This window comes from Anarrhichthys ocellatus, unplaced genomic scaffold (genome assembly GCF_004355925.1).
Source record: "Anarrhichthys ocellatus isolate YVR2014 unplaced genomic scaffold, GSC_Weel_1.0 scaffold21, whole genome shotgun sequence".
In the NCBI taxonomy this organism is placed as follows: domain Eukaryota; kingdom Metazoa; phylum Chordata; class Actinopteri; order Perciformes; family Anarhichadidae; genus Anarrhichthys; species Anarrhichthys ocellatus.
In genome coordinates this window covers 1853633-1925721 of record NW_022280051.1, presented here as the reverse complement: position 1 = coordinate 1925721, position 72089 = coordinate 1853633, and the positions used below count along the sequence as shown (strand labels likewise).

At 41.8% G+C, this 72089-nt stretch overlaps 2 protein-coding genes across 10 annotated transcripts in view; both read right to left on the bottom strand.

The window, feature by feature from the left end:
- The window catches only part of cacna2d1a (calcium channel, voltage-dependent, alpha 2/delta subunit 1a), a 72264-nt gene extending 68404 nt beyond the window's left edge, over positions 1-3860 (bottom strand). For all 4 annotated transcript variants that reach the window (XM_031858826.1, XM_031858827.1, XM_031858828.1 and 1 more), the window contains exon 1: positions 3519-3860. In XM_031858826.1, the coding sequence (XP_031714686.1) occupies positions 3519-3598 (80 nt within the window). In that variant the 5' untranslated portion in view covers positions 3599-3860. The remainder of the gene's footprint in view (positions 1-3518) is intronic.
- Positions 3861-12968: 9108 nt separating this feature from the next.
- On the bottom strand, positions 12969-66883 carry pcloa (piccolo presynaptic cytomatrix protein a). 6 transcript variants are annotated; one of them, XM_031858831.1, is made up of 26 exons: positions 66411-66883; positions 63345-64560; positions 60879-61913; positions 48200-48397; positions 41105-45188; positions 39231-40762; positions 35666-37730; positions 33592-33674; positions 33321-33396; positions 31699-31824; positions 28871-28979; positions 28347-28411; positions 27824-28008; positions 27228-27278; positions 26880-27010; positions 24857-24883; positions 23583-23676; positions 22779-22850; positions 22443-22689; positions 21586-21813; positions 20232-20420; positions 18978-19119; positions 18721-18782; positions 17506-17640; positions 16470-16615; positions 12969-16152 (listed from the first exon to the last, which is right to left on the bottom strand). In XM_031858831.1, the coding sequence occupies exons 1-26, from the start codon at positions 66620-66622 to the stop codon at positions 16009-16011; spliced, it is 12654 nt and encodes a 4217-aa protein (XP_031714691.1). In that variant the 5' UTR covers positions 66623-66883; the 3' UTR covers positions 12969-16008. The 6 variants fall into 6 exon arrangements, with proteins under 6 accessions (XP_031714691.1, XP_031714693.1, XP_031714694.1 ...); XM_031858833.1 differs by lacking the exon at positions 20232-20420; XM_031858834.1 differs by lacking the exon at positions 21586-21813.
- Positions 66884-72089: the final 5206 nt, after the last annotated feature.

The following is a 72089-nucleotide window of genomic DNA, read 5'->3' as shown; positions in this document are numbered from 1 at the left end:
CAAGGCCTGGAGCTTTTTCCATTGACAAAAATAAAACACAATTTGAAAAAACACAACAAAATACCAACGTGTTGGACGCTGCGACTCTAGCCAGTATGATTTTCCAGTGATATAGGCACGTTTTCTGGTTCAAATCTTCTAGCACTACAATGATGCATTAACACAATTTCTTAGCTGCAAGCCAAATGTCTGATCCCAGCATTGCAGATTATAGTCACGATTATCTCATTTTTTCTCCATAGTTTTTATTGTTGCAGTATACATTAATGACCAAGCTGTTCAGTAGCGCATCCAAGCATCTGGGGTCCAGAGGAAGTTTGGCCATGAAATAAGATGCATATGGGTGGCCTCAAGCGAGAACTGAGCCATATTCCTTTCTGGCCACTGTCAGTGTCAGGGCTGCTGGGATGTAGCAAGAGTCATCGTGCAAGATTACGTGAGGCTGAAAACTACCATCAAGGAAATTACACCTGATTAATTAAATCCTCAAAGAAACCATTGAGAACTGAGGTAGCTTGACTTTGATTCTCACTTGTTTTAAGAAAAAAAAGAGAGGAACATTTGAAGCAATATGCTTATTCACTTTCTTGCTGAGAGTTAGAGGAGATAATCAACACCACTCCTGACCTTGTTTGCTTAGAATTCACACCTAAGGAACCGTCTCTATATTTGTATACGTACACTCTCTCCGCTCACAGCTGCCCATGCTGCTCTCTGGTCGGATGAAGTGCCTCCTCGCATTATGCCCACCGATTGCCAGAGACGAGGAGAACACGAGAAGCATGGCTCTTTAGCTGGTTGAGCATGAAATCTAGTTTGCTTCTTTTTTCTTTTAAAACAAGCAAGTGAGAAATGGAGCAGAGGGTGACAGAAACTGTGGAAAAAGGGAGGATGGAAACAAAGTCAGTTGGTGACTAAGGCCAAAGCCAGAAAGTAGCATATGATCACGTCTTGGCCTGGATGGCTGAATTCAGCACAATGGCGTTGGCACACGATGACACAAAGATTTGGAATTGTCTTGTTTTTGGCTGTGAGGGTGGCAAGTACACATGCAGAATTCATGAAGCAAAATGTCCATATACAATAGACATATGGGATCAAAAAGGCCAAGTAATCTAGATGTCCTTGTCCTCTCTTTTTTTTGTGCTCTGTCTCCATCTTTCCTTTTTTATCTCTCCTGATCTCTCAACGTGCTAGCTGGCGCCGAGATCTCTGGGGGCTCAAGTCTATGACATCAGACTTTGCATTTCAGATCCGATGATGTTAATCATCTGCCTTCAGGCAACAAAGAAAAGAGATAAAGAGATAGATGGGGAGCCGGACGGAAAGTAAGACGGACAGGGGATGAACAAGACGGAAAGGGAGAGCGATGAGGAAGATTGTGAGAAGGGAAGGGAGGAAGGGCTGAGAGAAAGAGAAGGGACATGAAGATGTGAAGCTGACAGATGCTGGCATGTGAGGTTAGAGATGGAGCCGAGAGAGGCAGTCACACTTCAAGCCATGAGACAGTGGGGGTGCGGGAGACAGAAAGGACATGGCAATGCCAGTGTGCACGTACTGTGTGTAAATGTCTGTTTTTAGTCACACAAACAGTGAGCTACTTAAAACCTTTGCTTATCCACATTTCTGAATTCCCTGGAGGAAAATACACTGGGTCAGTCTCTCCGTCTCTGCCCTTCTAGTTTCTCCGCTTCTCCTTGGGACTTTCACCTTGAGGAGTCAACATGAAGCTTGTCACTCAAAATCACCATCACCACAAGAGTAACACACAGGGACAACGCGAGGATGGGAGATTTTTTTTTTCTCTTTGCACGATTTTGCATTGAACGTTTCCTCCGCAGCAAGAAGTTGACATTACTGCTGATGGCCAAGAAGCAGATGTCAAAATGCAGACTCTGCGAGATGACTGGGCGTTTTCTAGTTTGATTCTGGCATCCTCCTCTCTTCTAAATTAAGTTTCCCTAATTCAAACAAAGAGCTCCTGCCAATCTTGTTGTGAATTTTATTATATTATTATTCTTTTTTTTTTTTTTTTCTTCACTGCACGGATGGCCAATTCCACTCAGTAAGTCAACTATGTCACTGAAAGTTGGTCTGCAGCTCGCCAAGCCTGTGTGAATATCATGTACACAACCCACAGATCAATCCACTTAGTGCCCATGAAATATAGGGAGCGGGCAGGCCACTCTGCTATTCTGACATCACTGTACTCGGCCATTAGGCTGAGTGCCATCATGGCTCCCCACCTCGGGACTACTTGGGCTGCATTCAAAACCATACGCTGTAGTCCAGCCTCCGTCCCAACCGTTCTGGAACACCTTAAACCTGTTGATTAAGCGTGAGAAGCAGCATGGTATATGAAACCGGCTCACGCGCCTAACACGTTTGTTTGATTTAGAAACTATGGATAGATTATCTGTTACATCTATTAATGTTGAACTGCAAATATAGAGGTTGTGAGTCAGATTTAGACAGAGTGGTACCTCTACTTTAATCTCGAGTTCATAACCCATCTGGCAGGGCTAGGGGGGAGTTTTCAGCCCATAGGTGGAGGCCAAAGTATACTGGGATGAATAAAATAGCAACACTGAAAAACTATTATCTGTTGGATTCGATATGTACGTATACATCCATATAGAGGCGGATTAAGAAGTATTTGTGTCCAAGTGACAAACTGAACAGATACACTTTACTGTAAATTGGAGGAAAACTGCACCTATAAGGAACCAGTAGGTAAAACATTAGTTTATTTTAAGTGAAGTCTCACAAGCTGCCCACATGGGCTGAAGAAAAATGATAACGTGAGAGAAATTTCTGTAACTGATTATCTTTTTGATCGATCAATGGTTTGGTCTATAAAATGTCAAAATATTGAAAAAGGTCCGTCACAAGTTCCCAGAGTCCAAGACGACTTCTCCATATTGCTTGTTTCGTCTGACCAACAGGTCAAAATCCAAAGATATTCAATTTACTATCAGAGCAGACAGAGAAAACTACCAGACACTCCCATTTCAGAAGCTGAAACCAGTGAATGTTTTGGCGTTGGTGCTTGAAAAACAACAGAATAAACTATCAAAGTGAATCAAATACATCCACACACATAAACATGTTGGTGCGTGGAGATGCTACAGGAAAAGTTTGAGAACATCTGAGCGACATTCACACCTCAGTCCACCTTCCTGGCATGATTCATTTGACAGCAAGCCACATGTCCCCCCCCCTTGCTGCAAGCTGGCAACAAATGGGACAGTGGCTGTAGATATCATGTTTCATAGGGTGAAGTTGTACCCGAAGTAATGTGCAATCATCATCACTTGGCAAGAAGGAAGCATTTTCTGCTTCTGCTGAGACGCTTCGAGGATACTGTTCCAGCAACTGCAATTTGCAGAGTTTAAATTGAAGATGTATTTTCCACATCGACTGTGAAAATTAAAAGTCTAGGCTGTCATTTCTGCCACACCGCATATTATCCGAGACTTTTCAAAAAGCCAACAGGCTGTTTATGAAGCTGTACTCACATCTGCGCTGTTGGGAATTGTCCGGTCGACACAGACGAAATGGTTGACAGCAGTAAAAGTAAACAGACCGAGTAATCCATGGCTTTGTTTAGTTCCCCGCAACCAGCATACGGACAGGAAGAAGATGCACATAAAAGGTTTCACAAATCCACAAACGCCGTGCGTATACTTCTCAGCCAAACGCCTCACACCGCCATCGGTGCGCGTTTGGAAACAAATCGCATCTGTTATCTATGTCCCTCCCACCGGTGGAGTTGAGGCGTGAGCTTTTTTTTTGGCTCGGCCGTGTGTGTATGTGACTGTTAAGTGAGTGTCTCAAAACTACGATAGGCTATTAGAGCAGATCTACGGCGTGTGTCAAAAAATAAAAGGAGAAAAGGGGAGGGCGCATTTGGATCTTCAGTTTGGCCGGCAGAGCGGTGCCTCTCCGCACGCTGCAAAAGATATCCTCCCGTTATTTAGAAGTGAGCTACTTACCATTAAACACGTGGGAAAGTGTGTTAAAGTTAGTGAGATCTTGTCATCTTCCATGCATTTTAATAATTTCCATGTGTCCTTTTCTGAATGGCTTTGGAGAGATGTGTCAATCTTTATTCTGCTTCACTGAAACAGAGCTTTCTTTTTTAATCTTTGAAAATTCTGACTGAAAAAAGTGGAATCAATTGAATCCACTGATCGTATTTCATTCCTTAATTAAAAAACGTAAAAATAGCACTAGATGACATATACAGATACTTTTGAAGTGTGGATTGATGTTAATGACATTTTTTTCAGTGTGTGTTTTTTTGTGTTTGTGTTTCTGACGCACAAGTGAGTTTCCGGGCACGCAGCAACATTTACGCATGGCTTTCTCGGCTTCTCAAGCAGCGAGCACTTGGCACACTCACCAACCACCTTGCTATCTATTGCCCACATTTCATTCAGACAAATGGCCAGGTCTCCTGTTATGAACCTCAAATGAGACGTCTGATCATCAGAAGGCAATCAATTGAATCATTTGTTTAGTTTCCTTAGAATACATTTATATTCACTGTAGCCTACAAAACTATTCCTCGAAGCACACATTTGCATCACAGAATGAGCTCTGTCCTCCAAACCTGATGTTTACAGAGCTTTGTTATCTCTCCTCTGTATCCTTGATAACAAGGACACACCACCACGAACCAGTTGGGATTTGAGTGCAGATAAGCACAATTTTCTTGTCTGTGTTCCTGTGTTGCTGAAAGCGTTTTAGGGCCCTCAACCTGAATGCTCTCCATGTCAGATTCAGCCAAACATTGCAAGGAAAAGTCACAATTCCCATCTAATAAAGGTTTCTTTGTTTTATTATGTGTTATCATTAGACGCCTTCATTAATTTGCAACAGTGTAGTTTATCCGCAGAAATGTGATAATATATTCCCCTTGCTTCAAGGGCTGTGGCAAATTTAATATGAAGTGACATTTTCTTGTGCTGGGACAATCAGCAAGGGTAAATACCATGAATACACTGTATTTTCTAATGAGTTTTCCCTCCAAAGCCCCTTGTCACATACAAAACTAATCTCTGACTAATTTCCTCGGAGCTTCTTACTTATTATGGAACCCCAAAGTTATTATTTCTGATCCTATTTTTTGTCTACTTGTTTGTGTCTATATCTTTGCCCACGAGAGTCACAGCAGACAAACATGGCTGAGTGTTGCTCACCTGCTGCCATTATATGAATCCTAAATTAGATTTACTGGGAAAATAGCTGACCATGTCCCTCCACTCAGGTTTCACTATAACTCATATAAAAACTGCTCCTCTGGGAGCTTTTGCCAGGCAGGGCTCAGAGGTGGGGTATAGACGAGTGTTTACAGAGAAGCAGTGAAGAGGCAGGGCAGGTTAACAGACAGTGTATATCTATACAAGAACACACAGCTTGATACACTTCAGTTAGGCGCTAATAAACGACAAAATGCCACAAACCTGTTCAATATTGATGAATGAGATGAATATGAGACATTCATCTATTTGCCATATACAATAATCCAACACCAATCCCTCATGCTGCTTCTGTTTTTGAACCAGGCAAGCAAATGCAACACTCTCCTCAATAGGATTATATGGGATTTTCACAGGGATCAGTTTGTTTTACAAAAGAAAATTCAGTTTGTCTAAATACACCAGACTGCTTTAAATGTTTAGAAGACTGACGACCGCTCTGGTTCCGTTTATCATTTATGCTGCTATAATAAATGTTTTTTGTCAATAGATCAACAGAACCATGTGTAATGTTACTGAGGTTGCGAGTAGAGATTGAACTCTGCATGCGTTTTTTAGCTCATTGTGGTTTTCCAGCTCCAAACTTTACTGTTCTGGTTCACTTCCAAATGCTCTTATAATGAAAAACACTGATAAACCCTAACCTGCCCAACAACAAGCAGCAGACAGACAGAGTAAGCAACAAGCTGAACATGGAGAACCGTACAGCAGCTAACGAAACAGAGCTAAAAGGAGAGTGAGAATAGGACTTATATTCACCAGGTGGCCAATAACAATAGACCGTTTTCACAGTAGACATTTTGGAAAAGCACAGGTCAAACTAACTTCGTTAATCTTGGGCTGGTCAACATACTCGGTAATTCTGCAGTGTCTACAATTGGAAAGGCACCAAAACATTTGCTTTTTGCTGGGGCATTTTAGATGCAACTTTGCGTAAAGGTTGTGCGGTTCACAGTTTTGCGGTCCACTGCGCTTGTATTTGAACCTGTGGACCACTAAAAGTACACATTTCTTCAGGTTATGTTTCCACAAAAGAGCAGCAAAAGAGGTCAACTCAAGAGTGCAAGTGGGCGTGTAATAGAAAGAGACAGAGGGGTTTATGTAAAGGTTGTGCTTCTGAGTGAATTAGGAATGTGTGTGTGTGTGTGTGTGTGTGTGTGCCTGGCAGGCAGCAGGTGTGGCCTCTATCGCCGGCCCCCCCGACCCCACCCACCTGTCTGGGGAATTTCCCCGGCTGCCGTTGCCTAGCAACCCCTTCACTGTCTCCACGCTGACTCCTCACGAGCGAGCCACAAGGCTGTTGTTTTCCCAACCAGTCAGCACGCATCAGTGCGAGTGTTCACAATGGGAGCTGCACAGAGAGGGCAAAACAGGAGCTACACACCGAGTATAATGATGAGCAGAAGAAGAAGATGATGAAGATGAAGATGGTGGTATTCAAAGAAAACTGCTGGGAAAATAAAGATGAGCTTACAAGTCGGCATTTTCAATTGAACACATATTTATGTTTTTTTATTTGAACTATCAGAGGGTTTAGTATTGGCTTCCCTTTAAGAAACAATAAACCATACCTTTAAGTGTGAACTTCACCCATTAAGCTTTTAATAACCTGTTTCAACCAGCTCGCCTAAACTCTCATTTTTAATATGGGAGCTGAGATGAAGAAGTGGTGCCTAGTAATAAGGTTTAATTAAAAAAATGTAGCTGCTCATTAAAACACATTTGCAGGGCAAAAAGCCTTTGCATTTTATTCAAATTATGTTTGAAACGCACCTAAGGCCAATTTTTCACAGCAAATTACACTTAAAATTCAAGTGGAGAAGACACAGAGTGTTTTCTTTTGGCTAGCTCCTACATGATTATCTTAGGATTTATGGTCACCTTTCTTAGTGCCGACGTTTGTGAAAAAAAGCAGGTTGTAAGCATTCGGAAGCAGCCCAAGCCACATGACATGATGAAGCATCTGTCAAATCGGACTCCTGTCTGAAAAGTTTAAATGTCACTGTCACATCCTCCCATATTTTTCAATATCTTGCAAGACAAACAAATTGATGTACATGCAGCTGAGCCTTTACTTTTAACACGGAAAAATTAATTAAGAAACTGTATTTATGCAAAAAAATCTTTCATTATCGTGTATTTCCGCCCCTCTTCTTCTCCCACAGGCTGCCAGGCACAATTCATTTATTAATTCGGGTTACCCTAGCAACAAATTATTTTCAAGTTTAAAGTCTAATTAGCATCTCCCTTCGACCGTGTCTTCCTGGAAAAGATGATTGGATGTTTGTTTTGTCTCCACATAAGATGACACTAATAAGGCAAAATCTTCATTGTCAAAAAAAACTTCTCCAAAAAGGAGATTTTGATGGGATTTAGGATGCTACTGTTTTGATGGATTTTAGTATCTCTTCATATCCATTTGCTGAATGTGAAGCTCCAGCCAGGAAGCAGTTAGCTTAGCATACATAATGGGAAATTACTGACCTTAAATAGCTTATGTACCAGTAGGTGAATTTTTTAAAAACAGTGCAGACAGAGCCATGCTTGCCATATTCATGCTCGTATGATAAATATGAAGCAACCTCAAGGTGTGACTCAGAGAGAACCAGGACATTCTGATGTAGCATTTCAAAATTAAAGCCCTTCAAAATCTCATTCATGAGACAATTTGTCTAAATTCAGATTATATTTGAGAGGAAATGGTGCATAGTTACAAAATAATTTCACTTGAGGTTAATAGCAAACCACCTCAAGGTGTGACTCAGAGAGAACCAGGACATTCTGATGTAGCATTTCAAAATTAAAGCCCTTCAAAATCTCATTCATGAGCTAACTTCAAATCACATTCATGAGACATTTTGTCCAATTTCAGATTAGCGTAATAAAAGAAAAGGAAAAAAAAAATCCACCTACTATCACCTCTTAAGGGTTGTTTTTATTAGGGGGGGCAGGAGCACCCAAGGCCAGCAATGTAGCATTTAAAAGGGCATTTTTAAACTTTGACTGACCATCAGTAATAACAAAGCTTTTGTAGGTCACCATACACAAAGAAAACCATCTGTTTTCTCGCACCACCGTCTCCTTATTTGTGCCTCGTTGACTCAGTGAAAGGGAGAAGGATGGCGGAATGTGTGTGATATGATGTCTCACTCGGGACAGGGGCAGCCTCAGTCCCCTCTGTGCACTGACTGATCACATTACTATTAGTGAAAGCTATTCTGTCAGGAGGAGAAGTTATGGCCCAGTGAAGGAGGGCCTCAGGGTGAAACAGGAATCCAGTGGCAGGAAGTAGGCTTTGGGGGAGATCCAAGGTGATTTGACAAGAAGGGTCTTAGCTGTCCTGTTCAATTCTTTTTTACTTATAAAATCGTGTTTCCTTCCTCTACAATTAGGTTTTTGCGCAAGTACTTGTGTTGTCATTTGATACTTTAATTCTTGACGGAGTGAATGGTGCAAAGACACAACAATGTCCTTTGCATAGGTTCAGCAAAAAACTGTCACACATGTAACAAGTGGATCTGATGGATGTTTTATCCTACTATTACCAAATGTATCCACTCTGCCCAAATTTCATGATCTACAGCTTTGTCTTTTGACATTCGACCAGGCTGTCCTGCACACTGAATTCACATGTATGCTTCCAGACTATGGCTTCATCTAATATCAAGACGCCAACATTAGTCACCGGTTAGTGACAGCACATCTCTGGCTGTGTATCATCGTCCATTTTGGAGCAACAGAACAGAGAGGAGGAGGAAATAATGCTCCGGTCATTAAATCACAGTCCAGATGGTTTCGACTCTCTTGCTATCCAACAGGTGTCTCTGTAATTGTATTAAGATGTCACCAGACAAACTGAAATGATACAACAACAAACTGAAGTGATATTAATTCATCCTAAACAGTATCTATGTCTACAGAAAATCTTATGGCAATCCATGAATTAGTTGTGGAGATTTTTCAGGCTCGACCAAAGTGGTGGACAGATAGTCCGACATTGACATCAATAGAGCTATAAAATAAAACAAAATCTCACCAAACTAATTTTCACTGTATCCGTCTGGTCACATTTGTTATTTGTTGTAATCCCCTCTGCAACAAGAAACAAAACCTCAAAGATCAGATATACCAAAATGACCTCTCAATTGAACGTTGACGATTCCTCTTCGGAGACCGGGCCATGTTTGATGGCTGTGTGAACCCTGTCTCACCTTGGATAAGCCGATGCATCTGGCGACAGCGCCTGATGTGGCCTCGCCAAATCTCTGTCGTTTTGATCAGCCTCACTGCTCAGTGAATCACAGACGCAGGACGTTTCCAGGTCCCTGCCTGACGCAGGCTACATCTTTGAAGGCAAAAGAGGGGAACAAACACAATCTTTAGAAGTAAAGGATCTGAGGGATCCATCAGAAAGAGAGAGGGAGAGAGAACAGGAGGGGGGGGGGGGGAGTTATTGAGAAGAGGGGTAGAGAGGGTGAATATGAAAGACAACACAGGGAACATAAAACGAGAGGGGGAGACAGAAAGGGTATAATATAGACAGCAGAGCAGAGAGAGCCTGGCATCCTTTGATCAAATATTGCACGTTTTCAGCAAGAAGCAAATGAGAAGTCATTGAACCCTAAGAGTGTACTTGAAATAAGTTAGAAGTTGTATCACAATACACCAGGCTATTAGAAGATGGGTAAAAGTAATAAAATCGGTGAAATTAAGGCAAACTAAAAAGGTGCAATCCGCCAGGTGTGTCTGCAACGACCGCAGCTGTATTGTGTGGTTGAATGAACACAACCGGTTTTTTATACAGCCACAGGTCAAACTTTCTAAATACAGTTTAGAATCCAGACCTCAGCACTCTTCTATATTTAAAAAGTTTTCTTCATTTAGAAATACAGTGTAGACTCTCTGCTGCTTCCTGAGCCCCATACAGCTATCACAGCCATGTATGGTGTCTGCAACAGGTGCCCATGCAAAGATTATAAATAAACCAGATCATCAACCATGAGAAAGAGTCCCAACTTAAGTCATCATGAGGCCTCGCATAACAGAACAGGGCCTGAATAGCATTTGAGAGCAGGCAAAGTCAATCACCCAAAATAACTGAATTAGGCCGTATGACTATTATGAAAAGGTGAAAGTGGATCCAAGATGCTAAACTGAGGATCTTCACCACAGTGGTTTGGTTTCTTAGGGTTAGCCAAACATTTGATTAATTCTAATATACTGTATATTTTATTACAAAGATCCTCTGACACTTCATGGTATTTTACAGTAGTATTGTGTTTTTGATCAAATATTAACACAATTTAAACAGAAACCTTTTACTGTTTATGGGATTGATGTTAGCTTTCTCTTTTGAGTGTAACTAGGTTCAAGGATGAGAGCAGATAACAAGGCTCTGGTTGATGAAGTAGAGGCTGAATACTGCAGCATTCAAATATTTTTGTTTGATAAAAAGGTTTTGCTATGGTGGCTGAGGTGGTGTGTTTAAAAAAAACTCACTTTTACTTTGTGACAGACACAGCAGGAAGAAGCAGGTGTTTTGTAGTTGCAAAGATGCGGAGTCACCTCCTAGCAGGTGCTGACACACACACACCCACACACACACACACACACACACACACACAATCCATCCACAAGCTGTCTGTAAACACAAATACCAACAAGTGTGTTGGTCTTCTCTCTGACTCTCAGTCTGTCTCTGAAAATAAAGAGCAACAAAGGAAAATGCATTCAAGCCTTCAATGTATCATTTCCTTGTGAAGTCTCGGAGGAGGAATACATAAGTGAAAGGTCCGAAAGAAATAAAGAGACCATGTGGTGACTCTGCAAAGTGGGGTTCTCACTCCCCCTGCAGGCAGAATTATATAAATGCCGGCCCTCATATATTTCAACACATAAAGACCAGATGTATTTTCTATGAAGAATATAAGAATTGTCTATGACTTCAGGAATGTGAAATGAGCGTGTGGACGTTAAAATCTGAGCTCCTCTTAAATAACAAGCTTTCAAAAGTAATAGCAAAAAATGTGAAACATTTTAAACTTCAATAGATCATGTATTTAAAATGCACACTGTTTTTAAATGTATACAATATGATGTGCAATACGAAGACAGCAGAGAAGCACAGGAGGAATGAAAGAAGAGGGACATATTGCAAATCAATTAAAGCTACATGTAACATTTGTACCTATAAAAAGCACAAGTGTTTTGAGACAGTAGATCATCACCAGGCACAAAAACAATTCAAACATACTTTCACATGACATACTCAAGAAGTAAACAACACAAGTTCAGCCTTTTAAGCTATTGGCTGCAACTCTAAGTAACAATTAAATAAGTATGTCCAATTATCTGTGCTACTGTATATCAAATGCTAATGCTAACTATTTGCCAAAGAAGGAACGTTAACACCATCTTCGAAATCATCCTCCAGTTTTAAACCCTTATGTAACACTCCACCACTGGCCTCCCAAATGTCTTTGAAATATGTGTTGTTACCAACTCACAGTACACAAAACCACACTGCCATGTTAGGACTGCCAAGGGGACTGCCAATGACAATCACAATTTATGAGAACACTTACAAAGTACACACAAGGAGGCGGCTATATACTCCGGCTGATTGTCTTTGACTTGCCGGAGCAACAAAGAAGACATCTTTAATTTGTACTGAGTGAGGGAGAGGTATATGATCTTATGCCTTTGGAAATAAGCATTGAAGGATAGTGTCACTGTTGTCCTAACCTAGCTCAAGGAAAGAAGAAGACAAGAAAGAGGCCAGACCACCCATGAGTTGTACCTAAGAAAACAGACAAAGATGCTTTTTTTTTTTTACCTATAGCTAAAACAGGAAATGAAGTAACTATCAAAGTGGAAACATAGAATAGGTTGATGGGACATCTTTGGGTTTTTTAATGTGTGAATGATAAGAGAATGATGTGGGGATGTTTTTTGTCACGACAAACAACCAACCAAAAGAGAGGAAGCCAGGGGAGGAAAAAGAAAAGCGTTAGCTTTACTGCTGCAGCAAGTGGTTGGAGCAGCTGAATTGCATCTCTGTGATTAATTGACTCTGCCCTTCATGGTGTAGGAAGGACAGATTATGGAGCAAAGCCTGTCCACTGTGTCGAAAGGCCTACATGTCACAGTAGAAAGAGCACAGCAAGGCCTTCACAAGAAATAACTGAAAGCACCTGAACACCGAGAGCAACAGTAAATAAAGCCACATTCGATCTCCTTTAATCTCATATAGATCATATATTAGCTACTTCATCAATGGAAGCATTTGTAAATAAACTGTGGACTAACTATGCGAGCGTAAAAGCACTTTACGCTCACCAGGAGCTAATCAGAACTGCTCTCACCTGGAAGTTGGATGGTGACTTGTCACAGGAGAGAGCTGTCAATCAGAAACAGCAGACGCTCACAGTCTTAATGTCTAATCAACCAGTAAGTGAAAACACCTGTAAAGACAGCTGTGTAAGGGCCTAAGAATGTAACCAGGGACTTGTAGTTTTTGTTCAAAATGAAAGCATATGGCACCATCTTGTGGTTGCTTTCTGATACTTCACACATGTCATCATCTGCTAACTCGCTGTGAAATCTCTCTGGGAGCTTTAAAAAGTATAAAAATAACACCAAATAACCCCCCGTTTTTTTCAAAATAAAACTAGGCTAAGATCAGTAATGCAATACACAAAAGCATTTAATTTGTACTGATATTTAATATTTAGACATGGGGCAACAGCCATTTTTACAGCACAATTTGCATAATTTATCAATACCTCCTGTATACAATCACAAAACCATGACAGTAGATTTTTTTTTCTGTTTACTTACAAGTGAAAAACCAGACAGGTTTTACAAGCATAATCTTTGTACAGTCAGCATACATCTTCGATAGTTGTAATAGGTTTTCTTCATAATTTCCCCCTCTATAGCATTTTTGTTCTATAATCTTTCTGTACCTCATTCTTTTTTTTTTCTTTAATAATATCTGGACACAAAAATAGTATGAACCACCAACGAAACATGCAACATCCAGTGTGAGCACATTTAAATTATCCTGCAACTGCTAGAGTTGTTTAAGATAGAATTCTGTGTAGTTAGACTCTGGTAAACCTTTAGTGTTTGGTGTAAAGGGTCAGGTAAATCTGGGTCTCTATGGACAGACATATGGTCCTTTCGCAGTCTATCCACTGTATATTGATCGAGAGAAAAACAACTTCCTTTTACTTCTATGATCACACACCTTTTTTTTGTCTGCTAAAAGACCTATTGCTCCCCAAACCCCGGTATAAAAAGCTATGTATTTACAAGGTTGGAAATAGAGACATAGTATCTGTGTGTGTGTGGGTGTGTGGGTGTGTGAGATAGAGTGTGTAATTCTTTGTGTGTTACGAGAGATTTTAAAGTCAATAGTTTTAGACAGACAACACTTAAAATAAGAGATATGCATTAGAGCAAATGACATGCACGGACTTGGTATGAAGATGTTACACACAAGCACATGAGTATGAAAATAAGAAAAACAAAAAAAAGCATACACTGACCTTAAAACTACTATCATAGCAGGTAGAACGTCCATTTATTACAATTCTTCTTTTTTTTTTGGTAATTTCATTTACACAAATGCAACTATTCAAATGGGGAGTGCAAACAAATTGGAACATTTTGAATAGGAATGTTATCGTCTTACTTAATTAATCGTAATTCATAACTATGTGAAATTTGTGCATGTTAATTGCCATACGTGAGTGTACGTTGGTGCTAAGGAGTTTCAGGCCCTCTAAACCGTGTAAACAAGTACTACATTGTGTATAAAACAAAATGTCTCAATGTTTTTCATATGTACACCTGATATGTCCTGTAAACAAATATAATACAACATATAAAATCGTCTCACAGGCAATAAATAAAGATTCATATTAACAATACAAAATAACCTGTTAAATTAAATTTAAAAAAATCACATTAAAGCAATAATCATGAAGGACATGAAAACACTGCAGGTGCAAAAAGTCAAGATGCAGTTACCACCTTAATACAGTAGATGTTGCATAGAAATCACTCAGATATTAATTTTCACTCAGTTTGACTGAAAACAATGAATGAACCAGCTGTCCTGCCTCTTGACTCCCATACAAGCACACACAATGAACACGATGGACAGAGCAGACTTTTAGACACAACATTGGTGATCTGAAGTGGAAGTGGTAATATCAAGACAACACATGTATGACAACAAAGCTGGGACAAAACATCAACATGCTGCTGTAATAGCATTGTCGTATCTTAGAATGGTAATAGTGCTGTTTTCATGGATGCTTTCCGGCACATTGCCTATCTCCTCATATTGGCATCGCTTTGCTTTAACTCTCTACTTCCTCCCCTTGGAAAAAAGTCTGACTATTTCATTTCTAGCAGGAGGATAATGTCAGATTTACATTCTAAGCAGAAAAAGTGCAAAATACCACACAAGCGGGACGTTGTTGAGTGGACTGTAGGACTGATATAAGCATCGTAATGTGCCTGGATCTCACGAAAGAAAAAACAAGAAGTACTTAAATCTCAAATGGTAAATGTCTCACATTCTAAAGGGGCATTATGTGTAAATAAAACCTCTGTCACAATCATCAAGACTTGATTGTCTGTGATAAAGATCTATATATCTATCTATATATGTTATAAGTCATTTCCAACTATGACACGTCACTATATACAAAGTGAACCTTAGAGGCGATGGGTTTTTTTTTTGTGCAGAAAATGTGGCACAGCATACCATATAGATAGACTCATGCGCAAAATATATAGTGTCCAATTTGATATATATATACATTTATATCAATATTGTTCATTATCAAACAATAATTATTTGATTGAACCGAGTTTACACTCATGGAGAGAAAAAGAAAAAGTGAACAAGGAGATGTTTCTGTTAATAAATTCATGCTTGCTGAGATTTCCTTTTTTTCCTCTTGAAATTGAATGCTAGGTAGTGAGTTACAAAATATACTATGTATCCTTTCCAGGATGGATTTTTAAGTTCTTAAATAATTGAGGAGAAGTCAAATGATAGAACTCTACGCTAATATCATAATACAAAAATAAACACGAGGTCTCCGTAGCGGAGTCTTCAATATTTCTTTCCCAAAATGCTTTGTAAATCAATAAAACTCTGCGCTCATAATAAAAGCAATGAGGAAAATCTTTCATGGATAAAACATCTAAATAAATAAATTAGAATCCACAAGTGTGTCCATTCCCTGTAGAATTAAAATGTCTCTTCTGCATGAATGAGTGTGCAAAGTTGTCTTAAATAATTGTGTGCATTGGTGTGTGTGTGTGTGTGTGTTGTGTGTATTAAAGTGTTTAATACCTGGTTGATTCCGTGCTTGACCTCTGAACTCAGCACCTGCTCTTTTCCTCAGCCCTGGCTACACTACTCTACACCGTACGTCCTGTAAACCTGTGTATTCATTTCCTGTAAATGCATTCACTACTTCCTCCAAACGTCCTGCATGACAGAAATCATCATCAGACTTGCCCCAACGACCAAAAGCATCTTCCAAAACTCTGAGCCCTGAAACAAAGATTGAAGAAAGAGATATTTCCAACTCAATCCACCCTTTACCCCGACCGACAAGAGTGGATCAGTGTTACAGATGTTGAACCTAAGCGTCCCCAGATGACAGAAACCTCTTCGTGCCCTCTCAAGCTTAGTTTGTTTTGATTGAGTTTCCTTCTATGAGTGGATCTGGGTGGTGCTGGCGAGCAGCTTGTGCCAGCTCACCACTCGCTTGCGTAGGTCGACTTTGTCCAGCCACACGTAGGCCTCCCCGATCAGAGTCTTCTTCACAAACTTGCCAGCGTTGGACACCAGGAACAGCTGGTGTGAAAAGACCATAAATCAGCATATCATGTGACAGAATATGTAAAGGAATCCACCGGGTTTAACAAGAGATCGTGTATGCTTAAAGGAATAGTTTGACTTTTCAAACTAGCTGTTTCCCCCCGTTTCCAGTTATGCTAAGCTAAGCTAATTGTCTCCTGGTTCTATATATATATTCAGCAGACATACACAAGAAAGACATCAATATTCTAATCTAACTCTCGGCAATAATCTTAAACTGCTAGTGACGAATGATTACAGATTGTGTAATTCTATTATGTGTGTGCATGTGTTAGGGACTGGATTAGGATTACCTGTAGAGAGTGTCCAGCCGGGTTCATACAGAAGCGGAAGGTTTCGTTAAAAGATGGCTCCCGGTCATGACGGCACACTCTGGTCTTCTTCTTGATGATCCTTTTCTGGGTAGCGATGTTCACCACATAAAGCTTCACATAAAGATCTGTGGACACACACATACAAATCAATGTAAAGCTGACATCATACTGACACTACATCATCATGATTTTGCTTTTATATAATATATAACACCAAAGACTTTATTCAGAAAGTCAAGGCCACTTAACATGAAGAGAAGAAACTCCACATACCAGCTTTAGAAATAGTCACAGATGCACACAGCCAACAATAAAGTGTTTGTGCTATGAGTCACTGCTACAAATTCTGTACATTCTGTCAATGGAAATAACCCTTTGTGTGCAGATCCCATCTGGAAGCGAATCAAACAAGTGGCAAGCAGCTTGGGTATTCGGATGTTAATATCATAAGAGGAGGCGAGGTGGGCGGCAGTCTGCGTTTTAACGAGGGAAGAGAAGTCTGTACACCAGAGACTCGTCTGTCCAGTGTTCATAATTGCAGGTTCACATGTAATCTAAATAACTGTTTTTGTGCAAGCATCTCCTGTCCTAATATTTTTAACATTGCGCATATATATTATTGACGACTAGGTTATGCCTAATGCTGATATCTAAGGGAATGCTGAAGGGAAAACTCTATCACGACACCTGTGGTTCTGCATTTAGGAAAAACTGGCAAGCATTGTGGTGTATGTCAGATGCCAGTCTTTCTAAACAGCGTGGGCTGTGTGGGCCTCCCAGCTGTCAAATATTAAAATGATGAAAATGAAATGCATCACATATAATAAGAGACTTTGAAGAGTTTTGACAGAAGTAGTGGAAATAATAAACCAGAGGGTAATAAAGTAAGAAACTACCGCTTTTGAAAAGTCCTGCATGTTGTTGAGACCTTATCAAAGTCATTTTCTGCGTGTGACCTATCAGCATAAATGGAAGGAAGGTGTGTGTGCTGTGTGCAGTGTTTGTTTTACAGTACCAGGCAGGTGGTCTGGACTCTTGAACTTGTAGGTGATGTTGCGACATTGAAGAATCTCAAGGACTAGTTGCTCTCCCTCCGTCTTAATCTCCTTCTTCAGGGCAATCCTGATCTCCCCCATTATCTGGGACTTACCTGAAGACACACACACACACACACACACACACACACAAACTGAATCAGCTACGCACAGTGAAAAACAAACTACATACTTCTCTGTTCTCTCACTCCCTCTTTAAAAGCAGGTGCCTTCTGGCGTGTGACTGCCCTCTGCTGGAAACAAAGTGTACTCTCATGATGAGTAATATCAAACATGGCCTGCAAGCAATCGCATGTATTTGTTTATCAGAGATGGGGAGAAGTTGGCTTCTGGTTGCCTTGGAAGCTGAATGGAAATGACAGTTTTGAAAGCTGGGTCAATAAGACCCTGGCAACCTGTGTGTGTGTGTGTGTGTGTGTGTGTGTGTGTGTGTGTGTGTTTATGACCAGATGAGAGAGACATATTGACAATAAAAAGACTGAGGGAACCGAGAGCACATGATGAAGAGATGAAGAATCTATGTGGATAAGAATACATAAGTTAATGTGTTCATCCACGTGTGTGTGTGTGTGTATAAAGCTTCAGTCTCACACTTAGCTGTACATGTGAAAGTGAGATAACAAACCTCTTTCAGGCTTTTAAAGGCCATCTTTGCACCTTTGCATTAGTCATAATAACTTGACTCAAAAGGTCACAGGAAGGGAGGAGAAATGAGGAAAATCAAAGGATAGAATGATGAAAGTAACCTGTAAATGAGTCAGTTAATAGGTCCACACATAATGTGAATGACGCATGTTAATACTTGCAATGGAATTATTCAAGTAAACATCAATAGAGACTAGTTTTTAAAGATAAAAAACATGTTAAAAAATACATTTTAAAAAAAGACAAAAGATGGGAAATGTTTTAGTTTATTTGATCAATTAAATAGGAATTTAATTGAATTGCATTTGCTATTCTTTGAGGCAGGACATCTGAATGAATGCAAATACTGTACTGGATAGTGGTAAAAGTTTAAAACTTATAAAATCCTATTACGATGACTTATTTAGCATATATTGGTGAAAGGTTTTGAACACTAATAGGCATCAAGACAAACAGACACACACACGCACGCGCGCACGCACGAGCGCGCACACACACACACACACACACACACGTATTGTATGTCTAACCTTCAGTGTCACCGTGTCCCATTGATGATTTCATCTCCTCTGTGCCGTTTGGGATCTTTCCACTAAAGAGAGGAGAAATAAAATCTTGGAAATTACCAAACTCGACAACAGCTTGAATGTTTTGTTCTGTTTATCTTCTGTGCAGATTACTGAGTGTTGCAAAAGTAGTAGGTTAGCATGCTATCAACATCTATGGCACATCCAAAAGGTGAAACTGAGGCTTTTTAAGATGAAAGTATTATAATAAGCTGACTCACAGTCGCGGCACCTGGAAGATGGCACTGTCCACCTCGTTCATCTCTCCTTCTTCGTCCAACAGGCTGTAGGCACTGCCACTCAGGCCGCTGTCCAATGAGGCTGCTGTGACCGGGGCATCACTGGATCTGTAGCTCGACCGAGCTGTGCAGAGATACGACCATACCCATTACGACAAAGAGACAGGAAGAAAAATTGCACCTCTGCCGGATCCAAGATTGTAAAAACTAGGGCCAAGAAGCATTAGATACCATTTGCGGCAACTAAAATCCATCATAATCAACTTAACACTTTAAATAATTTATGTCACAGTCAAGAGGGAAGCTTTATTCGAAGCACAAAAAGATTGTAATGAATAGCACACACACACTGTGGACTAGCAAGAAGCATTATGAACAAATATTGTACTTGGAAACTTTCTCTCAGACAAAGACAAGACAGTAATAACTCACATATAAAGCTTTCACATAAACAGACAAATAAATCCAGAGAAACATCACATATATATGTCAATGCAAAGTAGACCAAACAAGAGGCACGTAGACCCTACTAACATTGTTAGTCATCTCCATGAACTAGTATCTAATATCTCAATCTTAGCATTAGTTTAGTTTAAAAAGCAAATTATATGAATATAGTTTCATATCTGGGGGAGTTTAAAGGACGTTTATCAGTGTATACATATTTTTATAAACCCTGTTTATATGCCACCTATTTTTGATGTTATTCTTTAAGAAATAAATGTTTAAATCCTCAACCAGCTGATCAGGCAGTGTGATAGAGTATGAATGAAGTGAGATGCGTGGATGTGGTGCAGAACAGAATCCATGCCGACACGTTTTTTTCTCTCAGGCCACTCGACATGTCGCGAAGGGATCGCCAGAGCTCCACTAATTCCAGTTCCATGAAGCAATACAAACAGGGGAGTTGTGACGAAGCAGTTGTGGCAGTGGCACAGTGTTAACTCTCAGTGAATCACAGTTTGGGACATTCATTTACTGGTATTAGTGAACTGTGTCGGTGGCCGTGAAAGAAAGTGCGTCTCGCTGCATGGATGTCTGGTGAATGTGGCTGAGTGCAACTTTCTCTCTGTCTTCCTGGCTCTTTTATTAGCTTGTAAGACTCCCCTCTCTCTTTCTGCAGGTGTGCGTTAGTAGTATCGCATCCTCTCCTTCTTTCACTCTCTCTTTCTCTCCTTGCTCCCCATCTGTGCTTCAGTCACACGGCAGAGAGAAGACTCTTGGGCAAACTCTCACCTCCGGTGCTCTGCGGCCCCTCTTCTGACACGGCTTTCCTGAGGATCAGGTGTCTGCCGTCTGCTCTGCTCCCTTTGGCCGACACAACCGATGGCAGGGCAGGCAACCAGTCAGACTGGGCTCTCTGAATGGTGAGCACGCCCACTACGCTGTGTCTCTGGTGCCTCAGTGAGAGGCGGCCTCTTTGGCCTGGATGTTTTTCGTTTTCACAGGCACAGGTAAGGTGTCAGGGTGTCAAAGGTCATGGGGTTGGAGTTTAAGATGGAAGGAGGGAGGAGCAAGATGGAGATTCAGAGAGCGGTTTATCTTCACCATGGCAACCAGGATGACTGTCAATCACATGCAGCCACAGTGTGCAGTGCACGTTTTCCCCTCCCGCATGTCACTAAGAGGCGGAGTGTGCAGCATCTACTGAGGTGCATTGTGGGTCCGATAGTTGTTCAAACAAAAAAAAGGGGGGAGGGAGGGGGGTGTGTTAGCGGACTGCATGCAGAGCCGTCTCAGTCGAGAAAAGCTGGTCGTTCTTTGTTAACAAAAGTTAATTTAAAAAGAACAAAAGAAAAACAACTACCAAAAGAGGTTCATGGTATTTTGGGGAGGGGTGGGATTGCAACTTTCTTCTGTTTTACTGGGGGATCAATGAATCCAAGATGTTGAACTGCTAGCTAGTGACAAAAACTCTTTCTTGGTGAACTCTGCTCCATTAAATGAACTAAAAATAGTTTATAATTTGCTAGTCTTGTCATTTGAGAGAGCTGGAGATGTCACCGCGCTCTGGCAGTTATTAACAGATTTTGCTGATTTGTTCTTTCCGAATTTATCCTGCGACTGCCGTTTCTTTTTCAGATTAGACTTTTTTTCCATACCGTCGTACTTCTACTCATCCCAAGTAAAGTGAATGTATTTAAATTACTATTCAAAACAGCAAAACCAAACTTCAACGTAGGTAAAAGTAATTATTTCTGTTTAGCTTCATATTAAATTATTTTAGAGAATAAGATTTAGCCTATTACCTGTTTACTTTTTTGGAAATGTTTAGAACTGGCCTTCAGTAAGCAACCGTTACGCCTCTTTGGGTTGGTTGAAAAAGGGTCAAACTTAGGAAGGTCAAAGACGGTGTGCTACAGGTGAGGTGCTGGCTCTACACACTTGTGAGTACGCACAGAAGAGAAGCGGTGGGAGGTTGACACACTGTGAATACAACGGGGGAGAGGACCAGAGGGTGTAAAAGGTGAGGGAAACCAAGAATATAAAAAGGTAACTAAATGATCAGGGGGGAAAACAATAACAGAAGGATGAACAGATGAGTACGAGAAGGCCATGCTGCGTAGGCTTTATTTGCGTCTTGGTTTACTTGGTTGAAGGCGTTGTGGCAGCTGCTGCTGTGGCTGCTGTGGGGCATCGCCCGTTGCTATGCCGCTGTCCTGATGGTGTTGCCGTGTGGAACTTTTGCTGGAGCGCGAAGCGCCGTGCGAGCGAGAATGTTGGCTGCGTCCGTGGCTTTGGCTCTGGCTCTCGGACGGGGAAGGCTTCGATGTGCCAGGGCTACTGTGAGATTTCTCGATAGTGGGCACCTGCGTGTCTAAAACAACCAGATTCACCAAATTACCAAAAAAGCTATTTTCTACCTTCGTTAACTTAGATGCTGTTACCATTTGTGTACCACCTGTAGTGATTAAGTAGCTGGCGCGCGAGAAACTTCATCAAACCAGCATGGTAACTGCTTTATTTAAGTCTAAGAACTTCAAGCAGCCTCATTCAATTTGATGGTTATTTTTTCTAAATTAGGGGAGCATTTAAAGCCTTCCACGACCATGTTGCCTTCTGTGTTTGAAGAAATATGGAGAGAAGCTAAGGCTAGGCCTCTGAGCTATAGGTGACATCATGGCAACCAAGAAAACAGACCATGAGAAAGCAAAAAGCATGAAGCTGAAGCTACGATGGGTGCGCAATAATAGGCGTAAGAAGATTCTGGTAAAGAGAAAAGACTGAGAGAGAAACAGGTGGACAGAGGTGGACACCGAGAGAGTGGGGAGATACAGACGAGAGAAGCAGTGACAGGAAGAGAGCACAACGTGTGAAGAAGAAAGAAAAACAGAGTTCAAGAAGAAAGCAGGGAAACCGAAATAGCGGAAGCAGCAGAGTACAGACGGTTGTTAGGAGAAGATGGTGATGAAGTCAAGCAGCTGAGGGAATTTCATCGTGCCCTACCCTTGGCCGGATCTGGAAAAATCCCGTGGCTTCGGCTCTTGATGACAGACGATTTTGGGGAATCTTGATTGTCATGTGCAGATCCAGTGGTTTTAGGGGAGGAGTGCTGTGAGGAGGGTTTAGTGGAACCGTGTCGGCCCTGGCCCGAGTGGGAGCGCCGGTGGTGGTCCCCCTCGCTCTGCTCCTTCAGGAGGAGCCACCGCGGGACGTTGTCCAGCTCGGCTGTGTTGGACAGGTCAATAAGTACCTGGGCACAAACACAACAGTTTGATGGATATATAAGGATAAAATGTTTTGGTACATCACTGAACTGAACGTATGGTGAAAGAGGTTTACCTCTCCTAAGAAATCGTTAGAGGAGCACTTGTCATAGTCCCACACGCTCACTTCCAGGGTCTTCTTCCTCAGCTGATACACACGCAAAGATAGGAAGTTAATGCAGAGTTATAGTGACTAACTATCTGGCAAAATAAACCTTCAGGGAGACACCCCAGGTAAATGTTTTTTTAAATGTTATGTTTCATTATGCAAATGAGGCATTATCTAATGCTAACTTTTGGTGAATTTAGGAGAGATCTTCAAACGCAAATAAACAACGTGTAGTAAAAAACTAAAATAAATGTGTATGTTGGATGTTTTCCTTCCATTAAAATAACACGTTATGGAAGCAAAATAGCCCAAATCTCCAAAATGACTAGTGCATGAAAAAAACGTTTTTGCCTTTGGTGTCCCGCCTTAAAGAAAAATAAACATATGATCTGGGCTGAAAGCAGAAACAGACATTCAGCAGCTTAACAAAACAGACAACAGAAGTCCACAAATTCTGTGGTTGATATGGTTCCAATGAATCTAAAATGGGATCTAAAATGATATAATTAAATCCCAATGGCATATCCATCTGCTCCACTAAAGCCAATGGCCACAATGCTAGTCAGCAAGCCAGCAGAGAAAAAGCAGAATCATCATTTTAACATGGAAGTTGGCACATTGTGAGTTCTCCTGTGTGTGCCTTACACACACTGAATATTGTAGGGTTATAGAAATAATACCACACAACATCTATATTATTTTACACATTAATAACATGTCAGGTATTATGACACATTGAATGTGTGCAGAAATGTGTGTATGATCACATACTTGCTCCAAGTGGATGTTTTTATAGATGACGGTCTGGTTCCACTCAGGGTTGAGACTCTTGCCTGCGTGTTTGGACCTCCTCTTATTTTCAGCACTGGGGAGAAAACATCACAACAAGATACATTTGGTCACAGACGTGCAAAAGCCCCGGAGGATATAGTGGACCCTCACAATGCAGTGAGCATAATACATTGTGCACAATGTAGACAGTAGAAGGGAGAGAATGAATGTGATGCACATTGTTTGGACGGTAACAATGTATGGGCCTACGTGCATGGACGGCAGGATACGATGTTAGGGCAGCTGCAAAAAAGTCCATTTTGATGTCCATCAAGTCATTTAGTCTCATATCATTTTGATGTTTTAACACAAGTGAAAAGGTATGCCAGTATAGAAGGAGAGGTTGATTTATCTCCATATGCCAATAACTCAGTCAGCTAAATAAATCTCCTGATCACTGAATTGCAAACAACAGTAGAAAAAATACTTTAAAAAGTCAATTTGCTTAATAATAGCATAATCTGACTTTACTGACTAATTATTTCAATTGTTTTAATAAAAAAAAAACATTTTATATCCCAGCAGACTCACTGGAATAGTATGAATGACTTGATAAGATGGATGTTTTTTGCAGTGTGTAGGGTTTGATTTAAGATTGTAGGATATGAGTAAGTCTGTAAGCGTTAGTTTGGTAAAGACAAAAACAATTTACAGTATTTTGGAAAGAAAATGGGATGAATAAGAACTGCAGAGCAAAATAATGGGAGTATGTGTTGAATGTGGCGGAGCATCAAGGGTACAGCACGATGTCTGGGCACGATGTAGGACATTACTGAGGGATTTTAATCACAAAACAGGGACAAACTAAAGGGAGTCGGGTTCAATGTTAGGATTTCAAATCACGATGGTTGTGAACAAAGAAGGACTATCTACCAGTAACACACAACAGTCAGCCGAAAAACGTTAATTGTCAGCACAGGGGAGTATCAGTTTATTAATGTTATGTTAAAGACATGGGAAGATGTTAATATTTAGGGATTCAAGTCCTCGAAAATGCAAAGCTAAGCCCAAAGGCGGGTGGAACATCATGAGAATATGGGGACCAGGGAAAATGCACAATATAGGGGAGTTAGTGGAACTTAACAAACTGATTTGTATCATCAAGCTACCCATCAGTTGGAAAACAATTTGGACGTTTTGTTACCTTCACCAAACTGACAACCAAATTTTGAACCAAAACAAAACCAAAGTACCAAAGTGGTCAAGTCACATACCTGGCATTCTGGACAACCATGACCTGACTGAGAGGGTCCAGCATGCATTAAATATAGAGAACAACATAGAGAAACAATAGTCAGAGGGAGGGTGGGCGTTCAAAGAGTGTCTGTGGACTGTGAGTGTGTATGTGGGAAGGGGAGATCTAGGTTTATCGTGGGATTTTATTAAGTGTGTGTTTAGGAAAGAGGCGAGGACGGGGAACTGCGGTGTGCTGAGGGGTGGGTTGAATTTGTGCTTTAGTGTCTCGTGAATTGTGTTGAGAGGGCTTTCAGGTGATGAAACGCATCCAGTGGCAACCGTAGTGGAGATCTGCTGCTCATGGAACAGCTGGAGAGCTGATTGTCCTTGGTACTAGGACCGGGGAACTGCATCCTTTTATGTGTGAAAACAAAATCTAATCTAACTGGTGTTTACATTGTTGAAAGTGGTATTTTTTTAAATGTGAAAGTCACAAGGATTAACACATTATCTTGGCTGATATACTAACAATTATAGAGCGACAGATTCCTGCAGGGCAACAACCCAAATTTGGACAAAAATGTACAGGAATTCCTCAAACTTTACTCTTTCAACCTTTGCGGAAAGTATGCTTCTGCAGAGATACACGTAAACGTCTTTGTAAGTTATGGGTAACTGTAAGTTAGAGAGGCTTGCAGAGGAGCAGGTGCCGTGCTAAGATAGATACCCTCTGATAGGAAGTGTGCCCCCTGGCTGCGGAAGCACACATGCATTCAGTCAAGGTGGACCTTCTCTTTGATTTCCCCTTTGTACATGACAAGTAGTTTATTGTCATTATGATAATAACACATTGCATTTATATAGCACTTTGATCATCTGTGCTGGTATGAAAGAAATACACATGCGAATGTGTCTGAAAGAGACCCATGTTGATTTGCTTATGCGCCGCCTGGAGAAGCATAATTTCATCTTCATGCACATTGGCCTGTACATGTGGATTACTTTTGCCAAATCACATCTATTTTTTCCCTCTTTTCTGGTCTCTATGTATTACACTTTTATTTATAACCACCCGTTTCACTGCAACAGCTCCATGTGGTTGCCAGGAAATCTGTGATGCAACTGAAAAGCCTCTGTATGGATTGCAGTCGGTGGTCTGACAGCTGTGAGTGTGTCCATGTATACGCACATGTAGCATATACACGAGTACTGTCACACATGTGCTTAAGTGTGATATTTCCACAACAGCTTCCAGTAGGGCGGCTGCAGGGCTTGTGAGTCCCGTGCCACTCTCCCAGCTCCTTTAACGTAACCCTGTCTAAAACACAGTGGTGTTTGCATCTGCACATGTCAAACTGAAGGTCGGCTGCAAAGCTCACAGCCATGTATCATTGCTTTTATCTGAAACGATCACAGGAAAAAGAAAACACTCTCTCAAGGGACCTCAAACAGCAGAGGTGGGAGAGTCAATTACATTACAGCGCAATCACAGTGAGAAAGGAAGCCCTGGTGTGGATCGTATTGCAAGGGAATATGAGAGCTATTGATTTTCACTGCACTCATACTAGAACTCCCATCAACGGGGGCAACGTCAACACAAGAACACAAGCAACTTCATATAATTTACTGTACACAATGTTTATGTCAATCAGTAGCGATAAAGGGGCTGATGAGTCCCGTAGCAAGTTCATATCACATGACGCCATGTGTAGGTGCTATGGAATTGATACCAAAGAAAGGTCATGTGCTGCACGTTGAAAGATGTTATGGTAAGCCAAAATCAATTGTAAATCGATTTTAAAATGAATGGAAATTAGGTTTGTGCTTAACAAAGTGGCTGCCTTTGTAGCCTGGATGTTAATGGGGATATCTAAGCAGGTATATCACTCAACTTCCTTCTCTGAAAGTGACTATGAGAACAGTCACATCTAACACACCTCTCTCTCGATCAACGATATCTAAAACATTTTGTCTAATCTTGTATATTTTATCCTGAACTGCCCTCCCGTCCTGTTCTGAACTGCTTTAGGTGTGCTTGCGGGTTCCAAGCCTTGGACTCACCCTCTCCCTGGAAGGAGATACACTTTAACAAACGGGTCAGAGTAGCCATTGTTGTCCCGCGGGGCAAGGTTTCTGGCCTGCAGGACATGAACGATCAGGTTGCCGAGCTGCTTGTCGTAGTGGATTTGAAGCTGCAAAAAGAAGCACATTGAATTACAATTGATTCAAATGCATTTGGTGAGAGAAACTATGAAAGAAAATGAGATTCACTTTGTATTTTTTAAGCATTTATTCAATGTAATGTTTTTTTTAAATACTGAAAGACAAAACGGAACTAACAATGATCACATTCTATTGGCTTACATTTAAACTTAAACACTACAAAGCTCATCCTTTTGTGTCACAGACCTGTATCTCCCCAGAGATGGGTTGGGACTGGGTCTTCATTCCCTCTGCATTCTGTAAGAAATAAAAGCAACATGCTTAGATACCGTTAGCAGAAATCTGTAGGCGGATACTAAATGTTAACTGGTGGGTGTACTGTACATAACACTGTACTGTTCTGCTCTTTATGCAGTGCTTGAGGCTAAACAAGTTAGGCGTTTGAAATTGATTGATCTGTTTTAATATTCATTCAGTTACCAGTGGAACATTCTTATACTTCATTCTGTACTGGCATTCTCAAATTATTTCCTAAGTGTTACATTGATACAGGAAGAGTTACCTGATGTGGAATATTTTAATAAACTTGGAGTAAAGAATATACAGAAAAATATGTTTAAACAGGGAAAACAGGATATTAAATATGTCTCAAGGAATAATTCCTAACACTGATTATGCCTACCGAAGCTCTGGGAAGTTAAAAATGTTGTAAGGGGATGTATGAACCAAAAAGCATTTCATCCATCAATTCATATTGATATTACACTTTAAATACCAATTCTTAAAGATAAGCTAAAATGATTCTAAGCTGAACTTGACAAACAAACCCTCCTCTGACTCGCCTTGCTGCTGTGGCGTTTCTTGCTGACGGAGGGTGATCCTGGCTGACCGGGGCTGGAGGTTGCTGAGGTGGTGGGGGGCAGGCCGGAGGAAGAGGTGGAGGTGGGAGCCTGCTGCTGGGACACCTTTTGCAGCTCAGCTGCCAGCTGCTTGGGGTCAACACCTGGAGACCTGGGAGGTCTGTCACCTAAACGGGGTTACACCAGCATCGTTATGCAAAGGCTCCCACAGGTTAGAAGGCGAGATAAATCATGAGTACACAACTTTGAGTTGGACATGAAAGGCTGTACAGTGTGGTAGCGCTTTTAAGAATCTCATGGTCTGTTATGCAGACAGAAAGAAATGTATGGCTGAACTTGAGAAAAGAGAGAATTGTGGATGAAAGCGATATGACAAGGGTGTCTAAAAATAGCAGGAGACAAAAGGTAATTGGGATATTCTGAGAAGACAGGGAGAGTAGTGGGGGGAAAGTGATAAGCAGCCATCGCATGTTGGGGTTGGAGTTATACAAACACTGTAGCTCACCTTTGCTGTGCTCCTGGAAATCCAGGTGGTCGGAACCGTCGGAATCAGCCAGCATGTTGAGATCACTGACAGAAGGGAAAATAATTTCACATATAATTCAGAGAATTAAAACTCAAGAAGAAAAGAGATAAAAGAGAAAATAAGCCAAAGACAAACTGAAGAACTATATAGAAGATGAAGAGGACTTACTTACTACAATCAGGGCGGAGATAGTTAGCAATCATGAGTTACTTTTAAATATTTAAAATGGGAAATCAGGAAATATTTCAAACGCACATGTTTCATAGAATTAAATGTGTAATGTGGGGGGAAATTGAGCTTTTTGAAATTCATGACAGTGACTGGAAAAAAGAAAGAAGAGTAGAGACATCAGAGAAATGAAGAGGCAGGAAATGTAAGATGATAGATCAAAGTGATGATCAGAGAATGACGAAGAAAATAAAGAAATAACCGATGGATGAGGGTGGATTGTTAATCATAGAATACAGCAGAGAACGATAAAATGGTATAAAGGTTATACTTACAGTCTGACACACACTTCTGCCTCATTGCATGGCTGCCCGACCAGCCCTTGTACCTCTTCATAGGTTTTCCCCGTCAAAGGAACACCACTCCACTCCAGCACTTGCATTCCTATACGCCATTACACAATTGCACACAGTCATACACACAAGAAAACAATCAAAAAATGTCTGACTTCACCTCAAACCAAATCAAAGGCTTGAAGGGAGTAGCTCTTTAAAAGACTAAAGGGATGAACTCATTCTATAAATACATTTTCGTTGACCAAAATGAGGAACCAGATTAGGGTCTAACATCTATTCTTTGATTAAATTTACAGCTAAAAAATATATACTTTGATTGTTGTACTCCTTGTAAACGTCATGCATTAGACTTCAAGCCAAAACTGGAGCGATAAATGCTTGTGACAGCCGAAACAGCAGCCGTGTGACAGGCTGCCCCTGTGGAGCGCTCAGGCACAGAACTGGTTTAAAAAGAACCTGGAAATGGCTTCATGTTATTTCAGCTATAAAACTATAATTTGTGGGACAGTTTTAAACGTGACGCATTATGGCCTGGAAAGAACACAAAATCCAATCAGATGCTAGTTTCATTCATCTAGTCCAGCAAAGACAAATGTCTCATAGAGGGGACTGATCATTTATTATATTCAATGCAGCAGTGAAAGCTCATATGAATCCACACAGCACAGCAAACCCACTGCATCCTCCAAAAAGCACACCCTGCACACTAGCAGGACTTACAAGGTTTTAAACAGCTCATCAGGAGGCTCCGTTTGCGACGATACTCACGAGCTGCATGTGTGAGTGACAGGGAAGCTACTGTAGTTTCATCATAATATTATTCATCAAATTTTTCACACTTTTGTGGTTGACATGTGTGTTGCAGTTTGCACACATTCAGAGAAACTTGAATTCCAGTGATAAGACAAACAAGCATGTATTCGTACACATAGCGACACGGAGCATCTACACTTGTTGAATCTGGCGACGTTTCTCCGTATTCACACCACAGAGGGTGAGACGCCGTGTTCCCACTGGCAGAACCAAAGTTCTTTGCAGCCATTCTGCTCGGTGTTGATGACAGGGTTACGGCTGTTATCATGGTCGAGTTATCCTCGGGGCTAAGAAACGCTGCAGATATATCTTGACTATCGGGCTGAACAATCATCAACAGCTTCAGGCTGTATTTGTCTTCTTTCTGTGCAATGATGGCGGCTGAGACAGAGTAAGTTTAAAGTAATGGGTAGAAAAGGTTTAAAGCAGAGGCAGGGGATATATATATATAAATATACAACTCTTCTGACCCCAATGTTTCCGTTGATGACACGTCAAGTGCCTGGGTCTATGACTGCTAGGCCCGTTTAGTAATCCATCCATCATTAAAATACAGACTCAAGTTGGAAATTGGAAGATTATGGATCTTGTTTAGTGATTTAAAAAAAATAATAACATGATGTTGTTACTATACAGATCTTTCTTTTTTTGACACTCTAGCAGTGTGGCTCTCGGGATGACAATGTCAAAAAGAATGGATTGCTGTAAACTTTGCGACAGATTGCTGTGAAATTTGCTACAGATATTCAAGCTCCCAAGAGAACATGTTCTAATAACATTGGGGAACCTCAGACTGTTCATCTGGCAACAACATCATGTCAACATTTGAATTTGCAACACCTGCAAAACTGCTAACACTCCCATCGGCCCCAGCTGTACTTTGTGTTTTGTGCCAATTAGTAAATGGCAAATGTTAATATGGTAACATGCTCAACTAAGAAAACTACACCTGTGAAACATCTGCATAAGCATTGTCATTGTGAGCATTTTAGCATGTGGTGTTAGTATTAAGTTGTGCTTAATTAGTGTTTCACAGATTTGCTAGCATGGCTGTAGACTCAAGTAATATCAAGTTACAGTAGGGACTCCAAATATGTTTTAAAGACCCTAAATATTCCCACTATTGTTCCCAACTGTATTTGTTGTATTTGTATTTTTTGATTAAGCAGTGTTTCACTGGAAACATTTAGAATGCCCTGCTAAAGAAGTGGGAGGAAGAGAAACAGCAATTTAAAAGGATTTTTAAAGGAAGGGGAAGGAGACACAGACAAGAACAGAAAGTATGAAAATAATTGCCTATGCTCAAGCACACACACACACACACACACACATCCTCAGAGCGCTGACAGATGGATAGCGCCCTACACAGGTCCACAGCGGGCAGTATTTCTGTCTCTATCCCTGTCTCATCGTCCACAGATCTCCAGTGTGGCAGCTTCAAGAAGGCGCGGGGCACAGCTTTACCAATTGTCCGACATCCTCAACACAGTGGCTCAACACAGAGATTAAAGCGGACTGTGAGCAGACAGGTGGACTGGGAGGCTGAGATGGTTAACTGTACCCAGACTGCACCATGTGAAAGCAATTCCACCTCATGGAATGTGTTATACCACACGGCAACATGCTGAGGTGGTGTCAGTGAGATGTGTGTGGGCGAAATCACAGGTCATAGGGGTTAGTGCACAATGGTTACTTTTCAAAATAGCTAACTGTGGCTGTTGCAGTATCAAGCTACTGTATATGTAAAAGAAGTCCAAATAGTCCGGCACATAACCCCTTGTGATACCCCAACCAGATGTTTTTAAGCATTGTTTTAAAAGGGGACACGGCATGTTAATCAGTTGTCTTCTTATCTCACTCTAAGCAAATACGAATGCTTCATATATAAGAAAATAAATCTCCAGTATATCTTTTGTGATTTATTTCCTTTTCTCCTACAAGTGAAGCAGATTTTTTTTGCACAAGGGGAAGTTTAATTTGGTAGATGAGCTTACCTTCAAGAATTTTTCCTGTTTGTTCTGCAGCTCCACCAGGTAGGACTTTGGCAACATAGGCTCCAATGTCTCCATTACTGCCAGGGACGTCTTTCCCTCCAACCACACGGATACCCAGACCATTTCCTGTTTAAGACCCAAAGCAAAGATTGTTTAGTGGCATTATAAGATAAGATAAGATAAGATAAGATAATCCTTTATTGGCAATCATTCAATGGCAATATCAATAAGTCACTATTGACATTCAACAACACAGAAAAAGAAGGATACAATATGGACACAAATATACTGCCATAACAAGAAAAAATGCATAACTATAAATAACTTACATTCAATAAATCCCTATAACTATAAATAATGAAAATAACAAACCAAAACAAGTTTATTTTCTGAGAAAATACAAGAAATACCGCCCCACAGTTGTGTACCTCTACCAACCATGTCGAGTTGCAGTTTGCATCAAAATCACGTTTTATCCTAGTAGACATTTGTGTGAAATTGTCATAATTAGCGTATTAATTCTTGACTTGACAAAACATGTTTTTTGAAATCACAGTGCTTACTTAATGAACTTAATCAGTTCATCACTGAGTTCAGGTGGATTTCCAAATTTGGATAGATTCCCCTAAGGTTTTCCTGATATAAGAGTTCAGAAGAGTGATACGGACAGACAGATGGACAACTCGAAAACATAATGTGTTCAAATGGAACACATTTTGTTCGGGAATTTTCCAAGTTTTGTCCAAATGCATTTTTTAGGCATTATGTTGGTTATTTGGCAGCTACACTTCGTAAGCCTAAACCGACATAAAAATGAAGGCATTACAACCTTTCTTTGTTACTCAGTACTGGCCAACATGAACACTTTAAATTACTTTTCTCACTGCTTCTGTAGCTATTGCTCTTTTGCCTTTGTAGAACAGTAGACAGCAGCATACATGCCAACCCATCTACTGATTATCAAACAATCCCATATCATATCCCTCCACAGGTAACACATATATAGGCCCTCACCTACAAGAAGCAGAACCTCCTTTATATTACACTATTTAACACGGTTATGGAAGCTGGAACAAAATGACTCCGTTCAGCACCGGGTCCTTTTAGACAGAATGCTTCCTTTGTGGGCTGCTTGTTACTTGCGTAAGATAATCCTGAGTGTGAGGGATACGCCATTTTGAGCATGGCAATGACTGATGAGCATGGAAAAGGGCCAAATCAAAAGGGATGCCAGGAAATGAAATGTCTGCCTGCTTTGAGCCTGGAGGAATGGTGTGATGGAACGTAATGGCAGGGGAAGTGACTTGCTAATTTATTGAGATCTGGCATGAATATCAAGTAAACAGAATGCATGAAGCACAGTGGTCATGGTCCGTTAACCTAATGGGACAATATGATCCATATTAATGTGTACATTCTACTCCCCTTTTTCATTTCTGTTTTATAAACATTAACCATGTGTGTGCTGTAAACGGTGCATAGTTGATGCAGTCAGTAAGCAATGGGGTCAATAAAATATAATGCATGCATCACAGTCAATAAGACATTAGCTTGTAATAAATGCTCTTTGCATGCTGCTTTTGTTCTTGTTGATTGAAATGTAGTAAATTGTGGTACTTTACCTGAGACACTGCGGTCTTTGGGATCCCTCTGCAGTTTGACCCTGAGGTGAGGGAAGGGGTAGTACAGGCCTTTTCCCTGTGGCCCATACACAATGGTGAGATGTCATGTATGTACAAGGCATATGCAACATGGACATGCCATATAGATATTCAGGTGATTGAGTGTGATTTCATGCATTTCATTACTACTTGGACTTGGTATTCAGTGCATGCAGAAACTTTTCTATAGTGTCTGCGTGTACAGTATGTGTGTGTGTGTTTCCTGTTTCACCTGTCTCTTCTCTTGTCCATTCTCTGATCGCCCGTCCCTAGGATTGTCAAACCAGTCAGTCTCCTCTTGCCTAAGGTGGTAGGCTTCAGGGATAAAGACAAGCACTACTTAAAAATCAATCTGAGAACTTGGACATTTTCATTTCACTATATAGAGAATGGGCTTCTTCAGTCTATATACTGTAAAGTACATGCCATTAGGCATAATTAAATTCATGACAAGTCTATACTTAGTAGGGATCGTGACAAACAAAATAAAAACAAATACGAAGAAAACAAGGTGCAGAGAAAGAGTTGATTAATTAGTTCACTTTCTTGTGAAAAGGAGAAAGGATTCCAAGCAACATGAAATTTTACACAGGTATTGTAAAATAGGCAGAAAAAATGCAGTTTGAGATAGAATAAAAATAATTTATTACAGTATGTATAGTGGCATAGTCTCAACCTATGTGTTTTTTTTTCCTATGAATGTAAATGTTACTCCAATTGTTAGGAAAGTGCATGTATTTCTTCTAAACATTGAGTATCAGTACAGTATTACCATATGACATTTCCACAATGTAAAATCGTTGAAACTTGTAAATTAAAGTAGTATTAATTTGCTATTTTAAGAGTGTCTTAAACCTCCCAAACAATTGGTCATCATTTTATGGTGATGTGCATGTGACTTGAGGTGCGGGTTAATATGTTAACTGATGGATGACTAGATAACTGAACTAATACTCTGCCATTGGTTGCATCGTCTCTGTTCAAAGCCATCAGGGAATCACTTAGGGCTGGAATCAAGGCAAATGGATTTACATTGAAAAATGATCGGATCCATATGAATTTATTAGTAATTATGCTGTATTCAAGACAACTCAGAACTGGGATCTTAAAGCCAAAGAGAGAAACAATTGTACCTCTATTAGTATCTTAATTTACTAATAACTTAGTGATGACAACTCAGAATACTGTATGCTTTCAGTAAGTATAGAGGAAAAATAGATAAAGAAGCGGAAGTGAATGTTTGCTCAGAAAATGATGAATTAAAAAAAATGTTTTGCATTATTATTAAAAGTTAAAAGGCATAAATCTGTTCCATGCAATAAATTACAAATATGTCACAATAAAAGCAAATATTCACAACAAGACATGCAAGTTAAAGTTTTATATTTATTACATACAAGTGTTGCAACCACATTGGCATTTAAAAAAATGACAGTATCCTACTTTAATCTATTATTTTCTAGCTATGCCATTAGAGTTTGATAACATTTTGATCTTGCCTATACTTTGTTATCTTAATAATTCAACCCACATATTTACCCACTTATATGATGAAATACACCTAAAATATCTGCTATCCACATTGCACATCAACTACTGTAGAATCTCTAAATATAAGTAATTTGCTGTGTTATTACAGTATACTGTTATTTTGAAGACTAATTGTTAAAGAACTGGTTCATTTGACAGAATTCTGTAAAATTTAACTGGTGCAGGCACTTTTTCAGTGTATCATTAGTGGGGAAAAAAAGTTATCAAAATCTGACTTAAGTTTCGGAGGATTATTTTGCTATTGTGGTTCAAGTCTTGTATCCTCCATGCAGGAATTAAGACTATTAAAAAAACATTTTGAAAGTTGACATAGCTACAAATGTTATATTTGAGCACAAGTGAGCAAATGCCATTTGAGGAGGGGAACCTCCCACACAATGTAGTTGAAACAGAGAGACCATACGGTGTCACGCAGTTAACTATTGTGAGAAAACATTACACAATATCTAGCATGCAGACAGAAATAGTTCATGCATAAAGATACATTCAAGCACAGCCTATAAGACATAGAGCAAAATATACAAAGGCATGCATGTACAATAGATCTCAACCAAAAGTACTGACACCCGAAAACAAAAAGAGAATACATTCACCAAAGTTAAGGTAAGACACATGCAGACATTCAACAAATACACAAAAGCTAAATATCGTAAATAATAGTACTAAATGCAAGAAAGACAAACCATAGCCAGACACTCTAAATGATGAGACATTAAACAGGAAAATATTGACAATATGACAAGTCTGTTTTTTACCTTCACTATCTGACATGGTGCCCTGAAGGTCATCCAGCAGCACGTAACCCCTACCCCTGGTTGGCTCTTCCCTGATATGTTGCTGGGAGTCCTGCAAGGACAGGCAGGAACCAAATTGGTCCCTTGAATCAGCTGAGATGGGCGGTAGAGGTCCCGCTGATGCACGGGCCATGCCCATAGGTTGCCCAACAGGGCTCAATGGGCTCTCTTCCTCCGAGTTTTGGGCCACTATGGGTAATCGGCCACGACCACTTTGCACAATGGGAAGGCTTGTAGGTTTGGTGCGACCAGAGGGGGTTTGATAGCTTGGTACATCTCCAGATGTTTCACCATCCCCCTTAAGCCTCAGCGAAGAGCTGGAAGGGTCTCTTTTAATAGACAAGTCCAGGCCATAGCAAGAAGTGGGCCTGGATGAGGGTCTTGAGCGACTACCACTAGGATAAGCAGAATCCAAACCTAGGCTCTGGCCCAAATTTAGTGACCCAGCCAAGTTGGCACCCAAGGTGGACCCCAGGTATTTCTGTTGTTCTGCAATATTCTTACGAAGGCCGAAGGTAATCTCATCTTGCGAGAGCCGGTTGGATCTTACAGATGCACTGGTAGACCCAAGATAGCTGGTATAGTCTGTCTCCAAACCCCTGTTGTCTGTAATAGAGGAATACTTGGAGGAGGTCTTAGGATCAATCAATGGTGCCTTTTGATTTTGGTACAACAGTGATGCTGGGAGTTGTTTAGCTGCCTGCTTCTCTAGAGTAAGTCGACTGATACTGTACTTGTCTGTCTTTGGATAGTGTCTTTGAGAGTAACTAGAGGTGCTAGAGCTTGGGTTATAGTAGTTCTGGGAGAGGCCTGTCAATTGTTCTATGTTTTCTGTCCCACCAGTACTTCTTCTGAACTCTTGCTTTAGCTGCTGCTTCAGGAGTTTCAGTTCGTAGGGTTCCTCCATTGTATCTTCTTCATCAGGGGTCTTTCCAAAAGTATGGAGTCTAGACGTGGATCCCAGATAGTCAGTAGAACCCAGATCTGCAGCACTCCTACGCAGAAGCTTCTCTGCTTTGGCCAGCTCCCTCTCAGCCAGACTGTAAGATGAAGACAGACCTGTGGAGCCCTTAGCCAGTTCTGCAGCATCTTCCAACAACATGTAACTCCGAGGTGTATGGGGATCTACATCTGTGTAATAGGAATCAGATACAGTTGACATGGGGCTACGTGCTATATTTCCAACATCCAAGGCTCTGAGGTCAAGGTGGTTGCCATATTTGTCATATTTGACTCCCAAGTAAGCTGATGATGTGGGATCAGGCTGGCGGCTAATGACATATTTAGTTGCATCCAGCTCTGAGAGGAGGGCTGCTTGTCTGGCAGCTTTCTGCTGCAACAGGAGCATCTGGTGGTAACTCTGCTGCTGGGAGCTAGTGAGCGAGGGGACAGAGGAGTAGAGAGAGTGGGATTGGTAGGACTGGGGAGTTTGGTAGAGAGACTGCTGGTATTGGCTTTGATTGTATTGGTACTGGCTGTATTTCCCATACTCATGCTTGGTTTGAGGTGGGACAAAGTCATCCAATTCTGACTGAGGAGCTGTTCTGGGACGTTCAAGACCATGACCTTCAATCTCCTCATCTTCACCAATTCCAAGCCCACCCCTTGTCTCTCGGATGTTACTAACCTCACTGTCTGACATGTAGTCTCTGTCCTCGGCAACACTCTGTAAATATGCCCTTTCTCTCTTCTCTCTCTCCTTTAGTAGCACATCTTTTCTACGATTAATGCCCATCTCCAAGTACCTAAGCTTGGCATCAATCTCTTTCTCCTCCTCATCGAGCTCTGCTTGTCTTTTGCGGAGCTTGGAAGACTCACGCTCAACGAGATCTAGCTCATGATCAATGTCTTGCAGGATCTTAGCACGTGCCATGTTGGAATTGCGGCACATTCTTCGGCGGGCCGAACCAGTGGTGTGTGCTGTCTGACCACTCGTTGTTGACTCATCCTCTGACGGTGGATTGGGGAGAGTCCTCTTCACCTTCTTTTGAGTGCCTGTTTGAGTGCCTGTTGGTGAGCCTTTCCCCTGTAGGAAAAGAAAACAAGACAATGATTAGGACTGTAGGAATTCAAATGGTTTTCTTAATCCCCAAAATAAATGAGTCAGCCAGTTATGTAGTCCTCAGAATTTTAATAATGACTTTCTGTGAACCGTATTAGTTCGATAATTGTTATGTGATCAAAGTGAAAAAGTAGAAAATCAATTCTAGTCTTGCCACAAAGTTAATAAAATGTCATGATTTTAGATGAGGACATGAACATGGTGCCAGAACACCTTTTAAGCATACCAGTAAGGTATTCCTGTCCATAAATGTTCCCCACTTCTCACTAAATTGCACATGCCTAAATTTAGTTACAAAATAAGTAATTTATTAGCATTAAACCTCCATGGATCTCTGACAGCTCAGTATTTTCCTGCAAGCTCAGCTCATTTCCTTTTATGTATGTATGAGATTCTCAACAGTGAATTGCCCAGTCTGAAAACTGACTTCCATACCTCATGAGGGCCAGGAGCAACATAAGATGCCTATGTGTGCATTGTGTAACCTATACACTTGTTTCTTTTACTTCCCTTTCTGTATATGTTGCCCTATGTATGTGAACAAACCAAAATTTAAATTACAGATTTTCTTGTTTTCATAACATACAATAAAGTAATATGGTACGGATGCATACTTTAATTCTTAAAATTAAATATAGCAGAATTTAAGCTTGAACATTCAAGTTGGCATTTAGAACTTTGCTAAAGTCTTTATAGTCAGAATTTTGGTTTGGTTTGATACATCACGTCACAGCAATGTAAATGATGGAAACAGCTGCATTGTATGCCATTAAGTTCAATTAATGGAGCACATCTGCCATCTCAAGCATTACATTGACATAGGTATAACCACACTGGCGTGTGTGCCATGCTTAGAATACACAAAGATGGTCTTCTATTGAATTACCATTGTATTCAATGAATCAAATTGTTATTTTTTTCTTCTGCATTTGACCCATCCACCTGTTTTGGAGTTTAAAGCAAACGCTGTGCAGCAACCAGGGAGAATCAACACTTCTAAGGCCAGCCGTGTTGAAGAAAAATGGCAGCAGTATTCCCAGTACCTAACATGCTTGTCATGCTTGTGGTGTGCAAGCTTCCTCGTGCAAACATGAAGAGAACATGCCATCTCTTGCCGTCAGATTATGTAGCTTTGCGGTAAGTGGATCTCATATAATCAAATGACAGGCTTAATAAAATGAGTGGGATACGTAATGGCATAACAAGCCAAAACTAGGAAAAACTGCTTTCATTGGAGTCTCTACCATGGTATTTTATTTTTAACCTTCTGGCCAGAAGGTTAAAAAATGCGCTCAAGCTTGAAACTATTCTCCAAAATATCTAAATTAGATTTGCACATTATTTACCCAAAGAACCATTTAAATGTAAATAACAAAATATTCTTACAGTTAAAATAAACCTGATCTTAGTCAGTGCCTATGTTCTCATATTAATGACAATCAAAGTGATAGGTATATTACTCACAGTATCACCATACTGGGTGCCACATGTTGCCCTTTCTTCTCCTGTTGGACTCATGGGCTTAGGGTCAGACATGGATCTCTGCATTGCTTTTGGTCCCCTTGGACTTGATGGAGAGGCTTTTGATGGATCCGTACTTCCTCTTAGCTTTTGTGGGCTTGTATCACCCAATGATTTCTCATAGGACACAAACTCAAGGGATTTGCTTGGGGATATACAGGGAGATATGGGGGAATAAAGCACATTGGGAGATTTAGGAGGGGCTTGAAGCATAGAGGAATCAACTTTGAGGTTGGGAGACTGGCCTATGTCTAAGGGGATGGGTCGTTTCTTTGGTGAGGTTCTTTCAGAGTCAGACAGCTCCATCCTGGAGTCCATTCGAATGTTCCCTTCTGTATCCGTTTGAATAGAAATCTCAGTGTGGGCTTTAAGAGACATCTCTGACTGCCCACCCCTATCACCCCTGGCAGTGCGTGGCCGGCTTTGCCGGTTTCTGGTCTGAGCCTCCCATTCGTCTTGATCTTCATCATCAGTCTGCACACAACTGTCTACACTCTTTTTAGCACTTCTCTTTTTCCTCCCTGCTGTGTAAGCTTTGCTGACTGCCTCATCCTCTTCATCTGTCTGGCACCCACTATCTGTGATCTTTCGGGACAGTACTGTGCCATCAGGTCCTAAGACAATTGCCTCCTGCACGCCATGCCCTGGTAGGTCCCCACCTGGGTACATCTGACGAAGCTTTTGCTCTTCCAGTTGCATGCGCAGCTGCTCTTGGAGTCTTTGAATCTGTTCAAGCTGCTGCTGTTGCTGGGCATATGTTTCTTTCTGCATCATAAGGTGAGCCTGTCTTTCATCTTCTTGTTGGTTCAGGATATGTTGCTTCATGGCCTGCAGCTCCTCCAGTTCCTTCTGCACCAAAACTTGCTCGTGCTCTCGGAACCGTTGAATCTCTTGGCGCTCCCACTCTAATTCCTCGGCCAAGTGCTGTTGCTTGAGTTTCTCCATCTCTAGCCTCTCACGCTCTGCCTGATACTGGCCATCCCCAGGAACCATGGGTGAAGACAGAGCCTCCAGTGAAGCAGCTATGGCGTCCAGGGATGCATCAGTGTAGGTGTCAAGGGTTAAAGAGGTTGTTGCTGTGGTGGCAGCAGCAATGCTACCCCTTCTAGAAATCTCCAGATTGAGTGGGGCATCTCCTTGTTCCTCTGTTTCAGTAAAGGAGATGGTGGACAGGAAACTGTGGGACCTTGTAAGTGGTAAGTTCTGGAGGTTGGACAGGGAAGGCATTGTATCGCTGGTATGCATACCTGAAAGCGTGTTGTATGTTGTACTAAAGATGGACCCAGGTTGGGTGGTAATGGCATACGTAGATGGGATTGGTGCTGCAACAGAGGAATAGACCACCCCATTTGATGACCTCAAGACACTGCTTGTACCAAAGAGTGTACCAACAGCACTTGTGACTCTGGCTTGGGAATAGGGTGGGATTGTCATTCCTGCGTAAGTCCCTTTCTTGGAGTAGTCAACAGCTTCACCTGTCAAAAGTCAAAAATATCAGTTGAGTCCAAATAATGCAGACGTATTCAATGTTGAAGCAAGCCATGCCTTATCCAAATAATGAAAAAAAGGTGAAAAAGGGAAAAATCCAATGTTGAGAAGTGCAACAAGTATAAACAAGATTTACAGTAACAGCATGCAGGCACATGCAAAAATATTACAGTGAAAGGGCAAAAAAAAATAAACAAATAAACAAATTGTCCATGCAAAACAAAAAGAAAAGCAAAAAACAAACAAAGAAATGCCAAGTTAGCCATGAATGAGTCGAGGCAGTTCAAAGTGACATTTAAGTGACAGGTCTGCAATGTCACTGCACTGACCTGCATCAGAAATCTTTGCTGAGGTAAGATCTACTGCACCCTCTGTGGTACCACTGAAATTATAGCTGTTCTTACTCTTGTAAAAGAACAAGCCAGCCTCTGCTAAGTTAGTGTCCGACATCGACGGTTTAATTCCACCAAACCCTCTCATGCCGTAAGGGGATCGGTCATACTGGTAATGGTCATCACGATATCCAAAACGATCTTCGGGCAGGGGTGTAGTAGGTTGCTGAGTAGTGCAGCTTCCTGCAAATGGGAGGTTGTACACAACATCACAGCATACAGCTCTTTGTCCTGCAGTCAGATCCACTGGTTTGCCATCGTCATCTGTGAGTACAGCTGTGACCACCTCTGCAGAGGCAGCATCCACTGATACCATAGTGTTGAATGGTTTTGTTGTGGTAAGGTCAATAGCTCCAGCCACTCTGGTTGCACCCGTAGTTAATCCATTGGCAACACAACCTGGAATACAAGTGGGTGCAATAGTGACAGGAGTGGTCTGGAAAGTTCCTCCACCTGTGCTTGATCCAACTGAGAGGTTAATAGGGTTTTCTATACCAGCAGGAGTGGAGGACTGAGAATCAATTGGCCGATATACGATTTGAGAAACAGGCTCAAATGCTTTATTTTTTGTTAACTGAAGGGGCACTGAAGATACTTGAGAGGTGTCTACATTGTCACATTGTTCAATTGTGGCAGCACAGGTCACAATTGTGATACTATCAGTCACTATAGAAACAGTGGATGATTCAGCACTGAGATTGACCACAGGTGAATGCACTGCACTGTTCTGACGACTGACATCAGTTGCAAAGGACTGACGTCTTGAGTCTGGGCCAGCAGATAGATCCACACCATTCATGTCTGATTGTGGGTCCACCTTCATAGTCCTAAGATCTACCACCTCAGAAGGTTGGACGGCCTGTCCATTCTGTGCTGGCAATTGGGGCTTAGGTTTCTCCATCGAGATTGGGACACCATTTGCCCTTGGAGCTGGCACTGGTGGTGATGTCCTTTCATGAACAACAGAGACAGTGGTCCTTTGGACTTCTGTGGTGACCACTTGAGAGATCAGGTTAGGCATAACCATGGGTGGCTGTGCAGAGGCAGATATAGCCTCAATTATATGACAAGAACTAGATACATGTTTTTCTGGGCCACAAAACTCTTGACTTTCAATGGATTCTGTGACTCTTGTGTATGCCAGAGGCACTCTGGTTGTTTGAGGAGGGGTTGGTTGTGGATGCTGCTGTGGATAATATTGAAGTTGAGGTTGTGGTTGGTGATAGCTTTGGGGCTGAGCTTGGCATAAAGGAGATGCTGGGCCAGGGCTAGAGGGAGCTTGAGTTGAGACACTGTCTACTGGAGAGCTGGGCTGAGATGGCAATGTGATGACTACATATGTGTCACGAAGATTGCTGGCATATCTTGGAGAAGAGGGAGACTTTGGGGAGGGTTGAAACAGCTTGCTCTCAGAAGGACTCAGATTCAGAGCTATGTCATTCGGACCAGTGGGAAGTACAGTGGGTCTTGGTGGATGTGGGACATGGGCAGGTGAAGAAGGCTGTGAGCTAGGCTTTGGTGCAATTGGTGGTTTGACACCATGTCCTGGCCGGTGGCTATCCCCAATCCCTGCATGAATATATGGCTTTGGGGCAACAGGAGGGGGAACTTGAGGCTTGTACATTGGTGTAACTGCTTGTCTTGTAGGTGGCCCTTGGGCTGCAGTCATAGCCACTATCTGTGGCCTGATTGGAGTTGCTGAAGCCTGAGGTGGAAGTGGGATGGGAGCTTTCCTGGGAAAAACAGTAGGTTTTGGTGGGGTGGGAGGAGGCAGTGGTGGTGCAACAGGTACTTCTGCTTTTTCCTGAGAATTAGCCCTATGCAGGACGCTAGGCTTGGGAGGTAAAGGTGGAGTAGTTGACACTATGCTAGGAATACTGGGTGTGTACTGGGGGACTGTGGGCAAGGGCGAAACACTGGCAATTACTGGGACTGATGTTCTTGGGAGTGCACTAGATAAGTCAATAATATCAAGTTGTGATTCTGTGATTGTGGTGTGAGGTTGCTGACATGATGTGGTCGATGGAGGGGACTCGGTAAACACTGTCACCTGCTCAGTTTCCATAACTGCTGGTGAGTCGGATACTGCAGTTATATCCTCCTTTTTAAGCATACTCTCGTCATCAGAGGACAACTCTCCTGAAGAGCACTGCGTCACCTTTAAGTCTGGAATGGGGTGGAGTGCCCTTCTAGATACAGTGGCTTCCACTTCTGGCTCCTGCTGAGTTGGACTTGTTCCAGGAGTCAGCACTCTTTTAATTAGCTCTTCATAGGCAGTTTCAGCATCCAACAATGGCTTCCCATCTTTGCCTAATGTTACTGTGGTGCTTTTGGATAAGGTATTCTCAGCAGGTTGCAACACAATTTCTGGGTTGCTGCTTATCTTTGTTGGCTGCATTTTTTGATATTCCTGCTCCAGCTTGATGAATTCCTTCCTCTTCTTTATCATGTCTTCATAAACTTCATCTGGTGATCTCAGTGTTTTGGGCTGAGTAGGAACAACAATCTTCTCTGGCTCACCCAGAACAGCTGTTGAATTGTCAATAAGAGATGCATAGGCATAGTCTTCAATAAGCATGCCCCCGTAAAGGGACTCTTTTCCTGGTTGAATCTCGCCTTTGTCAAGCGTTGGAGACTTGGCCCTCAGCATTATTTCCTCATAAGCCTCATCAGCAGTTTTGAGAGTTTTTTTCTGTGGTTGATCAATATTTTGATCATCTGTTGGGGAGTGAAGAGATACTGATAAAGGAAGTTGATAGGTTTTCTGAACTGCTGCGATCTTTGCAGCATGGATTTCAAATCCTTCAGAATCTGATTCAACACTGGGGGAGAAATCAGAGCAGGATGATCGCCTGATTTCCTCCATCTCAGCTTCTTGTCTCAGTTCCTCGGTTGGTGAGGCGTCTTCAATGGGGGAAAGGTTGCTTGGTGGTGTCTTTGGACGCTCTCGCCTCCTTTGGGCTCGAATCTCTTCTTTGTCTTTCTTGGACTTTTTCCCAGATCCCTTCTGTTTTTCTTGCTCCCTGAGCAGCTCCTCTTCTTCCCGTAACTCTTCCTCTTCAGAAGAGTCTTCAATAGTTGGCAGCATTTGACCAGGTTGTCTGTGTTTGGCTTTCCTGTGTTGTTTACCCTCACCAGAACGGATATGGCTGGGACTACTACTGTCACTGTCTTCGTCTAGTGATGAGAGGGATGTAGGGGATGTCCCAGGAGTGAAGCTGGATGCATGTAGACTGGATGACCCCTCACCTCTAGACCGATCATCTGGAGAGTCTGTAAGGCTTTCCATTTCAGGGTCTCCATCATCATTAGGTATACGCATAGGGCCGCTGGTTGAATTCAGCTCCATAGTTCGGAATTTGCGAACTCCAGTACCACTCCCTTCCTTTAGTTCTTGTCCCTCCTCTTTGTATGTATCAGGTTTGTCCAATGAGCCACATAGTTGTTTATCCTCTTCATCATCTGGACTTATAGTGCTTTTCTTGGTAAGTCGCCTGGATTTTCCTGATGTACTCCTCTCTACAGCCTCGGTTGTCTTCTGTTCCATTTGTTTCTTCTCATTCTCTCTTATCTTGCGTCTGATTAGGTTTTCCTCATCAGACGGGGAAGCATCCTCATTTTCACTCATTTCCATAATTTGTTTTCGGATAAATTCCTCATCATCCCCAGATATCGGGCTTTCTTTTCCAAAGCTTTCACTGCTATCATCGAGGGAATCTGCCCTGACATCCATGGGTACAAGTAGCTTTTTCTTTGTAGTACCTTTGGTATTCTTCTCAGAAAGTTCTCGGTCATCTTCTGAGCTGGGTGAGTCAAGTGAGAGAGGAATCACCTCTAATTTACGTCTGGCCTTCACAGCATCTGTTAGCTTCTCCTCATCATCCTTTGGTTGTGTCTGGGCCTCAAGAATGGGTAGAACTGTGCTTTCCAGCTTGGCTAGGTCTGATGGGCTGGTGGGACTGCTGTCCTTGACAGCCATTTCTTTCTGTCCAGGCTCTTTCAAGGTCTCCACTGTTTTCACCTGTTGGATTGAAATACAACAATTATTTTTTTCCCTAGAAACTGCAATACAAATTTAAAAATCAAGACTGGGATTTTTTCGCTTGTTACATGTGAACCATGTGTATGTGCATGTACATTCTTGATGAATAGCAAATGGAGATGAAAAAAGGCTTTCCATAACTCTATTATTGTTATAAAAACAGTATTTTTTCAATACATATATATCCACTCTTCAGGTTTTTGATATATACAGTCTGAAATCATAACATTCTACTGTATTTTGCAGTGTTAAGATAATAATTTTCAATATGGTACAATTTTTAGTTCAGCCATTTCTATATAACTGAAATTCACATCTACCCATCTACTGTACATGTGTTAATTATAGCAGAATCAAAGCAAATGATGTAAAAGATTTTCAAATAATCTACCACTACTTGTACTAAATACTATGGTCACCTCAGCGACTGCATCTTCTTCACAAGACTTTCCCAGAGGCTGAGCTACAACCTCCTTTTTCTCCTCCACGTTAGTGTTCTCCTTTAGACCTTTGACCTGCTCACTAACTACAGACAATGGGATTTCATGTTCTGCTTCAAGGACTGAAGCTACTGATACAGACACATCTCCATTTTCAAAAGCTGTATCTGATACTTCATCCTTCTTTGATATTGTGTTCTTTCCTACATCAAACTCTGCATTGTCATTTTTATCACAGAATATGTTTGTCTCTGAAGACAATATCACTGAAGTAACTTCCTGGATGTTGCCAGCAACAGGTTGTGACTCAACCACTTTTTTGTCAAGTGTGTCTTCCTTCTCTTTGTTTGACACCTTTTGCTCTGAAACTTTCTCTAGTGGTTTCTCATCATGGCCCATCAGAGCTAACGTCTCCCTCTCTCCTTCAGGTTGATTTTCAGCAATACAATAGTTTGTATTAGGTGAACAAGCTTCTGTCTCTTCCTGAACGAGTTTCTTCTCACAGGCGTTATCTCTGGCTTGCGTCTCACTAAAGACAGCTGAGGTTGACACCTTCTCTAAACTTTGTATTGATTCCTTGACATTGACCTTTTCTTGCTCTTGAGGTTCAGGAGATGTAACCACTGCATTCGTAGATTTATCACATGCTTTTAATATTGTTTCTATAGGTGTCTGCGCTTCCTCTTTCTGTGCTATACTCTCTGCTCCGACCATCAGCTTTTCCTCCTCCTCTGACTTCTCTGGCAATAAAACTGTCTCAACAAGGCTATTCTCAGCAGGTGATGGCTCATACTTTGGTCCTGGTTCTTTCTCTTTATGTATCAGTATCTCTTCTGTTGGGATCTCTTCAGCAGCAGTCTGGGCTGTCTCTCTTGCTGTTTCTTTCTTCTTTATTACGGGACAAACTGTCTCTGTTTCAGTGGAGGAGGGGGCTGGACTTGATTCAGCTTTATCAATCCTCTCCTTTTGAGGTTTCTGGTCATTTGCATTCTCAACTGTTTTCTGTTCAATTTTCTCTTTTTCCAAAGCTTTCTCTTCGTCAGCTTTTACCTCAATTGCCTTCTCTGCAGCTGCATACTTCTGAACCTCCTCCTCTTCAAAGGCCTTGCCGTTAGACGATATATTCTCAATACCTGCCTTCTCAACAGCTCTCTCCTCAATGGTTTCTTTTTCAATATGTTTCTCCTCAATCATTGTTTCTTCAGCAGTGCCCTTCACTGTTTCAATCTCAACTGTTTTTTTCTCATCAGGTATTTTCTGCTTATTTTCAATGGTTTTCTCCTCTGTTGCTTCTTCCAGAGCTTTGGTTTCTCCTTCAACATGAGGTGACTTTTCTGCTGGGTCAAGTGGAGTGTGCTCCTCCTCTCTATCTATGGGTTTAATTTCCACTTTATTAACCTGACATTCCTCCTCTGAAGCTAAGACAGGATGTTTGTTGTCTGACACTACTAAATAACTCTCAGATTCTATGCATTTTGCTGCCTCTGGTGTAAATTCTTGCTGGGTCTGATCAGGTTTAGGGACTTCAACATTGTCAACAGGAGCTACATTTTCTGCAACCTCAACTGCAGGTGAAGGAGCACCTTCACTGCATACTGGATTTTCTATCATAGGTTCTGGTTCTACCTTTTTTTCTTTAGTTATTTCATTTTTGACATCAGGTGCTACACTGCCAACCTCAAGTTCTGTAGTGATTTCTGTTTTCTCCACATTAAAAGCTGTGTCTACTCTATTTGATGGAGTTTGACATGCTGGAGTAGCTTCATCTATCTTGGGTTTCTCACTTGGCTTAGCATGCTCTACCTCTGTTATTGTCTCATCTTTTACATTTGCAGCTGGAGAATCTGGCTTTGGATTGAGCTGAACAGGGACTTCCTGTGAGACTGTTGTTGGTATTGAGGCAGGTTGGGGCTCAACTGAATTAGTTGTCACCTCCACAAGCTTTTCTGGAGTGGGCTCCACTTTCTCATCAACTGTCAGGGGAGCAGCAGCCTCACTCTGAGTAATCTTGGGATTTGGCTCTGGTCCTACCTCAGTAGGGACTGTTGTCTTGTCTAAACCTGTATAAGTCAATATATTTTGTGTCTCACGTTCCACAGGGGGAGAAAAGTCCTCTGCCGCATTCTCAAAGCTACTTTGTTGCGGCTCAACTGCTGGGATTGCACTGACAGGTACATTCTGTGCTTGATGCTCAACATTAGATGGCTCTGTCTCAGAGTAAGGATGGTCCTCTGATGCTTTCTCAGAGCTACTCTGTTGTTGCTTAACTGCTGGTATTTCACTTTGTTGATCAGCAGCAGATGGCTCTGTCTCACGTTGAGGATGGTCCTCTGCTATTTCCTCAGAGCTGTTCTGTTGTTGACTGACTGCTGGGATTGGAGGTAAACCTTGAGCTACACTGTCTGAAATTGAAGCTGCTACTACTTTTTGTTCTATTGACTGTGGTATTTCCTGATGGGTGCTATCAGAAGGAGGGGCACTAACGGAAAGAGGGACATCATGATGAGGTGAAATTACTGCATCAGGTGTGGGAAGGGTTTCGGGTACTACCTTGGTATCAGGAGTTGGTGGGGTTAGGTCTGATGCCTCTACTACAGGTTTGCTATCTACAGCAGCAGGGGCAGGGGCAGAAGAGGAAGCAGGAGAAGGTGGTTGCTTCTGTGGGGAAGCCATGGCTGGAGGTGGCATGTCTCCCAGCTGGCCCGACATGGCTCTTTGGGTCTGACAGTTGAGGCAAAGCCATTCTTTCTGTAAGAAAAAGAAAATAATTCATATTAATTGTTGTTTGTTACAATATGATTTCTACAACTACATTAGAAAATAATAAACTGGCTTGTAACTGTTGTATTGTGTTTTGAATTGCACGAAATTACAACGCTGATGAAAATTTCCCCCCAAGAAATTATTCTTGAAAAATGTCTTAATTTTAATTCTAACACAGTTACGTGGACTAAATGTAGTACGTAGTTCAAACGTCACCGTGACAAGGCACCAGTGTAACATCTTCTATTTCAAGGGAAGCTTTTACATTTATGGGATTTAAAGAGACAGGCCTATGCATAATGCATGGTAATGGGACAGGGGTTTACCAAGGCATGTCAGAAAGGGTTGAGTGGCCTGTGAAGACATTTCATGGAGCAGACTTAACAGAGAAACTGTCTTTGAATGTATATGTTGTGTTTTTATAATTGTATAACTTGGTGTGCATATGTGTAAGCATGCTTTAAACATGAGAGTAGAATGTGCACATATCCTTAAACCTGTGTTTAACCCTAACTTGATAGTTCAATTACATTCAAGACTGAAACTATGCTTCCCAAAATTCTGTGCTCCCTGAGCATCTTATTTAGTTCCAATTAAAACTCTATTCAAACACTAAGGCACAATACAGGCCAATTTAAAGAATTGCCAACTGCTGTTTATTCTTTAAGTACCATAATCCTCTTTAAAATCACCTGGGATGTAGTCCTTACCCGAACCTTAACAGCATTGCCTCTTGCAATGGAACAAGAAACAAATACCTTGCTGGCACAGCTGCTCTAGCCATCTCAGAGCTCTGCTAAATCTGTCCTGTCATGGCGAGGTTATTATTGTTGTATATTCCCAGGTACTTACTTAAAAACCGGGCTCGAGAGGAACCTACCTACCCCAAAAGACCTGAAGAGGGCTATAATTCAAGAGGTGCAGCTATTATTAGAGTTCAATATTCAGTACTGCTTTGCTTAAAGTGGTTATAAAAGTGTTGATAAACAATCAAAATACTGGGATTTGAAGAAGGTGCAAACACACACACACACACACACACACACACACGTACCTATCTATGTAATGTGGGGACACCAGACCAGAACATGTATTATGGGAACCACACATGAAAACACGAATCTGTCTTATACACATACAGTGAAGCTAGAGGTAATAGTCAGCATATTTTCAACCCTCCAACACTCTGACATAAACACCTCATTTCACATTTTGCCAAGTGCTTTAACATTCCTCTGTGACCCCCCTCTCTTATGAATGTGTTTGTCTGGCTTAACAGCAGGGTTTATGCTAAATCCGAGTTTCAGAGAAGATCGCAGCCTTCATGTTAAGCCATGTAGCAGACAAGCCACCTCTCTCCAAGCACAGAAAGAAAGAGGGAGACCAGAGGATAGAAGAAGACGACTGAGGGGATGTCGCAGCAGCAAAGTCAGGGTAAATAAGGCATCAGCCGCCCTGTTTCAGTCCATGCTTAAGCAACAGAAAGCTTAGACTCAAGAGAGAATGACACACCTGCATACACATCTCAGTGGCATGTACCCAAACATAAAAAGATATCAAGAATGTTTTGACGGGGCAAATATTTGTATATGTGGCATTGCGAGAAAGAAGTAGATCTGTCGATGGGTTTATTCCCCCTCTACCATTTTCTTTTTCCTTCCTCTTTCTCTCGCTCTCTCCAATTTTATTTGATAAATAATGTAAAAAATCAAGCAAATGTCAAAAGTTTTCCACAAATGCTTTCAACAAAATATTTGAAATACAAAAGAAGATGATTTTAATATCTGGAAGAAAATAAAGATACAGAGACATGGATGGAAACCAACGAAAGAAAAGAAAAAACATGACAGAGATGCCTGTGCTAAGGTTTGCTGACGTTAGTGAGCATTCTCAACTCGACAGAAATCCAGTTAATCCTCAAACATGATGATGGACACAGCACAGATGCAAGTGCATGAGCAAGCACGCGTTATCAACATCCATCCTTGCTGGGAGGACTTGAGATGGGAGTTTCTCCAGCTTGATGACTCTATCAGTTAAACCAGAGAGACCAGGCACTGAGAGCCAGAGAGATGGCCGCCAGATACGAAAAGCTAAAAAACCCACTCAGTCAGACAGCCGGTCAGCCGCAGCCACTTCAGAGCTAGTCATCACCGACTTTATCAACACATCACAACAGCCACACTTAAAGCGTTTACCCCTCCCTAAAAAACACTTGGTCAGTTGTGTTTCCTTTCGCTGCTGTGCAGTGCTAAGTCACCCCTTTTTAAGTTATTTGGACCAGCATCCCTGTTAAAGCAGATATGTTACTTTAGCTCACTACTGCTAAGTGGCCATCTACAATGTAGTTCATACAGACACATCTTACAACAGCAATGACCCTGAAAAGCCATCAAGTCATTGAGTGTCTTCCTGGCTTCACTTAAAGTTACAGCTTTGGCAGCTCTGACTTCAACACCCAGAAACCAAACCATTTCAGATTTCAGTGTTTACCTTCCCAGGTAGCTTGGATCACTTTATACCTAATAATACATGGGGATGGGAAAGGCTTTTCATTTAATGTACAGATTGATAATCAATTATTTTATTGATTTAATGAGTAAAAATACCAACTTGTTGTGACTTCTAGCTTCCAGCTTTGTCTACAGCCATGCTCCAGCGTACCTGGGTACAGTGGTGCTTTGAGCCCAATGCTAACCTGCTCAAAATGGCAATGCTAACATAGTAATGTATAGTGGGCAAATATTTAACAGGTTTACCATTTTAGTTTAGCGTGTTAACATGCCTACATTTGCTCGTTACTACACAAAGTACGGCTGGGTGGATTGTCATTAGTTCTGCAGGTATTTCGCCATAAAACTGTGTATTGGAAAAAAGAAACTTCACTTGATGATGGTGCTTGATAAATAGTAAGGGGATGACCAAAGTTATTATTATTCCTCCCCAGGGGACATGAATTGCTGTACCAAATTTCATTACAAACCATCCACAAAAAAAAAAACTATTGACGAAGCGCTTTTGGATCTGATAGCGATGTGACACAAAAACACAGGAAAGGGGAATAAATTACCCGAAAGGTCATCCAATAGTTGTTCAAATATTTTGCTGAAATACATATAAGTATTTTGGGGGCGGTGATTATTAGGGTTCATTTTTGTGGGAACCATGAATTCCTCCACAAAATTTCATCGCAGTCTATCAAATATTAGAATTAGAAATTTCCATCTAGACAAAAGAGGTGGATCAACCTACCGACAAACCTACATTGCCCGTATTGCACGCTGCTAACATGGCTAAAATGAATGAACAGATTAAATGATGACGGAAATCATTAGTTGCAGCCCTAGGTAGAACTGTCTTTATAAGAATTGTCTTATTTTGTCACCGGAGAAGATGTATCACCAGTTCACCACACCCATTTATTACATTACATTTATTGAGGGGATCTACAGGGTCTATATTAACATGGATGGTACACTTATCTTGCAGCCTTGCCTTGTAATTAACACTAACTTTTATACTACAAGCTGTCAAATAAAAAGTGACATGCCTGTGTGCGTTCCTGTCTATCTGCTGTGATGAGTTCTGCAAAGAGCAGTGTGGATGATTCATAAAAGCAGGGGTGTCACTCGCTCACATCACCATCTTCCAAGGGCGTTTTCTAGCATCATATGTGAATGGTTACCAAAAAAGTTGACACCCACAGAGATGAGTTTGTGACGGTGTTGATGTCATACATATACCCAGATGAAAAGCTTGAAATATTTAGTAGGAAATGACAACTTGCTCCCTCTCTTCCCACATGACTTTTCTCAAACAACATGCAAGCTTATACACGAATGGATAAGGACAGATTCAGTTTGAGTGTTTCCATCTCTCTTTCATCTCCAACTTTGCATCCATCTCAAACATCCTCCAAGGACACGGAAAGGAGACTAACTGAGAACCGCAGACGGCAACCAGATATTAAGACAAGATGGGTTGTCGCCATTGCCCATGTTCGGTTATTGTTTCCAACTGGGGATTGGAGTGTTGTGAAGGTCGGTGCAGTTCTTATATTAAGACTAAGGGTCCCATCTAAATATAGACAAAACCTGGCACCGACAGAGGGAGAAATATAGGATCTAGAGGATGATGGTACAGATGGATTAAGGCAGATGAGAGGATGGAGGAGGAGAGAGGTAGAAGAAATGCGAGGACATGCAAAAACAAGGGTGATAATGGTGTGTGAGAAGCACGAGAAAAACAGGAGGAGGAGAGAGAAGCAAGACGACGAACAAAAGGGAAGCAGGGAGAAGCAAACAGGATGAAACAAAGGACAGTTGGAGAAAAGGAGCATGGTGTAGTGAGGTAAAGGGTGAAGCAGTAGAATAGAAGGAGCTTAATGGTCTTTGGTGGTGACTCAACACCAGCTCCTACCAACAAGCTTAACATTATCACTGTGTGAATCTGTTAATCAATAGCCGGGATGTCAGGACAAGCTGCAGTTTGTGATGAATGCCAAATATAGACCTTATAATGTTAACATACAGATTGGGCATTTAGCTGACGTCACTTACATATATAGTGGCACAACGTCCTGTCCTGCTTCTAGGTGAACTTCTGTGCAAAATCCTGTCATATGTCGGCAGTTTATTGTTATTCTTTTAAAAATATACTGTGCAGTTTGTTCAATGCTGACCGCTAGCAGCTTCAACAGAAAGTTCCACAATTGATCCTTAATTGTTTTCGAAACTGTATCAACGGCACACCTCTTGAAGATATTTGTCCCGAACACGCCCCATATAAGATAAACGGTTGTAATTGGTCCGGCAGATGTCAAGTTGCGTGATATCTGTCCAAAGGGAAGGAGGACTGACCGCATCTGCCAGAGCGAATAAAACACAAGACGCTGTTGAAAGACTAGTTCCCTTTCTGAAAGCTCAAGTCACTTTGCTGTCGCTAAAAGTTAATTCTGGAAGTCGTTGCCCTTTTCTCATTGGTGATTGTGGCTGAGTGGCCAACTTAATTATAATGCACCAGACAAGCAGAACATCACAGCATCAGGTCCTCTGCAAGCCAAAAAAGATCTTTGTCCTAATAAATGTCCCACTGTTATAGATGTCCCCATCTCGGGTTCAATGTGCTGTATGCACCCTTTTGCAGTGGTCCATGCTTATGTGTTAATGTGATAAATGTTATGTGAGCGGTGATAGCCTTAAGGCTGGAGGACTGGGCTTCCAAAATTCCAAAAATAAGCAGCAAATCTGAGCGGGGAAGTTGAATAAACAAATGAAAAAGTTAATTATCAATTATACATACAAATATTTCACTCTACTGAAAGTTGTCAGATGAGGAACAAGAGCCGGAATGTTCTCTCAGCCTTGACAAGTGTTTCAGGCTATGTTGCTACATTGTGGATTGATGTTCCAATGCCAGGTGAGTGAAAACGGTTTGTTTGTATAAGTCTATATTTAGAAAATGGATCCGACACAAAGCAAGAGGTGTGAGAGATTGCCTATGTATATTCTGAGCTCAGGGATTAAGGGCATGTTCTGTCTGCATCTGTGTTCGTTTATCTACAACACACCTCATGATCTGTCTGCATTGTCAGCTTCCCATCGGAGAGAGAAGAAGTTACCTTTTGTCTGAGACACGCAAAGAATTTAAGATGCTTTTCTTTCCTCTCTCAATGGCTATGAAGGATCTTTATTTAAAAAAAAAAAAAGTGTTGGCTCCAGCTTCTAGTCCACCAGTGTTTACGTATCATGTGTCACACTATGGGCACTTTTATCCAAATAGCCATACAGCACAATCAATGTATGCATAATCAGTCTGAACGGCCACCTCAAATCCCTGTTATTCTACCTGTTAAGAGATCCATTCATCAATCGTTTTATAATCAAAACACATTAGCTATATGATGCTAATTTTGCTTCGTCTCTATTGTCAGTTGTTTGCTAACACTTTAGCCAACAAGGTGATAAGATGCCTTGGGCTGTGTGTGTGTTTGCTTGTTTTTCAGTTCCTGGTACACATTATAGTGTATAATGAGCAGTTACTTCATAAAGCGATTCCGCAACTAAGTTCCTCTGTGCAGGTGGAGAGGGGAACAGCGGCAGAAGAGGGGAGAGGAGAGAGAAAAAAACAGGGAAGGGGGAGGAAGAGTGCCACACCCTTCTCCATTCAGACTAAAGGTCGGGCTTAAAGGAGATATGGCATTAAGATTTGGAGATACCGACTGAGAGAAAAGGGGCTGTGTTTTCTTTTAACTGCAACTAGCATGTTATGCTAACTACTGTCCATACATTATATACTTTGTATATGATCATACAGCCATATACAGCACCACATAGTCCACATAGTGTTTTGCAAAGTCTTGTGTGATGTTAAAATTCTTGCTTCACCAGATGTTTTAGCTTGACATTATTTCTGCCTTCAGGTGCTGCTAATGTGACTCACAGGCGCGAGTCACGAGTGCTACGACAAACCAAAACAGTCAGGTTGTCATAGTCTGCACTGCTTGGGGCAGCAATGGCCGGCACCCATATCCCTTGTGACACCCCCACCCTTTTCGACTCCCTATTGGACTTCTCTTTGTGTCACAGTATTCTATCTTGTCTCTTCTCTCCTCGGTTCTGGGCATGCCCTTCCTCCACTATACAGTCACATAGTGTATGGTTTTCAGCTAAGATGCATTTGTGTATTTGGTGACTTCACACCTAATATACAAATGAATAAAAAAGGGGAAGTTTGTGACAAGGATCTTGTCTATTTGTCTCAATCTGTAAATCCAACAAGTGCCTTCCAGCTGCACTGCCTTTACCATATTCTATCCAATAAGGATGAAAGGCATTACTTTAAACGTGGAAAAAAGCTAATCCATTTTCCTCTCAGATTTTTGAATGCATGGAAATTATTTTTGGAAGCGAAGCCATTTCCTAATCCAGGCTCTGCTGTTGGCCGCACTTATTGAATATCAACTTTTAGGGAGAAAGGCAGAGTCAGACACTGCATCCTTCAAAGCGCACCTGCCTTTTCAACTCAAATAAGAAACTCTCCTGTCACTCTAGTAAAGCCTGTTTTCAAGGGGCAGAGAGCAGCAACAGTCAGGATGTAAATACAACAGCCTGTGCTAACGACACGAGGCCGGTGCCAGAATGTGTGTGTTTTCAAGTGTCTGTGTGTCTCTGCCTGCCTGTCCTTGCCTCTCTGTCTCAACAGGGCTCAGTGCTGGCACACATGTTGTCTTGGCTTTTTTCCCCCCCTTCTTGGCGCTAAAGGCTCAGTGGCTAAAATGTCGTTGCTAAGCATGCATGCACCAGTAAATTAGAGAGGGGATGATTGGAAATCATTCTGGAGTGGAGCTAGAGGGGGAGCTGTGTAAAAAAAAAAAGGAAGACAATCAACCGTCTGCAGTGCCTGAGGACAGTTCATTTCAATCGTAGCAATTTCTAAAACAATGTCAAACCACTTGTCACAGCTTGAAGAAGGTCTTGGACCTGGTAAATAGGGAAAACAAGACAGTACTAATTTACCTTGTGTATGCAATCATTCAGGCAAAACATGAATATAATACAGAACATCTCTATTCATGTACCAGCATTCACACTGCCAAATTAACAAAATTACTTCAGACAGAGAGTATTAAACCCACCCACACACACACACACACACACACACACACACACACACACACACAAAACAACACCTTAGTGTCTAAAAATAGCATCCATTTCGAGCCTTCTAAGGTGGCCATGTCCGGGACTCTGTGGGTTGCCTGGTGCAACAGAAAGACTCTTTTAAAAAGGAGGAAATATTAAAGAGGGTACACACAAAATAGCCTAGAGAGAGGGAGAGTGGGAGAGAGGGAGAGAGACAAAGATGCCCTGCAGTAGCTTGTGTTCCCCCCTCTGTAGCTTTTTTAGTGGCTGTGACTATTTCAAGTCACTTCAGCCTCCTGGGCATGTGATGGCGGAGCTGTGAGGCAACTGGGCTCTATGGACCAGATACAGACTAACCTCCATTTACACACAGTTAGTCATCAAACCACAGTAACCAATAGATTCATATCAGAAATGATACAGTATATGCAAGATGTTATAGGTTTAGTAAAGAGGAGAGGTTTTGAGAGGGCGTTGACTGTCAGTGTGTATGACAGATGATACCAAAGGCTGGTATTTCTGCATATGCATATATGTGTATTGTATGTATGACCGCATGCCTTATCAGCCAGTGCAGACTCCGGAGGGTTCAGACTATAGCAGGGTTTTGTTATTCTGTGGGCACCACCACAGAATAACAATGAGGGAGGAAGACACAGGAAACACCACGTATTGAGTGGGTGTTAGGGCATCAAGCCACACAGACGTGAGGACGTGCAAGACATGAGCCAATTCACATACATTCATTCACTGGAGAACTATACCTAACCTTAACTAGTTACTGTGTGACTTAATCCAACACTTCAACTCTGCATAATTCCAACGTCACCCAAAAAACAGTTCTAAAATAAATATTTAGCTTTTGGGTATTGGTATTTGGCATTCAGATAGGTGAAGAAAGCTTAGCAAGGGAAAAATGCTAGCTTTCTACGATCATGTTTAAAAAAATTCACATAAAGCTGCCTTATTTAAAACACATTGTGTAAGTATGATTAGAAATCATTTGCTAATTTTTCCTCTGTTGATTTTTCAGCATGCACTGGAGCCCGAACATCAGTTATGCACGACGTAAAAAGTAGTAGTTTAGCATTAAAATACACTTAAAGTACCAAAAGTAAAAGTATGCATTGTGCTGAAAGGCCCCTTTCAAAATAATATATATTAGATTATAATTATCTATGCATTAGATGTGTGTTCATCACTTTAATGTTGCAACTGGCAAAGGTGGAGATTATTCTAATTACCTTATATACTGCTGGGTCGTTAAATCAATAATAATACATCATCATTTATTAGTTGATTTATATTTTGTATGCTAACCAGCTGCTGACAGTAGCTTCATATTTATCGTTGCCAAAGAAAGAAAATAGGTATATTTCACAAAATGTCAAGCCTTTAAATAAAAAAAGCTTTTGGCATACTTGGTTAAAATCCTGTCTTTGAGGTTAAACAAGTCCTTGAGATGAATGCGATGTCAGTCTTCTAACCTGACAGAGGAAATCTTATTATTCCTTTACAACATTCAACGACTACGATCCTTCTTTTTTTCCAGCCTTTCAGTGTTTAATAATTAAATCCAGGGAGCACATTTGTTATATTGGATCTTAAGCTGGTGGTGAACCAAAGATTGTCATAAAGCTTCAGAATGCTCTCAATATTCCATAGAATTTGGTAAGAAAGGTGAGATTTAGTCAGTTCTCCTTTGTGAAGATGATACACGATACTTTAATTTGTGCTTGTTAGCAAAGGGGTGCCTCTCCCATTTCACGTAAGGCTTCGCCGACGAGCACATTCATTACTGATAAGGGCAACATGACATGGAACTGAACTACAGTACCATCGCTGAGCAGCACTAGACACACACATCTACAGTACAGACTTTCCCTACATCAAAAGGAGCGACAGTGAGAAAGGCATAGGGATAGCACCACTGAGGGAGAGTCTGACACAGAGGAAACACTGCTTAAGAGGAGGATAAGCACCAAAAAAACACTGGTATTAAGTGTGTCTCCCTTAGGCCTTATGATGATTAAAGGATACAGAGAACGAGGACATAAAAGAGGAAGGATGGAAGGAAAAAAAGAAAGAAAGAACCCATGAAGGCGAGTGCTTTTCCTTCTGGGGTGGCTATTTCCACGCCTCATATTGATAAGGATCACGCACAGATACTCGAGTCAAGGATCAAGCCTCGATAGAAAATGACACGTACGCTTTGCATGCCTAACCTTTAGTGTTTTAATTGGAAGACACATAGAACTTTAGCTAAATAGATCCCCAAAAAGCTTCATGTTCACACTCATATTGTGGTGATGAATCAATCAAGCAACACACCTAGATTATGCAAGCTCACACCAGCCTGCCCAGTCTCAGTCATACCCAACTTGGAAGTGCAACAGTCTTGCAAATAAAACATACTGCTCAGTGCCCACACACACACACACACACACACACACACACACACACACACACTCTGACCCACTCACATGCGTCAGCAAGTGAACCCCTACTGACAGCAGACATTATGGCAGCGAACGACACAGAAGCGAGGCACAGTGCGTAAGGAGATGACTCAACCGAGGTGTTGTGAATGTCTGCATGTCTCCCATAGTAATTCTCCAGAACTCGTTCTATTCTAGTTCAGCGAACCCTTTATTAATATGAGTAATTCTTAAATTGTATGTAGTTCGAGATGAGTCCAAGATGATTCATCCTTCTTGTACCAATATCATTCTTAAAAACAAGACTGAGCTGACATTCTGGCTTTAAGACAAGATGGTGTTGAAGGATCTATATCCAATTAGAGCATCAGTGGCTTGGATGCCCATTTCTCCAGCATAATTACATTTTTCCCCATGCTTGGCCTCAATTAAGTGATTGTGCACTTCAGCTCCTCATTATCCCTGCAAGCATGTGAAATTAGGAGCTGAAGAAAAGGACAAGAATCCGAAAAATGAAAATAACTTGAGTCTTTATTAGTGCTGTCACGACTGTAAACAAATGGCGGCCATCTTGTTTTGAAATGGTGCTGAAGTGGCGGTGCAGGGGACAATTTAATAATATGTAGAACATTCATTGCTGTATTTCACAGTGATCAGATAATAAATACTCACACCAATAACCGATAACGCAACTACAATAGAGACATGGGTCATTCTAACTTTTCAATTTGCAGGATACATGCTATACTGGCATGTCAAACAGTACGGTAAATATAAAGCTTCAACAGCCGGTTAGCTTAGCTTAGCACTAAAACTGGAAACGGGCAGAAACACTGAGCCTGGCTCAGTCCAAAGATAACAACATCAGCCAACCAGCACCTCTAAAGCACACTAAATAACACGCTCTTTGTTTGTACAAAAACATAAGTGTAGAAAAACACAATTCACTGTTTTAAGGGTTATGTCCGACACTCCAGAAAGTTAGTGCTCTGAGACAATGAAATACCCTCTTTTCAGTCTTGAAGCTAAGCTAAGGTAACAAGCGTCTGTCTGTAGCCTTAATGGACAGACATAAGAGATCAGTATCGATCTTCTCATCTATCTCTCTGTGAGGAAAGGAATAAGCATATTTCCTAAAATATCAAATGAGTCCTTTGATCCGTCGGCACTGTACTGACTTACAAAATGTGTTTATTCTTACATTTTTTAAGAATGTCATATCTCAGTAATACTTATAGAAAGAAAATGAGTAGAAGTATATATTTCTCAGAAGTCCACATGATTTTACCCATATCTGTTCTTTAACAAATCAAAGTTGATTTCCCATTAGACATTGATACGGTGGAGTCCACTCCAAGCTTAGTTCAATTCGCTGTTCCGGAAGACTCCAGAAATACACAGCAGATTACTAAAGGAAGGCACACTTGAACCTCCGGCTAACAAAGTAGCTGACACGTGATAGGATAGAGCTGCTGCTGGACAAACACGTGATTGTGCCCTGACTCGCATGACCATGTCAAGAGGATTAAGAGTGGCATGTAGACAACTAAGATATATTGTATGAAATAATAAATAACAACTGAAAACACGTTTTGGCCTCGATTCCCATAATGTTCTGATCCTACACCACGGAGTACCTTCTGCTCTGTGGAACTCAACGCAGTCTTGTGAAGTTGCATCCATACGAGACAAAACACTACGGTAACACCAGCAAACCGGTCCCCACACCTCCGGAGATAAGCAGGCCAAAAGTGTTTGGTTTCCACGTCGTTATTAAGCTGAGACGATGAACGGACACAATCTCATATCCACAAACACGCACAAGCGAACGATCAAGCATCACACAAATCACTCAAGCGTGCATTAGATTTCGATACAAAAGACCAGTTGATAAGAAATTTGTGCATTCAGCCAAACAAGAATACACACATGCAGACATGGTCACATATATACACCGTACACACACATGCTGGGTATTCAGTTTCAGAGTCAAGTGTCCTCTTTGACGTCCATTGAAACAACCTAAATTATCTCTCTGGCCCACCTCTCCACTAACGAAAGCTTGATAGTAATGAGACTGCCATTTTAAAATGCAGTATAAGTGACCACATCCACTTATTCAGTGGTGAAATGTGTGCAGATGTTGTTACAGTCTATTTGGGGTAAACTAATGAACTTATTACAACTAATAACATGCTGTCCTCTTTTCAGAGTGCTTTGCAAGATGCTAGTGGGGAAAAACACAGAGCTGAAAACTCCTGATGTTATCTTTACAGTGACCTATTTCAATGAGGATTTTGGCGTTCTATTTATACAAGACGGATTGCATAAATTACTGGTAGGAGTACAACAATCTGTGGTGTTTAAGAAAACTGTAGTTCTTACCTCTCCAAAATGGGGAGTAGGATTAAATCCACAAAGATTGCAAACTGTCTTCTTGCACTTGGTGCACAAGCAGTAGTTGGGCGTGTCTGCTGATCCAACGTTCAGCTCCACATTACAGAGGGGGCAGCTTCCCTTTGCTGTTGAGGCTGGGGCAGGGGCAGGTGCAGGTGCTGGTTTGGCTGCTGTCGTCTTCTCTTCCTGCTCCACAGAAATGGTTCTGGGGGGTTTCTTGGACTTAGCAGGTGGGGTGTCAGGAGCAGAGTCCGAATCAGGAGGAGACCCAGGAGCAGAGAATGGGGACTCAGGTGGTGAGCCGGGGCCAGAATCCAGAGGGGAACCTGGTTCCGAGTCTGGCGGCGACCCAGGTGGAGAAACCGCTGCCTTCTCGACCTCTCCAGAGACAAGATTGGTGGCTGAACTCAAGAACGACGATCCAAAGCTGAACATCTGAGAAGCAGCAGCGGGAGGTTTTGCTGATTCTGTCAACCCTCCAAAACCTCCAAACAACTTCCCAGCCACTGACTCCTCCTGCTTTGGGGCGGCCTGCGCTTGAGGCTTCGACGATTCCATCAAGCCACCAAACCCACCAAACAGTTTCCCTGTTACGGACTCGGCAGCTTGTGAAGCAGACGCAGGAGGTTTGGTGTCTGTTAAGCCTCCCAGACTGATACCTCCCAAGCTCCCAAAAAAGCTGGACTCCTGTTTGGCTTTAGCTGGAGACTGCTGTGGACTGGACTTTGGCTGGATGGGTCTGCCTGTCTTGGGGTCAATCTTGGGGGATCCCCCCAATGAGGAGCCGGGGGAAAGCGGTCCGGGAGAAGTAGGACCTGGGGATTTCTGCCTCGGTGTGGTTGGCGGCGTCAACCCTTGGTCGGTAGTACTCTGCTGCTTTATCAGCAGCTTGCCAGGCTTGCCAGGTGCCTGTCTGTGGGGCGAGGGCGGGGCCGAGCCTTGTTTGGGTTTTGTCATGCCAGGGGGATCCATACCTCCCATCGCTCGCTGCATCTGGCAGTTCAGACATAACCACTCTTTACCCTATGCATAAAACAAAAGATGGGTTAGATTTGACTGGAACACATTTCCACACTGTTCATCAATGGCATGTGTAATTATAGGATAAACACAGGCAAGCATAACCAATTAAATCCCTAAAATACCCGTTTTATTTTTGTTTAGCGTAAAATAAAGACAAATTCAGAGACTTGTCCACTAATTAGTGTTTCAAATGATGTTGAAGCCTGTTTTCTCTTGGCAAATTGTTTCTTTTAACATGAGAGAATTCAAACAGTAAATACTAATAAGGAAAAAAAAACATGTATGTATATTATTTGTTTGTTTTTTCTGCATAATTGTTTCAATTCAGCAATAACACAAAGTCTGTTAGCAGAAAGGCAAATACTACTCATGTATCATTTTCCTTCATTTATTAGAGGTACTGTACATGTTAGACCATTGTAAACAGTTGCATTGTATTGCCTTTGTTCTGACCATACAGCACATGATCCCAGAAAAGCCTGGCTACACCGCTGTGCTCTTTGTTACGCGCAAAGTGCATCTCAGTTTCCACTGTGTGCAAACCACAGTGTTTAGAAGGGCTAATGTTGACAATTTGATCACTATCGAGAACAGAACAATGTGTATATTGGTACTGTAACTGCAAATAGCATTTACTTTGTGGAGATATTATTCTGAATTCAAAATCGACAAATATCAGATTCCTGAAGTGATCGATCTGCTAAAGAAATAACCCCAACTTTGACATGTATCATTATAAATCTCGAGAAGAGGCTCGAGCAGAAGGAACCAGTCATACTGCTGTGCTGTAATCATGTGTGACCGAGTGTCGTCACAGGCTGGCACAGTATCTTCCTGTGGCCATGACATGAGTCACCATGATCAACATTCCCTGGGTCCATATGGTCCCTCTGTTCCTCAAATGCTGCCTCTCTTATGAGATGCAGTCCCTTTGCTTGGCTCTGAGAACAGCAATATGCTGCTAACAGGCTAGTGTGTCTTGGATTCAACAATACAGTACAATACATACGTGATCTTATTTTTTAAATCGTATTGTTTATTCATTTTAAACATGCAAATCTTCAATTATTTCCATTGTTTCCAATAGTTATGGTACAGTTTGACCCTTTTTGAGAATTTTCTCTCTCTATGTCACAAAGTAATTTCATGTTGATTTTTGCAGGAAAAACGACGTCTTAGTCTGAATATAGATTTAATAACCTTTTAGGATTACATTTTTGCAGAATAATGTGGATTGAGCAAAGAGAATTGATATTTCAAAAACACACAATTTAATAATGTGTGACCTTTCATACCCCTGACATCAATGACATGGTCTCTCTTGTGTATTATTAGATGAATGCCAGTATACCCAGCAGCTTATTGAAGAAATGAGAAAGATTTTTCTAACTTTGAAAAGAAAAAAAAAGAAGAAAAAAAACAATCACTTACCGCTGAGTCTGGGGGGCTGAATCCACAGAGGCTGCAGACCTGGTTCTTACACTCAGTGCAGTTATTGTAATTAGGTGGGTCCTTAGACCCAAGGTTCAGCTGGGTGGTCTTACACAGTGGACAGAGTCCACCTCCGGGCTTTCCAGCCCCCTGCTGACCAGGAGGACCTCCACTCTTTGCTGGTTCTCCAGGATGAGCCCCAGGGCCTGGTGGCCCTTGCTGTTTGGGTCCAGGCTTCCCAGGTCCTTGTTGAGGGGGTCCACCTTTTTGCTGACCTGGTGGTCCTTGACCTGGTTTGGGGCTCTGTTGCCCTGGGAGTCCCTGGCCTGGTTGACCCTGACCTTGCCTGGGGGCCTGCCCAGGGGGTACTTGGCCAGGAGCACCTTGGCCAGATTTGGGCCCCTGGCCTGGTTGTCCCTGTCCTTGCTTGGGGGCCTGCCCAGGGGGTCCTTGGCCAGGAGGACCCTGGCCTTGTGGACCCTGACCTTGCCTGGGTCCTTGCCCAGGGGGTCCTTGGCCAGGTGGACCCTGGCCTGGTGGTCCCTGACCTTGCCTGGGTCCTTGCCCAGGGGGTCCTTGGCCAGGAGGACCCTGGCCTTGTGGACCCTGACCTTGCCTGGGTCCTTGCCCAGGGGGTCCTTGGCCAGGAGGACCCTGGCCTGATTTGGGTCCCTGGCTTGGTGGTCCCTGACCTTGCCTGGGTCCCTGCCCAGGGGGTACTTGACCTGGCTTTGGCCCCTGTCCAGGAGGGCCCTGACCCTGTTTCGGAGGTCCTCCCTGTTGTGGTCCCTTTGGACCTGGCCCTTGCTGAGGGCCCTTGCCTGGTGGCTTTCCTCCTTGCTTGGAATCAGATGTTGTAGATACATCTCCCTCATCCTCATCCCCAAATAGTCCAAACTTTGGGATGTTGACAGTATCGCCCATGGAGGATATGGAGGAGGAGACAGAGGAGGTCATAGATGACACAGCACTGAGGGGGTTGGCCCCGCTGAGGAAGCTGGATCCAAACATGCCGGACGACTTGGTCTCTGGGTCTTTTGGCTCCTGCCGGAATCTGGATTCAAAAAGGCTGAGGGACGAGGGGCTGCGGCCCGGTGTGGGCTTGCTAGGTAGACCCTGGTTGAAGGCGTCTACAGTTCGACTCTTACTGAGACCTGTAGGGCCCCTGGAGGCCCCTACCTGCTGGGAATGCAGATGGGTATCAGATTCTGATGTTCTGAAAAACAGAAAAACAGAGACAGTTTTTGTTAGCACTGCTTTTATTGCTATTGTTGATTTGTGTTTTCTTTGGCAATGTGACAAAATTGTATAAGCCAAATCTAAACTAACTCAGCAGCAACAGCTGACCCAGCGCCAAAATAAAAACAGGCCCAACTTTTAATGAAATATACTTTAGCTCCTTTACCTCTTCCCTTCATTTGCCCCTATAATTTGTTTGATGGTGATCAAGCTCATGAAGACTACAACCTAAATCTCTCTTTCGGCTGAAATAGTATTATTAGATACTCAAACAAACATCACTCATGCTGTCTGAAATAAATTAACAAAGTATCAGTAATGTAGTATTTGTAATGCATGTACTATTTTACCATCTCAAAAAATATTGCTTAGGTTATTTACTAACTCATCTGCTTCTACTGAAGCTTCATTGTGCTAAGTTAAGGCCATAGAACTAGCCCTTTGTTAATATCGGGGCCTTTCAACACATCAGTGAACACAGAGTGTGTAGCTATAGCAGTCCTGGGGCGAAGCTGAAAGGAAAGTGACTACTGCTGAATGACATGGAGTGTGGATCATTGAGATAGAAAGGGAAATGCTCGCCTGCATGAGGGTAAGCTGAGACATCTTTGTTAGCTCAGACTGAGAGGCAACATACACAACCTACACACACCGCTATAGGCACAAGCGTGAAAGTCAACGGGATCCTTCGAGAAATGCATCAACGGACTAATGGGCTAAATGCTTTGTTATTGTATGATGCTGTGTGTATGCAACATACAGACCTAGTGGTTTCTTAGGCTGCTGTCTGAAAGTCCCTGGTGCTTCTGCCATTACGTCTGAGATAAATTACATTATGTGGCAATAAAGTTTAATGCTGTAATGAAAACAGCATTTGATTACGTTTTATAGTGAGCACTGAGTAATACAAGACTATGCATGGTAAGAGCCTGGAAAACGTTGTAAGCAGTAGTCGTGTTGCAATGTCCCCGCTATTGGCCCGTCCACTGCAGCGGGTTGCTTTTCAGCACCACGCACAGCAGCAGTGTGTTTCAGCACCATGGACAGCGACCAGACTCCAGGACCGATACCTCGACAGAATACTATGAAATCCGACAAAACTAAATCAGAAAGCAGCAGGAGGGAAGCCTGGACTGATGACATTAATGCTGCTGTTCTATTTATAGTCATATTAATATTAATGCACCCCCCCATCTCTAGCTCAGATATAAATAACATTTCTCCCCAATTGGAGCCAATTAGCGGTACCGCACATTATGTCACCTTATCAGATATCGAGGGATCTTTCACTATTATCTGAGTAACATTCACATCTGAAGCATAATGGAATTGGCATATATTGTTTTCATTGGCAGCTTTCTACCTCCCCCTCCACAACACAGCACATTTCCCACGCAACCGATTTAAATCCAACGAATGCGAAATCCTGAGGAGTAAGTAGAGAGTCTGATAGGCAATATTAGACACTGATTAACCATTCACCATTTCAGACTGATTTCACTAAAAGGAGATCTGTGCATCCGTGTAAAACAGGGTAGGCCTACACAACGAGACAATCAATTGATTAGTATTATTATTTTGGTATGCAGAGTATCAGATGTTAATGATAATCCATTCCGGTGAGCTCTAAGAATAGAATAATTTCTTGGCGCGGATGAAAGGCTCAAACATGGGCGTGAACGAGCTCGCTGCCTCCTTACGGCATCTTCCAAATGATGCTTCACACTACCACAACACATCCACTCGTTCTCTCTCACGTATCACAGCCGGGTTAGTGTGGATATTTTAAGTGCATAAAAAATAAAATGCTGGTGAATATAGCCCTGCCTTCGTGCAGCTGCTGCGCCTCCGGGCTGCCTGCCTTGCGCCCTTGACATCGCCGCGGCGAGCTGCCTCCGCTGCTCCTCGCTGAGTTCACTTAGGTTGACCGGAGTCCCATCGGGGACCCGGACGAAGCCGCCCTTCCCGTCAGGTGCCAGACCCTCTGGTAGCCCAGACGGCGGCCCTTCGCCTCCTTCCAGGCTCGCTTCGTTCCCCATGATCGACCCCTCCCGTCCCTGTATTCGGATTAATGTAGGATCCGAGCCGTCTCCGCGTTTTTATGTCCAAAGCGCGCAGCGAACACGGTGTCCCTCGGTGTCTCGAAGCATCTCAGATGGTTTATTTTCAGCGGTTATTGTCCTTCCATGTGCTGTCCCTCCATTTCCCTCGTTTCTCCTTGTTTTTCTGTGTCGCGCATCTCTGCAGCTGTACGTACACCACAGTCACCACAGTTTTCCGTGAGGGGGGTCTCCGTCTTACTATTGCTCACAGTCACAGAAGGTGGTTTCCGGTAGGTTTTACAAAATAAAATAATTTTATTAGATGGCATTAATGTAATTTTTCAGTTTAAAGACTTTGGAAAAAAATAACTACATAATATATAACCTACAATTAACAGACACAATGAAGACAGTGATGCTTGCATACACAGTATAGCCTACTACTACACAATGAATAGGTATGTAGGTCGTATATACCAGATGAGCTGAACACAATTCAAAGCTTCACTGAAAAAAAATCAGCTCGAGTTTTGCGCCACCATTCTAGCACTTCATTCATTAAAACCTCTAATATAACATTTTGAGGCCTTTATATTGAAACCAAACTTGTAGTACTTCCGTTCCGTTCTCTGTAGCGCACATCCTCACGACTCTTCTGCTCACCGCGCATGTTCCGCCTGTGACAGGTGATCAGAAGCCATCAGCGGAGGAAAATATGTTTTTAAAGGGGACTTCCTGAGCTAAATGTGTCTGGTTTGATTGTCTAAATAATAGAGGCTGATGGGAACATAAAGGACAGGTTGGAACACTGAAGCTTTTCTTTTTTTCTGGTCGTTTATTAAGGCTTTAAAGTAGAAAGAAGAGAGTTGTGTATATTGTTTGTAGGTCAAGTATGTGGGGCTCAAGCGAAAGGCGTATGTATGAGCACACACCCCACCTCTCCACATACAAAGTTTCAGTATTGGGATATCACAGGATGAGAAATTATAATAAATAATATGTGCATTTTTATCCATCCTGACCAGCCATTCAGATCTCAGAGCAACAAAAACCGTTAGAGCAATCTCATTCAAAATGTCATACATCTAATTTTAGGGGAAATTGCCATGAAATATTCAAATACACAGATAAAACATCTGCGAAGGTCTTCAGATGACTCACAGCATGAATACTATCTCTGCTTTGTTCTTTTTTTCCAGTTGGCAGCTGTAGGATGTCTCATTTTATATCTAAACCCTTTATATTCTCAAATATGTTAATGTGCAACTGAAGGCTGGCAGAAGCATGTGCGGAAATCAATTTGGCTATAAATTACAAGGAACTCTTTATATCTTGTCTGTTGTTGTTCTCATGGAGAACCCTGCATGTAATCCAATGAGTGTAATTATAAAAGATCACCAATGAATAGACAACACAGAGGCTGCAGTATGTTGCATTACCAATATGTGTACATCAAAACAAAATGGTATACAGTGCAAATGTCTTAGATCAGCCCACATGCTGAAAATGACAGCAGAACAAACCTACAGTATACTGTATATATTAGTGCCACTGTACTCAGAATATGCACAAGCAGTCACCAGATCCAGCGAGGAGGATATTAAAATACGTCGCCTCTGCTGTACATCAAGCTGATGTGCTGCAATCTGACAGCGAGTGCTCATTTGCTCTGTTGTCTGTGGAGCTCTGGGGCAGATGTGTCCTCTATGCACCCAGCTCAGAGCCCTCGGTACCTGGGCACGGGTGGAGAGGAAGACCGGGGGACTAGTCTGTATCTCAGCCAAAGTTCAATATTTATTTGTTTCCGTCCTTTTTTTCCCCTTTCAACATTAAAAACATCTGGATAAAAGCATCAAAGACTATGTGACACAACAGATCATCATTTAAACCGACGACAGCTCCAGCAAGTGGGACAAATTTATTTGATTTTGTGTGTAGTGACTCTACCCATTTGATTTGACTAAAAAATGATAACACAAATAGCTCAATTGGAATCATTAGGGGAATGCACATCAAGTGTGAAGAAAAGCTCTATACAAGTGCAGTCCATTTACCATTCCAGTCTTTATGCTAAGCTAAGCTAACCGTCGTCTGGCTCTGCAGTGACTTCTTCCAGACATCTTTTCATCCATCTCTCAGCAGGGAAGAAATATATCTCTCAAAGGTTCAAATTGTCCCTTTACAGTAGAGGTGGTAACATGGTCATGTGAATACGATGTTGACCTTGTTGCGGCCACATGGTTCAAATTCCAGCTTCACTATTTTCTTTCATGCTGTGCTTTATTTCCCTCAGCTATCATATCGCTTTTCTTTAAACTGCACATTTAGAATCATATTTTCTTGATCCCTGTCCTCCTTATTCTCCTCCTCGCCTCAGTGTCTGTGTGTAGGCAGAGGTGAGTCTTGGTTTCTGTCTTCAGTGATATACAATGGTGGTGGAGCGATGGCTCTGCTCCTCCCCTTCTTCCCGCTGATCGCTGAAGCATGGTCTGATTGTCTCTACGCTGTGAGGCGGAAGCAGCCCGTACATGCATGCTCGCTCTCTCTCTCCCTCTGTATCTCACCCACACATTCACATAAACACACTGACTGAAGCATCCAGCCGTGCAAAGCAAACGCTATTCACCCGGACAGACAGACGGACACATACACACAGGTGTAAACACACAACATCAAACACAGGCCTTGGGACAAGCACTCTCTGAGGCATGTGCAAACCCTGCAGTTTATACAGACACACACACACACACACACACACACACACACACACCTGCATACAGTGTACACAGAGTAGACTCACTAGTACAATGCTATCAGGGCCCTTTAAGCATATTTCTGTTTTAGAGCAAACAACCCAATGAATTTGTATCCGTTATTGAAACATATACCAGTGACCGAAGAAGTACTCAGATCCCAGATAAAAAAAGTACTAATTTTCAGCATATCATTTTTTTATGCAAAATCTTTATGTAAAATGTAACAAGTACAATGTTTCCTTCTGAAATGTAGTTTAAAAGAAGTATACTAAGTACAAATACCTTAAAACTGCACATAAGTACAGTAGTTATACTTCCCACCTCTGAATGTATATTTGACATATACAGCCTATGTGAGCTGTATTTGTGCCGTGTAGCCTGGTCAATGTAACTTGAGGCTGGTAACCGGATATCACACACTGCACTGTGTTCATTAAATTTGAATACTCGGTTGGGGTACGAGGCAAAGACACTAACAAAGGCAATTTATTTTGCTGCTGCAGAGATCGGTGGCAGTTGAACTACTAAACAAAGTACTCATTTTTTCTTCCAAAATACAACAAGTTGCAGGTTTACCCCAAAACACCTATAATACCTTTTAGACATACATGTACCACAACGGCTCTTTCTCCCCTGTGAGAAGGTTAAGTTTCTGTCTCAAACAAGGTACTAGAACCTTCCCTAAAGAGCTTTAGCATCATAATCCCCTCTTCTATCCAGAATCAAGTGGTTACTTCTTCAAAAGACAAGCAAAAATTAGTGACATACCTTCACTTTAGTGTGTTCCAGGCAGGAGTTTGTATCCTCAAAGTCACTGTGTGAGGAGGTGAGGCTGTTTAATTTCTGGTACATCCGGACTGAGCCGTTCTCATCCCTATTACCAACCTGACACACCTAACACCGCCCCTCAATGCCAATTTCTCCTGACCAGCGAGACGCTGTGGACTAAAAATACCTTTAAAGTCATGGAGGCTCCCTTCCTTACCTCACTCGATCTTACTATCTGCATGCCTGCGCACAGGCGCACCTGCTGCCAACACACACACACACACACACAAGCTGTGACACAAAGACACACTCATGCACAGACATAAGAGGTCCCTCTAATCCTCTTTTCTTCTGAGCGATATAGGCCAATCACACACTGCTCTGCTCTGTTTTTTCTGAACACACAGTGATTAAGTCCTGCTGTAAAGTTAACTCACTGGCAATCAACTGAAACAACAACATAAAATACAAGAAGAAAAAGGTTTCCAAATCAATTATTCATCTGTTGCCAAACTAGATTTTACCCTCAGAATACTTTCTCTTGCAGCATCCACAAATGCCCCCAAAGGTGCACTGAGAAGCCCTAATCCACCATCTGTTGAGCCCAGGAAACACAAACAAATTCAGTGGATGACATTACAGGAAACATATATGTCTGCAGTACATCTTTCAGCCGTCTTTCTGTTTCACTGCATGTAGAGGCAGTTTACTTCCAGCTAGATTCTCTGTGAATAACTGTCCTCGCTCCCTGAAGACAAACAAAGGCATCTGATTCTGGTACTCAACACAATGCCAGCGTTGTACAAGTCACTTTTGTTTCATACAAATACACAACAGTACAAATACACAAGGCACCAGCATGCAAAGTCAAGAAGAAATATGTGCTTTGAACTGACGAAAAGCTTGAATTAATGCTCGTCTCTGAGATTTACTGACATGAAGTGTGTTGAATATCTGCAAAGATGTGCTGAACGCTAAATCACACATGACGTGCTTCTGTCTGGCGGCTCAACAGCTCTTCTGTTGCACATTGCCTCACCTGCCTCTCCTCGTCATGAGTGAGGTGAATCTAATAGAAAAGGTGTATGGAGTAACTAAGAGATCATAGTGTTCACTTCTCCTGTCAGTTTAAATCAATGTAAGGAAGTCATAAAAATGTACCTATCAAGGATAAAGATTATCATTTTCGGACAATGAAACAGATATGTAATTAGTGTCTGTAAGATTTCTTTTAAGGAGGTTGTTGTGGTCCGTGGGTGAAGGGCGTGGGAAGGAGACTTTAACTGGCAACTGTTAATAGGATTTATATGGTCACAGTCTGGAAGCCAATCTCCAAACGCCACCAGTCCAGTGGCTGATTGAAGCTATAATATTTGTTATACATCTAGAAGGTAGCCACAGTGACATCCCTGATTTAACTGTAGCAATTCTCAGTTTGTTCCAGGCACTCTTCTTCACACTGAGATCACTCAGATAGTGTGACAGTTCTCTGATGTCTTGTTCCTTGCAAGTTTTCATTCCCGCGAGTATACCAGACAACTTCTTTGTCTCTCCAACAGAGGCTGCCGGTGCTAATTAACAAGGTTTTTCCACAGTGTTTCACACAAAAGCTGCTGCCAGAAATGAAAACACATCGCCGTTGAAAGACACACCTAAAACCGGGGTTTATAAGAGCCAAAAAGCCTGCAAGAATGGACATTGCGCTTAAGATGCATCATGGTGTTATAGCTCACATCTGACTCATGCCCGTGTTATCCATGCAATTCATTTTCGTTGGACAAATGTGGGATTTGAGAGAAACATTTCAATGCTTGGCTCATCAGTATAATGGATTTGTGTTGTCTCCTCCTCTCCTCATCACCCACTCTTACTCCACATTCATTTTTCTAAGTGAATTGACAGCAGCTGACATCCTTACTAATGCTGCTCCGGGGTCTAAT

Coding starts and splice junctions, on each gene's coding strand:
- pcloa (XM_031858831.1), bottom strand. CDS start 66,622: ATGGGGAACGAAGCGAGCCTGGAAGGAGGCGAAGGGCCGCCGTCTGGG. Junction 61,914..63,344: donor TCAGCCCCCCAGACTCAGCG/GTAAGTGATTGT, acceptor TTTTATGCATAG/GGTAAAGAGTGGTTATGTCT. Junction 28,412..28,870: donor GCAGAAGTGTGTGTCAGACT/GTAAGTATAACC, acceptor CCCTTCTGTCAG/TGATCTCAACATGCTGGCTG.